The sequence below is a fragment of the Neovison vison genome, chromosome 7 (assembly GCF_020171115.1).
Source record: "Neovison vison isolate M4711 chromosome 7, ASM_NN_V1, whole genome shotgun sequence".
NCBI classification, from domain to species: domain Eukaryota; kingdom Metazoa; phylum Chordata; class Mammalia; order Carnivora; family Mustelidae; genus Neogale; species Neogale vison.
The window spans coordinates 152,309,073-152,370,513 of record NC_058097.1 but is presented as its reverse complement, the minus strand read 5'-3'; the positions used below and the strand labels follow the sequence as shown (position 1 = coordinate 152,370,513).

Below are 61,441 nucleotides of genomic sequence, written 5' to 3'. Positions count from 1 at the left end.
TTCCTAGGTATCTTATGGTTTGGGGTGCAATTGTAAATGGGATTGACTCCTTAATTTCTCTTTCTTCTGTCTTGTTGTTGGTGTAGAGAAATGCAACTGATTTCTGTGCATTATTCTTATATCCTGACACTTTACTGAATTCCTGTATAAGTTCTAGCAGTTTTGGAGTGGAGTCTTTTGGGTTTTCCACATAGAGTATCATATCATCTGCGAAGAGTGATAATTTGACTTCTTCTTTGCCGATTTGGATGCCTTTAATTTCCTTTTGTTGTCTGATTGCTGAGGCTAGGACTTCTAGTACTATGTTGAATAGCAGTGGTGATAATGGACATCCCTGCCGTGTTCCTGACCTTAGTGGAAAAGCTTTCAGTTTTTCTCCATTGAGAATGATATTTGCAGTGGGTTTTTCATAGATGGCTTTGATGATATTGAGGTATGTGCCCTCTATCCCTACACTTTGAAGGGTTTTGATCAGGAAGGGATGCTGTACTTTGTCAAATGCTTTTTCAGCATCTATTGAGAGTATCATATGGTTCTTGTTCTTTCTTTTATTGATGTGCTGTATCACATTGACTGATTTGCGGATGTTGAACCAACCTTGCAGCCCTGGGATAAATCCCACTTGGTCGTGGTGAATAATCCTTTTAATGTACTGTTGAATCCTATTGGCTAGTATTTTGGTGAGAATTTTTGCATCTGTGTTCATCAAGGATATTGGTCTATAGCTCTCTTTTTTGATGGGATCCTTGTCTGGTTTTGGGATCAAGGTGATGTTGGCCTCATAAAATGAGTTTGGGAGTTTTCCTTCCATTTCTATTTTTTGGAACAGTTTCAGGAGAATAGGAATTAGTTCTTCTTTAAATGTTTGGTAGAATTCCCCCGGGAAGCCATCTGGCCCTGGGCTTTTGTTTGTTTGGAGATTTTTAATGACTGTTTCAATCTCCTTACTGGTTATGGGTCTGTTCAGGCTTTCTATTTCTTCCTGGTTCAATTTTGGTAGTTTATATGTTTCTAGGAATGCACCCATTTCTTCCAGATTGTCAAATTTGTTGGCGTAGAGTTGCTCATAGTATGTTCTTATAATAGTTTGTATTTCTTTGGTGTTAGTTGTGATCTCTCCTCTTTCATTCATGATTTTATTTATTTGGGTCCTTTCTCTTTTCTTTTTGATTAGTCTGGCCAAGGGTTTATCAATTTTATTAATTCTTTCAAAGAACCAGCTCCTAGTTTGGTTGATTTGTTCTATTGTTTTTTTGGTTTCTATTTCATTGATTTCTGCTCTGATCTTTATGATTTCTCTTCTTCTGCTGGGCTTAGGGTTCCTTTCTTGTTCTTTCTCCAGCTCCTTTAGGTGTAGGGTTAGGTTGTGTACCTGAGACCTTTCTTGTTTCTTGAGAAAACAAAGCAGGAAAGAATGTCCAATGGAAAAAAGACAGCCTCTTCAATAAATGGTGTTGGGAAAATTGGACAGCCACGTGCAGAAAAATGAAATTGGACCATTTCCTTACACCACACACAAAAATAGATTCAAAATGGATTAAGGACCTCAATGTGAGAAAGGAATCCATCAAAATCCTTGAGGAAAACACAGGCAGCAACCTCTTCGACCTCAGCCGCAGCAACATCTTCCTAGGAACATCGCCAAAGGCAAGGGAAGCAAAGGCAAAAATGAACTTTTGGGATTTCATCAAAATCAAAAGCTTTTGCACAGCAAAGGAAACAGTTAACAAAACCAAAAGACAACTGACAGAATGGGAGAAGATATTTGCAAACGACATATCAGATAAAGGACTAGTGTCCAAAATCTATAAAGAACTTAACAAGCTCACCACCCAAAGAACAAATAATCCAATCAAGAAATGGGCAGAGGACATGAACAGATGTTTCTGCAAAGAAGACATCCAGATGGCCAACAGACACATGAAAAAGTGTTCCATATCACTCGGCATCAGGGAAATACAAATCAAAACCACAATGAGATATCACCTCACACCAGTCAGAATGGCTAAAATCAACAAGTAAGGAAATGACAGATGCTGGCGAGGATGCGGAGAAAGGGGAACCCTCCTACACTGTTGGTGGGAATGCAAGCTGGTGCAACCACTCTGGAAAACAGCATGGAGGTTCCTCAAAATGTTGAAAATAGAACTGCCCTATGACCCAGCAATTGCACTACTTGGAATTTACCCTAAAGATACAAACGTAGTGATCCAAAGGGGCACGTGCACCCGAATGTTTATAGCAGCAATGTCCACAATAGCCAAACTATGGAAAGAACCTAGATGTCCATCAACAGATGAATGGATCAAGAAGATGTGGTATATATACACAATGGAATACTATGCAGCCATCAAAAGAAACGAAATCTTGCCATTTGCGACAACATGGATGGAACTAGAGCGTATCATGCTTAGCGAAATAAGTCAAGCGGAGAAAGACAACTATCATATGATCTCCCTGATATGAGGAAGTGGTGATACAACATGGGGGCTTAAGTGGGTAGGAGAAGAATCCATGAAACAAGATGGGATAGGGAGGGAGACAAACCATAAGTGACTCTTAATCTCAGGAAACAAACTGTGGGTTGCTGGGGGGAGGGGGGTTGGGAGAAGGGGGGTAGGGTTATGGATATTGGGGAGGGTATGTGCTTTTGGGTAAATTGGAAGGGGAGATGAACCATGAGAGACTATGGACTCTGAAAAACAATCTGAGGGGTTTGAAGTGGCGGGGGGGTGGGAGGTTGGGGTACCAGGTGGTGGGTATTATAGAGGGCACAGCTTGCATGGAGCACTGGGTGTGGTGAAAAAATAATGAATACTGTTTTTCTGAAAATAAATAAATTGAAAAAAAAAAAAAGAGTGTCTTACTCTGATGGCAAAACAGTTCACACTGAAGTGGATTGCCAATTTCATAGCTTTCTCACTTTTGGTGCTACACGTCACTACGAGACTTTCTGGTGATCTGGGGTACACCACGCAGTGTGATAGGGTGGACTCAGATCAGTAGCCACCTGTAAGACTGATCCTATACTCAAGTAAATGAGTGCTGGGTGCTGAGGCCTTGCTTACCTAAGAAAGTAAATGAGTGTCCTATTAAGAATTCTGCCACAGTTTGAATTACAGCAGTGTTTCTCAAAATGTGATGTAAATATGAACCATTTGAGGATGCTTTTAAAGAGATAGATTCTGATTCACTAATCTTAGATGATCCTAATATATTTAAAGTTCATATTTAAATCCAGTTAGGTAACATACAGTGTTATATTTGTTTCAGGTGTACAGTATAGTGATTCAACAATTCAATGCAACACCCAGTGCTCATCACAACAAGTGCCTTCCTTAACCCCCATCACCTGTTTCATTCACCACCCCTCCACCTGTCCTCTGGTAGCCATCAGTTTGTTCTCTATAGTTAAGTGTCTGTTTCTTGATTTATCTCTCTCTTTCTCCCTTTGCTCATTTGTTGCATTTCTAAATTCCACATATGAGTGATATCATATGGAGTTTGCCCTTCTTTGACTGACTGATTTCACTTAGGATTATACTCTCTAGCCCCATCCATATTGTTGCAAGAGGAAAGACTTCTTCTTTTTTTATGGCTGAATAATAGTCATATATATCTATATCTATACTACATTTAGATCTCTCTATCAATATAATGGTCATATATAGTATACCTTTATATATACATATATAAAATACATCTCCTTCATCCATTCATCAATTGATGAAGTCCCAATATTTTTCATTTCTAACAAGCTCTTAGGTAATGCCAATGCTGCTTTTCTAAGGATCATACTTTCTGAGCAGTTAGAAGGCAAGAGGTTTTGAAAATATAGAGAGTATAGAGGCTGTGAATTCAATCAGAAATCTTTGAGAATGAATATTAGATTTTACATTTTATTTTAAAAAGGAGAAGCTAAGAGAAACAGGAACCCATTTCTCCTCCCCTCCCTACCCATATTTTCACCCTCTTCATCATTCCAATTTTTTAGCCTGGGGCTAAAAATAAAGCAAAGCTTTATTTCCCAAAACCTTTAGCAGACTATGGATTGTTTCCCATCTCCTTCTGGGTAAACTCTCTGTGTGGCAAGAGAAAAACTATTTTCAAGGTATAGGAATGCATGACCTCCATTTCTGTGATTAAGGTAATGAGGTGGTGGAGGGGAGAGCATTTTCCCAAGCTGGGAAATTGTTGTCTTTGTTATGACACTGGCAACTCTCCTGGGAAAGAATGACTCAGTATCTCATTCATCTGGAGGTAGAAGAAATGTTTCCAGAACAAAACTAGACTTTGGTCTTAGACTGAGAAAAGAATTACTGGTAGAGAACATAGGGGACAATCAGAGGTGGGAACAAGGAAATTGTACAGACTGTGAAGAGTCATCAGTATCCCTATGGCAGTACAGAGCAACAAAAATGTTTATTATCATGTTTAATTATTTAATAGTTATCATTGTATATTTTCTCTCCCATTTCTGTCCAAAGAATACCATGTCATTTGTGATGCAAATGTTATTAAGATACAGAGCCTTCCTTAAATTAGTTGCCCATCTCATAGAATGTTTTGTTAATTAAAAATATAATTGTGAAGCAGTGCTCAGCCTTGTAATAAATATACACAAGTTAAACTAGGGACTAACTGGAATGAGATGTTGACCTGGGTTATAACCTGGTTTTGTAAGAGGAAATAAACAGAGGTATAACCTAACTGTTGTATTTTAAAAAGTATTGTAGGAATAAAATAAAATATAAAATAGAATAAAATAAAATAAACAAGATAAAATAATTAAATTACATTAAAATAATAAAGTAAAATGAATAAAAGAAAATAAAATGAATAAAAGAAAATATAAAAAGTATTAAAGGAACTCAGGGGGAAAATCCTGGAACTTTATGTCAGTACTTTTGGTTGGAGTATAGGTTTATACTGAGCAAATATCTTCATGGATATAAATATGTAGAGCAAGTGGGAAACAGACTATTCAGGGCTTTAAAAATAATATAAAATAATTTATATTATTTACATTTTATAAATGTATGTTTATATTATGTGTTTATTCAAATAAGTATTGTTGGGTCCCCCAATAATGGGTCCGTGATTAAAGGAGAAAGACTTATACAAAGCGAAAATCAAGCAAAGCTTTATTTCACGCCAAGCATCAAGAATCAAACCAACCATTTGGGGCCACACCTCTTACAGAGAGCGGACCTCTCTCTGCTTCACAGACTAGCTTTAAAGGGCAAAGGTCATGTGGTTGGGTTTAGCCACACTCAGGTGGCCAATGAAATTGTAACACACAGAGAAAGCTGCACAGTCATATTAGGCCACACATAAGTGACCAATTGAATTACAATTTACCCTAGTAGATATTTGAACCAGCCTATCACCTTGGTCAGAATTGGAATCCAAAAGGTGCCCTAAGGGATGGGGCCCATACTCCTTAGTAACTAGGGAGACAGTATGCACCCCCCTACTGATCAGATGTCTCCACCTGGCCTGACCCACCCTTGTATTTGCTCTTTGTTACTTGGGACTGGTTTCCGGGACTTGTTTTTAAGTAAGTCCCCTGGGGAAAGGGGGCAGGGATAGTTTAAGGGTTAAACAACAAAATGGCAGTTCAACCGGGATGCTGCTCTGGCTGAATAGGCGCTTACATAATAGGTCCTTATAATTATCAAAAAATAACCACAATAATAAGAGCAGCCAACTTATACTAATTGTTAAATGTCACAAGCTATTTATATGAATTAGATCATTTAACCCTATTTTATGGATTAGGGAATTAAAATTCAGAGAGTTAAACAATTTTCCCAGATTTGGAGAGCTTTAAGTGCCAAAACCTGCAATTTTTACCTATAAATATGTACACACATACGTTCGTGCATGCACATATTCATCCATATACACAAACACACACATCTTTGTGTTATAAAAATTGTACATGCTTCACCAAACAGACTGACCACAGACTCTGAGACAGCTCAGTGATGTGGCTCCAACCCTGTTCATCCATGGTCTCAGGCACTCCTGGCTGGCTGGGGATCTAGGAGGAATTATGCCTGTCCACAACCCTAGTAAAAGGGCCATGAACCATAAACATGACTGGACTCAGAAGCAGTTTTATCACCTGGCTCTAGCCCCATTCAACCAAAGTCCCAGAAGCAGTCCTAACTGTCCAGGGACCTGGCAGAAAACCTTTACCTACCAAAACCAGTCTATAACAGCTTCTTATAATACACAGACACTAATGTAAGGCTACATGAATCATGAAGAATCAAGCAAACATGACACCAGCATAGGAAACCAGTAAAGCACTAGTAGCTAACCATAAAGAAATGAAGATCCATGAACTGCTTGAAAAAGAATTAAAAATAATTATCTTAAAGAAACTCAATTAAATATAAAAGAACACAGACAATCAAACAAAATCAGTAAAATAATACAAGAACAAAAAGAAATTCACTAAAGAAATAGAAGCCATAAGAAAAGAATCAAAGAGAAATCCTGTGGCTGAAGAATACAATTACTGAACTGAAAATTCAATAAAAAGCTTCAACAGCAGACTGTTTCTGACTCTGTGAGGGAACTCAAAGAGAAGTTATTTGAAATTATGCAATTAGAGGAACAAAAAGAAAAAGAAAAGTATGAAAATAGTGAAAAAGTCCTGAAAGAGTTATACACCACCACAAAGAAGCAATATAGATACTATAAAAGTCCTAGGAGAGAAAGGGGCAGAAAGTTTTTTTAGATATAATGGCTGAACTTCTCAAATCTAAAAAAGTTACTGACATTCAGATTCATGAATCCCAAAGAACCATAAGTACATTAAACCCAAAGAAGTTTACACTGAGATACGTTAAAAAAAAATGGATTTTTTTTTGAATTATTATTATACAACACAGCCCCTATAAGATTATCAGCAGATTTCTCACCTTACAGGCTAGGAGAGAGTAGGAGCTTATATTCTAAGTACTGAGAGAGAGAGAAAAGACAAAACTTCAAGCTAGAATGCTTTGTCCAGAAAATCTGTCCTTTAAGAATGAAAGAGAGATAAAGACTTTCCCAGGGGCGCCTGGGTGGCTCAGTGGGTTAAAGCTTCTGCCTTTGGCTCAGGTCATGATCCCAGGGTCCTGGGATCGAGCCCCGCATTGGGCTCTGTGCTCAGCAGGGAGCCTGCTTCCCCCTCTCTCTCTGCTTGCCTCTCTGCCTACCTGTGATCTCTGTCTGTCAAATAAGTAAATAAAATCTTTAAAAAAAAAAACAACTTTCCCAAACAAGAACTAAGAGTTTGTCACCACTAAATCTGCCTTATAAGAATTGTTTCAAGTTGTTAAAAGTTGAAGAACTTCAAGTTGAAGAACAAGTTTTCCAAGTTGAAGTTCAAGTAGAAGTGAAGAAGTTCTAGAATATATGTGAGGTTTGGTGGGGTGAGGTCCAGAGCCGATGACCAAGAAAGAATTCTTGAGACATCTTTGGTGCAAAATGGTGGTTTATTAAAACACGGGGACAGTACCCCTGGGCAGGAAGAGCTGCTGCCCCTGGTTGTGAGGAATGGCAGGTTATGTACCATGGGGTGGGGGAAGTAAGGAAAAGGGAGGTTTCAATAGAACATATGCTAAAGAGGACCTAAAAAGATACTGGATACCAGATGCCTAACTACCAGAGGCCTTTCTCCGGGGGTTAAGTTTGTTTTTCCCTTTTAGCAAGCCATTACCATTAAGATAGTTGGGACATTCTTAAAGAACGCCACATTTGTCCCACCCAGGAGTGGTGGGGGTGAGGGGGAGATTGTGAGGTGTCTGTCTTTTGCTTTGTCCTCAGCCAGGCTTCTGCTCCCTCATCAGGAGGACTTCAAAGAGTTCCTCAATTTGAAGAAGGGGACATTAAACAAGTAAAAATGTTAAGTAAAATACTTCAGTAATCTTACATATAAAAAAACTCACTGCTGAAGATAAATATAAAGAGAAACAGAATACGGTAATGGTAGTGTATAAATGACTTTTAACACCAGAATACAAATTTAAGGACAAAAATAGTACGAATAACTAATTCCACATTAGTTCTATTTCATTCTTTCCCCACAGGCTTTTAACCTCCCAGCACTCTCCAAATAAACTCTGCCCCCAAATGTTTACCTCAGTGTTTCATTCAGAGGACCCAGCCTACGACAAGGTCACCAACAAAGACAAGTACCTGTGACCTAAGGGGAAAAGCTATTTGCATACACATCACAATAGATGACTATATTCTTTAATATAAAAGGCACTCCGACAAACTAATATGATTTTTTTAAAGAGCATACTTGACTGGCTTCTAAAAACAAACAAGAATGCCAATATCATTTCTTTTACAAGGTACAAATTGCATTTATCTGCAGTAGCAAAACTGAATATGAAAACCCAATTATAGACACAAATATAAGGACATTGGGAAACAAAATGTGACACTCTTCCCAAAGAGGAGTCTGTATTTCTCCAACATATAGACTCTGTAATTGCAGATGACAGAGGAATCAATTTTGCTTGATGCAATGGGAGAGATCTCCTAGGGCAAGTCTCCTAGGGCATTAAACATAAATGGCTAATTCATATGCATAATGGGAATTCAGCTGAACACTGCTTGAATTAATTCATTTAAGGACTTTTATTCCTTCTGGGTAGTTTCCTGAATTCTCTCCCCAGAGGCCTTGTTATGCTAAAAGGGCAGCCAGGTAGAAGGACTAGAATCAGACAGTCCTGAATATAACAACCAGGACTGGGGTGGCTTCATCCTGCATTCATTTCCTTTTTAACCTTGAAGTATAAATGCAGTGGCCAACACCTTGGTAAGTACCTAAAAATCCTCGTGATCTTATCAATCAATAACATTAAGATACCTACCATTTTCCCCTGGCAAGCTATCATGATTTTCCTGTTTAATGCTTGCTTCAGTTTTAGAATATGCTTAGCATCTGAAACTGTCCCAAGGACACCATCCTGACTACATTAAACATCGCTCTACCTTTAACTTAAATAACATGACAAACAACCTTATTGAACAACTTCCATATAAATAGTAAACTTTACTTAAAATCCATCCTTTAAGGACATTCTGTGTCTGTTCCTTAAACTGTATTTTTTACATTTTTGCAAAGCACAGAATTGGGTTGGGTAGGCCCTTCTGAGATGGAAACAACTTACTGGAAATATTCCTGCACAGTGTTTTACTTTCCTGCAGACTCTAAAAATGCTACAATTTAAGGTAAATATAATAGCCCTTCCAGAGAGGTATGTATTTTTTTAAAAATATATCATCTCATTGAATTTTTTTTAATTTTATTTATTTATTTGACAGAAAGAGAGAGCATGCACACAAGCAGGGCAGTGGGAGAGGGAGAAGCAGGCTCCCCACTAAGCAGGGAGCCCAATGTGCGGCTGGATCCCAGGACCCCTGGGATCATGACCTGAGCTGAAGGCAGATGCTTCCCACTGAAACACCCAGGAGCCCCAGTATAGCATTTTCTAAAGATATAGATACACACACACACACGCGCACACACACACACACACACACACACACATATATATATATATATATAAGTTTTGGAGAAGTAGAGGTTGATAGTGAAGAATAAATAATGTGCTCATTGAAAAAGTTATTACTCCATTTTTCTTGATTTATCAATAAATATTTTTTATTACAGATTTTTAAACTGTATTGAAGTTTTGATGGAGAATTTTATTCAACATGTGGTAAGTTGAATCAGGTATGTCAATTTGTACTTTATGCCAAACATGCAGTAATAATAAATAAAATACAAAGATAATAAAAAGACGGCTGTCATGCTCCTTAGATAGACAAATAGATAGAAAATACATGATACACCTTGATAGATAGATAACAGATACTTAGACAATGAAGATAGATAGATAGATGATAGACAGATAATGAGATGCCATGTAAAAAGATATAATTGTGTTGAAGTTGAATCCACAGACCTATGTGGCTGTTGGTCTAGAAACATATTGGTGATTGGCAACTCAGCACCTGCATGGGACTCAGCATGATAGTGTTCTGTATTTGACAAGGGACCAATATAAGTTACCCTGCTTGGTACATGAAGCTGTTAATCCACGTGGGGAGTGGAAATAGGTGTTGTCACAGCCCAAGTCTACTCCCCATAACAAGCCAAGTCTTGAGATAGTTGATGAGTGTTGGTGGGTGGGAATGGGAAGGGCAAAACTGTACTCAGCTCCCATTTGGAACAATATCCTTTTACCATTTTAAAAAGAACGGTTGACAAACAAGGAAGGAAGAGTCAACCGCTACATCTAATCATGGGGCATAAACAAAATAAATCATTTAATGAACAAGGAAATTTTCACTCAAGTTGAGATTACAAGTAAAATTCTAAAACATATATGAAGACTAACACTGATAAAGAAACTACAATTTCAATACTCACTGATGAAAAAAGAAAAACTAAAAGAATTTAAAAGGAGTTTTGAAGCAGGCATGCTTAAGATCCTCAAAACTTGAAGGCAGCATAATAACAATAAAATTAATGAAAAATTATGAGGGCATAGGTAGATATAAATTGAAAATAAAAATATAAATTGGAAAAGAAAAATAGAGTAATGAAATAAAACTCAATAGTAGAATACATTTCAGACCAGCCACAAATGAAAACAGAATTAGTAAATAAGAGAGTACTACTGAAGAATGCATCAAAATGCAACAAAAACAAATGAAGAGTTTGAAGTTATGAAGTAATCTAACTAGGAAGTTAGATTGAGAAGGTTCAACATGTTCCAGCTAGATAAATTGCTTAGTAGGCAATGTTGAAAGTAATAATGGCAGAAGATATTCAAAATTGAAAAAAAAATACATAACTTTTCAGATTTAAAATGTTACAAGCAGAGTAAGTTCATTATGATCTCCACCTGTTTATTGCATGTGGCACTGCAATACATCAGTGATAATAAGAACAGCCTAAAGGCAAGAGAAGAACATCCTAAGAAAAGGGAATGAGAGAACATGTGCCAGCAAGATATAGATGCACATGAGGAAGTCAGTTGAGGAGTGTCTACTGAAGGATTTCTTTACAGAAATGCATACATGGTTAAGGGGGCAAAAGAAGATGATGAAGCACTCAGGGGTCATGGTAGGAAAGGAGGATACAAAAAGAGAATGGCTGGCACAGACAGGATTGTATGGGCTTCTATAACAAAAATCTACAGTATTCCTCTACTGTCTCTGAATTTTATGTAAATTAATTGAAATTTTAACAGTATGTCAGTTATAATATTTACATTAAAAAGTTAAAGTATCAAGTTATCAAATTGGAAGAGGCACATGTATAATTATCTTTTTTTTCCAATTTATTTATTTTCAGAAAAACATTATTCATTATTTTTTCACCACACCCAGTGCTCCATGCAAGCTGTGCCCTCTATAATACCCACCACCTGGTACCCCAACCTCCCACCCCCCCGCCACTTCAAACCCCTCAGATTGTTTTTCAGAGTCCATAGTCTCTCATGGTTCACCTCCCCTTCCAATTTACCCAAATTCCCTACTCCTCTCTAATGCCCCTTGTCCTCCATGTTTGTTATGCATGGAGGTAAGTCAAGCAGAGAGAGTAAATTATCATATGGTTTCACTTATTTGTGGAGCATAACAAATAGCATGTATAATTATCTTAATTGACAAATCAGTCCTTGTATAGAACTTGTATCTGTTATAAGATTCAATTTTGATATAAATTTGTTTTCCTTTTCTCTCAGCTTTTGTTTTCAGTTGGATATTGATGACTTCTTTCCCTATCTTTCTCCATTTGGGCTTATACTTAAGAATTATGTGTATATCACTTGGATTCACAAAGATCTCTATGACTGCAACTGGATAGAGTCAGGCGCTGAGCCTCTCCCAAGCCTTTCATCTAGATTCCCTTATCTACCAGGCATGTCCACCTTAAAACCTCTGAAACTGAAATCTCTACCTTCTACTTGATTGGGATCCCAGGGATGGCACGTGCCAACATTTGGGTCCCCATCCCTATTTGCTTCATGTACCTCGTTGCCATCCTGGGGAACTGTACCATTCTGATTTTCATAAAATCAAAGCCATCTCTGCATGAACCCATGTACTACTTTCTTTCCATGTTGGCTCTTTCTGACCTAGGACTGTCCCTCTCTTCTCTCCCTACCATAATAAGCATATTCTTATTCAATGCTCCAGGAATTTCCCCCAATGCCTGCTTTGCCCAAGAGGTTTTCATTCATGAATTCTCAGCTATGGAGTCATCAATTCTTCTCATCACATCCTTTGATCACTTTATTGCCATTGCCACCCTCAGAGATACACCTCCATCCTAACCAGTGCCAGAGTCACCAAAATTGGACTTGCTTTTTCTTTGAAAAATGTTTTATTGATCCTCCCTTGCCCTTTTACTCTAAAACATCTAAGATACTGTAAGAAGAACTTCCTTTCCCATTCCTACTGCCTCCATCAAGATGTCATGAAGCTGGCCTGCTCTGACAACAAGATCAATGTCATCTATGGCTTATTTGTAACTGTCACAGGCATCTTAGACTTCACATTCATTTTCATGTCCTACATGCTGTACTGAAAGCTGTATTGAGCATAGCATCACAGAAGCAAAGGCTCAAGGTCCTCTGCATCTGTGTTTCCCCCATCTGTGCTGAGCTCATTTTCTATGTTCCCATTATCTCCCTAGCTGTTATCTACCACTTTGCCAAACATAGGCTCCCAATCATTAAGATTCTCATGACTGTTGTTTTCCTGTTGGTACTACCATTAATGAACCCCATTGTATATGACATGAAAAGCCAACAGATAAGACATATAGTTTTAGGGAAACTATAGCTGACAGGGATGCTTGACCACATTGAAAACTCAATAAGTACATGACACAGAAGAACAAATCAGTAAGGAATCACACCATATATTAATTGCTTTACAATATCATCTTTCAACACACTAAGATTGAAGAATCAGTCTTACAAATATTTTGGTTTAGGATTTTGGATTAGGGCTCATATATAAACATAAAATGTATTCTAATGTTCCATTTCATCCAGCTTGCTTTAACCAGCCTTATGATCATAGTATATGCTTTCCATTATCATACTTAAAGTTATTCTATACATTTACTTGAGAATTAACAGTGTACATTTACATGGATATTGATCAGAAATGATAGAGGATTTCCTCTTCATTTAAAATAGCCCTCTTCAACTCATAGTTTTCACTTTTATGAAATATGCTTATGCTCTCAGGAATGGAAATTGAAATGGGCAGGAATATGTACATACATGAGACCAATAAAAGAAACAAATATACACATATGCAGAGTTTACAAAAACATAAGAGAATTTAAGTCATTTGTCCATTTCATTTATTTCAATATTTCCTTCTTGAGCATTAAAATATCACTGTCTGTGTTATGCAGGATAGAAAGTTTCCTGTCTTCCAGGTTTCTATGGGAGTTCTACCTAATGCCATTAACTCATTACACTCTATATGATTTGTCTCTCTCCCATGCAAGAATGTAAACCCTGATTAAGACTAATTTTCAAAAAAAGGTAAAATTACAGCTCTCTCAAAGACATAAAATGAATATCCATTAGAGATCTAATTGAATTCATCATTTTTTGTAGTCTCAACACCCAGCATGGTGCCCAGAGTGGGGCTTGAACTCATGAACTGAGATCAAGAGTCGGACACTTAACCAACTGAGCCACCCAGGAGCTGCAGATTTAACTCACTTTTAATGAAAGAACCAGGCAAATGACAACCAGTTCAAAGGAGACCCCATATAAAAGATACCTTTATAGACAGGAATATTGACATTAATTTGCAAATGAGTACAGTCTCTTCTACTTCATGGGACACATGCCTATTGACCATCTATCAGATAGAATTTATTTACAGGTCTACCTACATGAAATACTTTGGTTGCTATTAGTATCTAAAACTTTCAGAGTTGGAAAATAGCTCAAAGGGATTGAAAATGCCAAGTCCCAATACTCAGAATCAAATAACCCATAAGAATGTGTTCTAAACAATGTACTTTTCCACTGAAACACAGATTTTCCCCTATAGTCTCCCCCATTTTAAATAAAGTACAATTTCAAAGAAAGATAATTCTTGATCACAAAATAAGGTTTTCACTCAATTTTACCTCATTATTTACACAGATGCAAAAAGAATGGTAATATGCCAGACGAGATCGGGCGCGTTCACGGTGGTATGGCCATAGACAAGAATGGTAATATACCAAATGAGCCTTCTGAAGTTTTCAGTGCTGGAGATTTCTATACAAAATCAGATTGGATATTCAAAAGCTGCTACCACATGCTATATCCAGGATAGGGAGTTGCAACTAAGAAATTGTCTTCATCAAATTATTCCATCAGGTATATATACATTTGGGCAATATATTCTTTTGTCAGACTCTCCAAAACATTCCAGGATCCTGGTCTGTCATGGATGTGAACTCCCTTGCCAGCTTTAAGAGCTATGCCTATATGTTAACAAACAGGCTAATTTACCTCACAGGGATTTGTCAGCACATATTTTATATAGTCAATTATAGCTCCCTAAAAGTCACTAGTCATACCTGATTAAATGAGCAAGATTTTCAAGTTTGACATTCTAGAAAAGGCCTTGGTTGCAACCAGTTCTTCAAAGTATATCCTAGGTAAAGAGCAGACAGGTTCTTTTGGACCTAGGCAAGTACACATTGTCATGAACAGAAACACATTTAGGGGGCCTGGGTGGCTCAGTCTATTGAGTTTCTGCCTTTGGCTCAGGTCATGATCTCAGGGTCCTGGGACCCAGCCCCACATCCAGCTCCCTGCTCGGCAGGGAGCCTGCTTCTCCCTTTTCCTCTGCCTATCATTCCCCTTGCTTGTGCTCTCTCGCTCTCTCTCTCTCTCTCTCTCTCTGTGAAATAATAAATAAAATATTAAAAAAAAAAAAAAGAAACACACTAAATGGGAATTGCTGAATTCTGAGGATTCAATGACAATCAGCTACAACATCAAAATGTTTCATTTTACAAAAACAGAATCTACTGGATTAGATTGATTGGAAATATCTTAAGAGAAAAATCCCCTTTATTCAGAAAATAGAACATAAGATAACATCAACAATATTCCAAACAAACAAAATAGGATGTTAACCATCAGTTCATTCAGTCCTATGCAATTAATTTTTATTTCTTTGGGTCTTGGGCTAACTGTCTCATGAAGATATCATCTATTGACTGAAAAGAGTCCTGGAAATCACCATTCAACCCACTGGAATAGTCTGGATGTTACCTAATAGTCTATTCTTTGAAGTTTGAAGTACTTGGTACAGGCCTTTTCCACAAGCTCTGGCTGGGTCCTTTTCTAAAAAGACAAAATTCTGGCCTGTTGCTAATTGCACAGCTTTCATGAATGCATCAAACAAAAAACTGTAAGGACCTATTTAGCAAGAGGCTTCCATTAAGGTTAAACAATAACCTTATTGTTTAACCCTTTAACTGTCCCTGCTCCCCTTCCTTCAGGGGACTTACTTAAAAACAAGTCCCAGAAACCAGCCCCAGGTAACGAAGCTCAAATACAAGGGTGGGTCAGGCCAGGTGGAGACATCTGATCAGTAGGGGGATGCATACTGTCTCCCTAGTTACCAAGGAGTACGGGCCCTGCCCTTTGGGCACCTTTTGGGCTCCAATTCTGACCAAGCTGATAGGCTGGTTCAAATGTCTACTAGAGTAAATTGTAATTCAATTGGTCACCTAGCATGATTGTGCAGCTTTCTCTGTGTGTTACAGTTTCATTGGCCACCTGTGCGTGGCCAGGCCCAACTGCATGGCCTTTGCCCTTAAAAGCTAGTCTGTGAAACAGAGAAAGGTCGTCCTCTCTTGTACGAGGTGCGTCCTTGAATGTTCGGTCTGATTTTTGATGCACAGAATAAAGCTTTGCTTGATCTTCGCTTTATATCAGTGTTGCTCCTTGGACCCATTTGGGGGGGGGAACCTAACAAAACATCTATCATTTTAAGATCTTGAAGCTAAAGTAAAAGTGTTACATTAATCTTAAAATGACAATCTGAGGGGTTTGAAGTGGCGGGGGGGTGGGAGGGTGGGGTACCAGGTGGTGGGTATTATAGAGGGCACGGCTTGCATGGAGCACTGGGTGTGGTGAAAAAATAATGAATACTGTTTTTCTGAAAATAAATAAATTGAAAAAATAAATAAATAAATAAAAATAAATGGTCATTGTTAATTTTACTTACACTATTCAAATATAAAAATTCTAATGAAAGTTCATAATACATATAATGCAACTGACAAGTAAATTTGGTTGTTTCCATAACATGCAAAACAAGATAATAAAACTATTACCAAAAAAAAGTTTAAAAAAAATCTTTAAGGATGGTGATATATCCTATACATAAGGAAAGTGCATGTTATATCTATTGTATACAAATCAATAACTGTAATTTTTATAGTGAAAACAATACTGACATATAACATCGTAATCATGGGAAATAACTTATCCTTATACCATGAATATCAAGTAAGGAGATTCAGTGAATCTAGAGTAGGCCTAGAAATCTCTATGCTTATAAAATTCTACAGTGAAGCCTGAGTGCAGTTGAAACCTACCATCTTTCTGCAACCCTGTTTGTTGCAGCAAAAGAGATAGGTGGGGGGATGAGATAACTTGGCAATAGTCATTGAGGAGGGCAAGTGAATTGATGAGCACTGGGTATAATACGCAGCCAAAGAATCATTGAGCATAATATAAAAAACTGATGATGTACTATACACTAATTGAATTTAAATAAATAAGTAAAATGCATATCCACTTTCTTAAAGAAAAACTACCATCTTTGTAAATGCTAGGTGAAAATTAAATTTTCAAAAATTTGTCAATTTGTAGAAGGAAACAAGTATAAGTTTAAGGGAGTAAAGTTCACTGGAAGAGACAGACACATAAAGGCATGGTTATCACACACTATGAAATTGTTCTGATTATTCACATAATTCTCTTGATCTTTGAAGACAAGAGCATATTCTGCCAGAGGAAGCAAAGAAGGCTTAAGGGGTGTTTTGCTCAGAGGATTAGTTCTTCTCATTTACAAGGGGCTGAATGACTCTCCTGGGCTACAGTCCCCTTTGAGATTTCACCTACGGGGAGTTTTCTTTTTCTCTGGGTATAGCCTGTTGAGCTGAAACCCTCAACATTCTCTGGGCCAATAGGAAAGAAACAGGGAGGCAGGACTAGACTCTGCAGGTCAAGATAGACTGTTGTGCCTACCTAGGAGTGAAACTCTGGGGACCATGCCATCTCCATTTCCTACTTACCTTGACATGTGGCTCCAACAACTTACCAACTTACTGGTAAGCTTCCAGCTGTTCATAGCTACCAGTTGCCTTTGCACCAGTTCAAGCAAAAAAGTTCACACAGTACCGGCCTGGTTGTGGTTGCTGAGTGATTAGGATGGATGCCATTACTCTAACCTTCTAAAATGCCAAGCAATTTCATAAATGCTTGGTATTAGTCCAGAGTCCTGCTAAATGAAAACAGTCAGTCAAGTGCTAGGCCAGAATCATGGACCAAGCACAGAGAAATTCAAAGCCAGGTGTTTGAACCTGGCTGGCCCTGGGGTGGTATGTTTGCTGAATGGTTGAGTTATTGGTATGCAGACATGAGAGACCTCTGAGTTTGCAGAGGGCATTGGTAAGGAGGCAAGAAGGATCACAGGGAGTTACTTTCTCCATAGTCTGTCCTAACTCCATATCCTTCTTCAGAGTTTTAAATATCTGCTTTACATTTTCACTCTCATGATGAATCGGAAGCAGTCTTATGATTCTAACAAAAAACTATGAGTCCATGGATTTTAAGTAATAGTGTGAAGATTAGTTTTTATATAAATTTTATTTAATCATTTAATTTGTAAATAGTGACCTCCATATTGAGGATATAACTTTTCATTCATTTAGTTGTGTCAGTGTACATCAAATGATATCTGCTTATATACAATCCTATGAAGCCAGAAAAGAGGACAAAGAACATCAATGATATCACAGAGCATACAACCTCAATTGACAAAAACTTATTACCTAAGTTTCCTTCTAATACTTTCGTCGTTTTAGCTATTTTTTGTTTCAGCTCTATAATATATTTTTAGATAATTTTTATGTGACATATGATACAAGTCTACCTTCATTCTTTCAGGATGTGGATATTAAGCCTTGCTAGCCCCATATTTTGAAAGAATGTTGTTTTTAAAAACTAATACTCTTAAATAACTACAAATGCAATTGTATTAAGTCATGTCCTTCTTTGATCCTGTATTCTTCCGAACAGTCTTCAAACTAAAAGGCTGAACTATCTTTTAAAAAGTTGCTATAAGAAATAGAGGTTTTGAAATTTACTGCTTCCTTCATGCACGATGAGCTCAGAAAAAGCATTTAAAATATCTATTTGCTGGCAATTAATTGTGTAGATTAACATGCATTCATGTTTCTCTTGATATCCTACCTATATGGGTCTAAAATATCTATTTGCTGGCAATTAATTGTGTAGATTAACATGCATTCATGTTTCTCTTGATATCCTATCTGTATGGGTCATGCTATTACTCCTAATGATATAGTTTAAAATATATTGTTTTAATCTAAGAATTCTTTTTTTTTTAATTTTATTTTCTTATTTGACAGAGAGAGCAAGATCACAAATAGGCAGAGAGGCAGGCAGAGAGAGAGGGGGAAGCAGGCTCACTGCTGAGCAGAGAGCCCAATGTGGGGTTCGATCCCAGGACCCTGAGATCATGACCTGAGCTGAAGGCAGAGGCTTAACCCACTGAGCCACCCAGGTGCCCCTGGAAATATGTATCCTTTAAACAAGTGACTGTTTGTCGCTGACCGGCAGCAACAAACGAGCAGGGAGTCTCCTGAGAGGTAAGGGATGAAAAATAAGACGCGGGGGACACAGGGTTGTTTAACCACAAGTGTCGTCTTTGCTTTATTGCCTGCCACCTTTTATAGGATTTACACCACACATCTAACACGTACACACTTACATAAGAGAATTTCATGCAAGATGTTTTCGTAAGATAAAAGCCCATTCCCACAATAGTGAAACAATCATCGAAACTGTAACAATTAGGTGCCCGGAACTACATCCTGTTTTCTAGTTATAGATTAATAGTAATGGTCCATCTTCTCAGAAAGCTGTTTACTATTTAACATAACAGAGGGTGTGGGGCACAGGTTGGTCGGAGCCCGAGAGCCGTCGTTCATCGTGTTAACCCCTTCCTTGCGCTGTGCCAAATGGCCCAGGTTGGTTGGGGCCCGAGAGCCGTCACTCATCGGTCTAACTCCTTCCTGGCTCTGTGCCCACCACAACTGTTGCCCATTGATCAACCAATCTTGCATTTCAAATCATCTTATAAAGAAAGAGTATGCAGCATGAAGTTCTAAACACATGAAATCTTTAGAGGCTAATAAACTCAGCTGGTAGAACAAAGGACTTAAGTGGAGGAATGAGGTGGGAAAGAGGTTGGAAATGTGTGTAGCCAAACTAGGGAGAGGGCAAGTTCAGACAAGGAATTGGACATTGGAGTGCACTTCTGAGTTTTCTTAGGGGAAGATGGACTCATCAAATTAATGATAGAGGAAGGCAACTCTGAAACCTGGCACAAAGGCAATTGTAACAATTGTGTACCTATATTGTCCCACCCACTTTTGACAGTTTTTATTTTAAATCAATTAGTGAACATACAGGGTAATATTAGTTTCAGGTGTACAATTTAGTGATCTGGCAATTCTATACACCCCCGGAGCTCATCAGAGCGAGTACCCTCCTTAGCCGCTATAATTCGTTTCATCCACCCCCCCACTAACCTCCTCTCTGGTGACCATAAGTTTGTTCCCTAGTGTTCAGTCTGCTTTCTGGTTTGCCTCTCTCTTTCTTTTTCCCCACTAAGCTTCTTTGTTTTCTTAAATTTCACATGTAAGTGAAATCATTAGGTATTTGCCTTTCTCTGACTAACTTATTTAACTTAGCATAATATTCTCTAGCTCCATACACATTGCTACAAGTGGCAATATTTTATTATCTCTTATACCTGATACATATATATACATATATATATAATCTCTTATACCTGATATATATGTATATATATATGTATCTCTTATACCTGATATATATATATATACACACATACATATATATATATTCCTAATATTATATGAAAAGGCAACACCTTGAAGAGGGATGAGGGAAAATGAGGGCAAGAACAAAGAACAAAGCAGTATAAGGTGACATTGCTAGATGCCTCTTGGAGGAAGAATATAAATTCTCTAATGAGTGTGTATTGTTGTGAATGCAAAAGTTTAATTTTATATTTATCCTTTAACAATTTGGAATATAGATGGTTTGTTTATAATGCAAATACTCTTCTTCAATATAATTGCCTTTTTGTTGTCAGAGGAAAACAATAGTCAGACACTGGTTATGGTAAAATATACATCTATAAATATGTTCCTCATGTTTTCCACTTGTAAACTAACATTGACTGTCTTGAGATTAATTATTCCTTCAAGAACACAAACCTGGAGTGCCTGGGTGGCTCAGTGGGTTAAAGCCTCTGCCTTAGGCTCAGGTCATGATCCCAGGGTCCTGGGATCGAGCCCCACATCAGGCTTTTCTGCTCAGCAGGGAGCCTACTTCCTCCTCTCTCTCTCTCTGCCTGCCTCTCTACCTACTTGTGATCTCTGTCAAATAAATGAATAAAATATTAAAAAAAATACAAATCTGATAAAAAGCCAATGTTTGGAGCACAGAATTTGTGCCTGTGATTATTCTTATTTGTTTTGTTTTTGTCCTACATTTCTTTAGCCTCTTTGTGACAAAGATAGATTGTCCAACAAACGTTGAACAAGAACCAAATGTATCACAGGTTTGAGTGACCTTGAGATAAATAGAAGATATCCTCTGCTCTCAAAGAAAGCAGTGAGGCTGGAGGAAGAGATGTCGATCAAATGAACCATAATTAGTAGGATAATCTTCCAAGTCACCTGAAGAGGTTATAGACCAAACCATCTGTCATCTTGCAGTGGAAAGTAGGGGATAGTTCTAGAGGTTTTCTAAAATGATGCCTGTCTTGGGATATGAGCAAAGATAGACAGGTAGGGGTGCCTGGGTGGCTCAGTGAGTTAAAGCCTCTGCCTTTGGCTCAGGTCTTGATCCCAGGGTCCTGGGATCGAGCTCCGCATCAGGCTCTCTGCTCAGCAGGGAGCCTGCTTCCTCCTCTCTCTCTACCTGCTTCTCTGCCTACTTGTGATCTTTGTCTCTCTAGTAAATAAATAAAATCTTAAAAAAAAAAAAAAGATAGGCATGGAAAAAAAAAGGGTAGTACAGAGCACTTGTAGCATTTGCAAAGGCAAGAGATATGAGACAACATGATATTCTGAAAATTAAAAATGCAGTGGCCAGAACATAAGAAGTTTAGCTGGCCATGAAGAGAGAGAAGGTTAGCAATTAACTTCCCTCTCTGGCCAGGATTATACTAAAATCACACTAAGATAATTATGATAAGGGATTAGTCCCTATTTTCTTTATTTCTTGTTCAGTACATAGAAAAAATGTACATTACTTTCTTAAAAGAATTCAATGATTTGTTTTGTAAAAAGCAAACTTCCTCTTGATCTAATACAATTATGCCCTTACTGTATCAGAAAAAGTATTCCACAATTCTGATTTAAATTCCCAATTGTGGCCTCATTTGTTTTGTTTCTTAAATTCCACATATGAGTGGAATCATATGGTATTTGTCTTTCTCTGACTTATTTGAGTAAATACCTAGTAAGTAGTGCAATTGCTGGATTATAGGGTAGTTCCATTTTTAACCTTTTGAAGAACCTCCATACTGTTTTCCTGAGGCTGCACCAATTTGTATTCCCACCAACAGTGCTTAGGGTTCTCCACCAACATCTGTTGTTTTCTGTGTTGTTGATTTTCACCATTCTGACTGGTGTGAGGTAACATCTCATTGTGGTTTTGATTTTTATTTCCCTGATGATGGGTTTTGTTGAGCAAGAAAACTCAGTGGTAGCATCTTTTGTGAGTAGAGTATTGATTTTTACCTCAAGGGAGGTAGAGAAATATATAGAAGCAGAACAACACATAAAGAGAAAGACACTAAAACAGAAGGAAGATAGAAAAGAGCATGATTAAGGGACAAAACAATGAGAGAATGTCATGTGAAAACAATGGATATACCCAAGACTCTGAAATCTGGGGGAAAGAGGAAAGGACTTCAAAGATATGGAAGCAGACGGGAGTAAAAAGAAATGGGTAAAGTAGTGAAAATACAGTGAAGGCCCGACAGGAGAGAAAAAAGGACAAAGACTGTAAAATGGGAGTCAGGGAATCAAAGTAGAAAACACATAGACACATATAAAGGAGTTTTATTCAAGGAGGTATGGGTACAGAAAAAGGAGATGAAAATAAGCAGAAAGGGAGATAGAAAAGGATAGTAAGACTTTCATACCCTTGGAAATAACCCACTTTTGTAAAACCTTATACTTAACCTTACTCTTCCTCTACTCTTTTCTGCTAGTAAGGCCTACCTGACTCCCATTGTCTGTCCACACTGGAGAGAGAGTATACTGTAGTGATGAAGAGCACAGAGTCTGGAGCCCTATTAGCAAGTCCTGAAACCCTACTTCACTATATCCTATTTCTATGACTTCGGGCAAAATGGTTTATTGCTGCATGCCTCAATTTCCTTTTATGTTACATGAGAATAATAACAATATCCTTGTATGGTTGACAGATATGTATTTGCAAGGTGACAAAGCAGTACCTGGAATACAACAAGTTCTTTGTAAGCTTCAGAAGGAAAAAAAAAAAAAGGAAAGGAAGGAAGGAAGGGACATTTTTGATCATGAGGAGGAAAACTGGAGCACATTATACTTTGCAACAAAATTGAAAACATTAGCTCAGCTCTGCATACTCCTCCAATGTTATAGGGTTTACAGATGGAGGAAGGAATTTAAAGGGGATCCTTCAATACTAAAAAATTTGGTAAGGTTCTTTTTCAGGTCATGGGTGATATATCATTGCTTATTACATTGCACAGAAACCCCAGGATTGAGAAAGTGAGTGTCAGTGAGAGATGGAACCAGAAATCAATTGAGAGACACACTACAGAGACAAGGGGATGTAAAGGGACAGAGACTCAAATGGTCAGTTAGAAGAATCACAGAAATAGAGACAGAGAGACAAGGACAGAGAGCTTGAAAAAGAGAACATGATGGGGACTGATGGAAATGGCCCAAGAGTAGTGAGAAAGGATGGTGCTAGAGGTAGGGACTTCTGGTAGGTCTTCCTACCTGAGGTAGGTAGTAGGTATTAGGTAGGTATATAGAACATTGATAGGTATTCCTAGAATCCAGCATGGGAGAAGACAGACTACTTAATGGAACTTATGTCCATCTTTCATTCTCCATCTCCTTCAGGAGTGAGCGAAACATGAGTTCAAAAAGTAGCCCAAAAAGTCATAAAGAAACTCCTTGTAGTGAGTAGAAATAACTGCTCTTTCTCTGTAGACACAGAGAAAACTTAGATTTTCTGGGATGCATGAGAGAGGTGCATAGATTAAGCAGTACGGCAAGGTAGACAGGACAAGGTTTTACTGGTGAAGAAGGAGAAAAGAATGTTGAAAGTTGATATCATCAGACCATAAGACGTAAGAATTGCTGTTTGGCAATTATGACAGAAAATTCTTTGGGTGAGGGTGGTGGGTGTTTGTGTTTGGTTAGGATAGACCATGGGAGGTTAATGAGCAGCTCTCTCTTGATATGGGTCTTAGGAAGAGATTTCAGATTAGACTGGTGAGTAGAATATCCAGAAGAGTCAACATATCAGTCCCTTAAGGAACAGGATGAGAACATATGGATCAGGAATTGCTGGACTTGGGAACTAGAGATTTTCCCTGGAGGCTCTGGTTCCCTGTTACTTCTGAACCTTTCAATTGTTATGTGGGACAAAGCACACTTTATATCAGAAGGATATAAAACTTGAACCTCGTGCTCCAAACCCTGCATTAAAAATTCAGTTTCCTCTACCAGGAAAGAAATCCACACACGTAAGTGCAAATAGCTGAAACTTAAAAGAAAACTCAAAATCTTTGCTGGGAAGTTTCACCCTGGTCTGGACAAATACCAGGGATTTTTAAGAGTTTGTAGATATAGGCATTGTTGAGGAGAAGGGTAAGACCTTGGTATTTTCCGCAGATTTTTGAAGAAGAGATAATTTGAGAAATGATAAGGAAAGTTAGAGTTTAGTAATTATAAACATCTAATGATATTGTTCTTTATACTATTATCTTCCTTGCACACACATACACATACAGCATCTTGACAGATTAAAGGAAAAACTTTATAGACCAAACCAAAAAAAAATCAAAGAAGATACTATTCAATACTTATCAACTGCTGTAAAACAGAATGCTTTTCCATGTTTGCAAGGAACAGTTAAGCAAAAGAAAAGTTTGGTTTAATTTACTGCCTTAAATTGAATTCTATAGCACAATGGCCATGGAGTAAGAAAATTATAAGAAACTATTTAAAAAATGGGTTAATTGTTCTTGATTAAATCATTAATTTTGTATAATTCAGTAAACAAATATAATGACATATTAAAAAGCCTAAGAAGACAATTCATAGAAAAATGAAAATAAATAATCATTTATGTGAAAGAATGACCTACCAGTAAATGAAAGAGAATAGCTTTTTTTTTCTGAGGGAAAAGGGGCTTAGAAATAACATTTATTAATAGCCAGAGAGAATTTTTTACATCATTTAGACATGAGCTGATGGTAGAGAGACTCATGAATTTCTGGCTATTCTACTTAATGGTTGCATAACCTTAGACAAATAACTAAGTTAATATTAATAACTTAATAAATAACTAATAACACCCCAGCATTTTAGTTACTATTTTTATATGGTTACTATAATAACTAAATAAGATAAGATATATATATTTAACAGAGGGAACAGTGCTGTATTATTTAGGAAAAGATTTATAACTTTAAATATTATTTTTAAATTTATATTGGGCAATATATATTAATATATATTAAATGTTATATTATTTGATTCAGTGAACCCCTTTCTGAAAATCCATGCTGAAGAAAACCTTAAGATATGATAAAAAATTGATTTACATGAAGATATTCATATAATGTTAGGTACAAAAATAGGGACCTAGAACATTAGTAAATAGTATAGAGATATCAAATTATATGAAATTTAAAAAGAATATAATTTATACAGTGAGGCCAACAACTACATAGACAAATAAATATACATTGGTAAATAATATAGAAGTCAAAATAATGAACATAAAGCAACATACCCTCTCTGATTATCTATTTCAACTAGCTAAAGTCTTGGAATGTCAAATAATTTATGTTTTGTATACACCAATTCAAATTTATCTGAGAGTAATTAAAAAAATTCATTTGGGGACTGGTCTAAGTAAGTTTGATAATAAACAGCATGAGAGACTATGGACTCTGAAAAACAATCTGAGGGGTTTGAAGTGGCGGGGGGGGTGGGAGGGTGGGGTACCAGGTGGTGGGTATTATAGAGGGCACGGCTTGCATGGAGCACTGGGTGTGGTGAAAAAAATAATGAATAATGTTTTTCTGAAAATAAATAAATTGAAAAATAAATAAATAAATAAAATCTTAAAAAAAAAAAGAAAAGTGTAACAAATTATCATTACCAAGTATTAAGAAAGATAAATAAATTGAGAGACAAATGTTCTGACTTAAAATTTAATCCTACAATTATTAATATTCAATAAAAGACAAGTGCATAAGAAGGTCTATTGTTATGTGTTTTGGAACCACATATGCAGGACTACTCAGATTCCTAGAAAAATAAGTAAAAGAATTAGAAATGGAAATCATTTGATATGTAGATGAAAGAACTAATCAATTAAATCACTTGATTTAATTGAGACATGTGTTCATATATATGAACAACATTTTTAAACGGGAAAACATTATGAAGTAAAGAATGGTAAATACATAAAAATGTTATATGTCATTATTCTTACTAGTAGATAAATAGGCCACTAACATTTTGTCCTTTACTGTTAAGTTTTAATGTATGCAAACATATATTTAAAGAGACTTCAGAGATTCATTTATGACCAGTTCCCCGAATGAGCTTTCCTCTTAAATTTAACGAATCATTCAGTCACAACTTCTGCTGTAATTGGAGCTTCCATGTTTTGCAGAATTTTGAAAAACTAAAAAGCATCAAAAATATTAAAATTAATTTGTTCTATCACATTGATTGATTTGCAAATGTTGAATCATCCTTGTAGCCCAGGGATGAATCCCACCTGGTCATGGTGGATAATCTTTTTAATGTGCTGTTGGATCTTGTTGAGAATCTTGGCATCCATATTCATCAGTGATACTTGTCTGAAATTCTCCTTTTTGGTAGGGTCTTTGCCTGGTTTGGGGATCAGGGTAATGCTGGCTTCATAGGAAGGGTCTGGAAGTTTTCCTTCTGCTTCAATTTTTGAAACAGCTTCAGGAGAATAGGTGTTATTTCTTCTTCGAAAGTTTGGTAGAATTCCTCAGGGAATCCGTCAGGTCCTGAGCTCTTGTTTTTTGGGAGGTTTTTGATCACCGCTTCAATCTCCTTACTAGATATTGGTCTATTCAGGTTGTCTATTTCTTCCTGGTTCAATTTTGGGAGTTTATAGTTTTCCAGGAATGCATCCTTTTCATCTAGGTTGCTTAGCTTATTGGCATATAACTGTTGATAATAACTTCTGATGATTGTTTCTACTTCCTTGGTGTTAGTTGTGATCTCTCCCTTTTCACTCATAATTTTATGAATTTGGGCTTTCTCTCTTTTCTTTTGGATTAGTGTGGCCAGTGGTTTATCTATCTTATTGATTCTTTCAAAAAGCCAGCTTCTAGTTTCATTGATACGTTCTACTGTATCTCTGGTTTCTACCTCATTGATCTCAGCTCTAATCTTGATTATTTCCCTTCTTATGTGTGGAGTTGGTTTGATTTGTTGTTGATTCTCCAGTTCTTTAAGGTGTAGAGATAGCTGCTGTGTTCTGGATTTTTCAATTTTTTTGAGAGAGGCTTGGATGGCTATGTATTTCCCCTTTAGCACTGCCTTGGCTGTATCCCATAGGTTTTGGACTGAAGTGTCTTCATTCTCATTGATTTCCATGAATTGTTTCAGTTCTTCTTTGATCTCCTGGTTGATCCAAGCATTCTTTTGTTCTGTTTTGTTTTTGTTTTTTTCTCTATAGATTATTTTTTTAAATTCCAGTATAGTTAACATACAGTGTTACATTATTAGTTTCATGTGTACAATACGCTGATTCAATAATTCTATACAACTCAGGGCCCATCATGGTAAGGGTACTCCTAATCCCTTCATCTATGTCACCAATCTCCCCACCTACCTCTCCTCTGGTAACCAACAGTTTGTTTTCTGTCTTTTGGTTTGTCTTTTTTTTTTCTTTATTTGTTTTGTTTCTTTAATTCCACATGTGAGTGAAATCATCAACACAACTAAGATACAACTTACTGAATGGGAGAAGATATTTGCAAATGATATATCCAATAAAGGGTTACAATCCAAAATATATAAGGAATTTATACAACTCACCAACAAAAAACCAAATAATCCAATTTAAAAATGGGCAGAAGACACGAACAGACATTTCTCCAAAGAAAATATACAAATTGTTAAACAGACACATGATCCAAGCATTCTTAAGCAAGATGGTCTTTAGCTTTCAGGTATTTGAGTTCCTTCGGAACTTTTCCTTGTGATTCAGCTCCAGTTTCAAAGCATTGTGATCTAAGAATATGCAGGGAATCATCTCAGTCTTTTGGTATCGGTTGAGTCCTGATTTATGACCCAGTATGTGGTCTATTCTTGAGAAGGTTCCATGTGCACTTGAGAAGAATGAGTATTCTTTTGTTTTAGGGTGGAATGTTCTGTATATATCTATGAGGTCCATCTGGTCCAATGTGCCATTCAATGCTCTTGTTTCTTTATTGATTTTCTGCTTCAATGGTCTGTCTATTTCTGAGAGAGGCATGTTAAGATCTCCTACTATTAATGTATTCATATCAATATGACTCTTTATCTTGATTAACAGTTTTCTCATGTAATTGGCTGCTCCCATATTGGGGGCATAGACATTTACAATCATTAGATCATCTTGGTGGATAGTCCCTTTAAGAATGAAGTAGTGCCCTTCTGTATCTCTGACTACAGCCTTTAGTTTAAAATCTAATTTATCTGATATGAGAATCGCTACCCCAGCCTTCTTTTGAGGCCTATTGGTATGAAAGATGCTTCTCCATCCCTTCACTTTCAGTCTGGGTGTATCTTTAGGTTCAAAATGTGTCTCTTGTAGACAACATATGGATGGGTCCTGTCGTTTTATCCAATCTGCAACCCTGTGCCGTTTTATGGGTACATTTAGGCCATTCACATTGAGAGTGATTTTTGATAGATGTGTTTTTATTGACATCGTGTTACCTTTGAAGTCTTTCTTTCTGTAGATTGTCTCTATATTTCTGTTCAATGCTATTCTTAGGATTTTTCCTCTTTTATAGAACCTCCCTTAATATTTCCTGTAGTGTCGGCTTAGTGGTTGCGTAGTCTTTTAAGCCTTGCTGGTCTTGGAAACTCTTTATCTCTCCATCCATTTTGAATGTCAGTCTTGCTGGATAAAGTATTCTTGGCTGCATGTTCTTCTAATTTAATGCCCTGAATATATCTTGCCAGCCTCTTCTGGCTTGCCAGGTCTCTGTGGACAGGTCTGACATTATCCTGATGGGCTTTCTCTGTAAGTAAGGAGCCTCTTTGTCCTAGCAGCTTTCAAGAGATTATACCTACAATTATGATTCCTCAATTTGGCTATCAGGTGCTTTGATGTTGTTTTGGAATTTATAATCTTGGATGGAGACCTTTCGGCCTCTAGTACATGAACGCTGGTTCCATTCACGAGATTAGGAAAATTTTCATGAAGAACTTGTTCCACTATATCTTCTAGACTTTTTCCTTTCTCCTCCCCTTCAGGGATTCCAATAATTCTGACGTTGGAACGTTTCATGGCATCATTTATTTCCCTGATTCTGTTTTTGTGGTTTCTAAGCTATTTGTTCCAGGCTTCCTCCTGATCCTTTCTCTCTATCTGTTTGTCTTCCAGATCACTAATTCTATCTTCTGTCTCAGTTACCCTAGCTTTGAGAGAATTTAGATTAGATTGGAACTCATTGAGAGCATTATGAACCTCAGCCCTGGTAGTTTTAACTCTGCCCTAACATTGTGAACCTCTGGTCGCTTTCCACTCAGCCCTAATCAATTCCGTTTGGTCATCCATGGCTTTCACCAACCTAGCTATTCCCTGGATAATTGTTAACCTGAATTCTCTTTCAGACATATTGTCTATGTTGATGGCTGTTAGCTCTGTTGCAGAAGGTCCATCCTCTGTATTTTTCTTCTGTTGGGCATTTCTCCTCCTAGTCATTTTGGTGAGAGATGACTGAACAGATGTATCGGGATGTATCGACTATGGTGCAGTCAAGGTGCACCCTGGAACACTTCTGAGTAATCAGGATTCCCCACCCATATGAGAGACAAAAGAAAAGAAAAAAGAAAAAGAGGGAAAAAAAGAGAAAGAGAGAGAGAAAGGAAAGAAAGGGAAGATGAAAGAGAAGGTTCAGCCCAAATGGACCCCAAGTTAAGATTTATGAAGTATATAGAAGCACCTGGGTGGCTCAGTGGTTAAGCCTCTGCCTTTGGCTCAGGTCATGATCTCAGAGTCCTGGGATCAAGCCTCACATCGGGTTCCCTGCTCAGCAGGGGAGCCTGCTTCCCTGCCTCTCTCTCTGCCTGCCTCTCTGCCTACTTGTGATCCCTCTCTTTCTCTGTCAAGTAAATAAATAAATAAAAATCTTTAAAAAAAAAAAAGATTTATGAAGTATATATGAAGTATACAAACAAAACCAGAGAAACACAAAGACTAATAAAAGTATATGACAAATAGCATGGAGGACAAGGGGCGTTAGAGAGGAGAAGGGAATTTGGGTAAATTGGAAGAGGAGGTGAACCATGAGAGACTATGGACTCTGAAAAACAGTCTGAGGGGTTTGAAGTGGCGGGGGGGGTGGGAGGTTGGGGTACCAGGTGGTGGGTATTATAGAGGGCACGGCTTGCATGGAGCACTGGGTGTGGTGAAAAAAAATAATGAATAATGTTTTTCTGAAAATTAAAAAAAAAGTATATGACAAGAGAAAAAAATATATATGCAAATATATATATATATATTTTATGTTTGTTCACTTTTTTTTTCTCTCTCACCTTGATTAATATTAGAAGAGATTAATATGAGAAGAGAGAAGAACCACATGGTCCTCTCAATCGATGAAGAAAAAGCATTTACAAAATTCAGCATCCGTTCCTGATTAAAACGCTTCAAAGTATAGGGATAGAGGGAACACTCCTGAGCTTCATCAAGTCTATCTGTGAAAGTCCCACAGCAAGTATCATCCTCAATGGGAAAAAGCTTGCAACCTTCCCGCTGAGATCAGGAACATGACAAGGATACCCACTCTCACCACTCTTGTTCAACATAGTATTAGAAGTCCTAGCAACAGCAATCAGACAACAAAGAGAAATAAAAGGTACCCAAATTGGCAATGAAGAAGTCCAACTCTCTCTCTCTTCGCAGATGACATGATTCTTTATATGGAAAACCCAAAAGACTCCACCCCCAAACTACTAGAACTCATACAACAATTCAGCAATGTGGCAGGATACGAAGTCAATGTACAGAAATCAGTTGCTTTCTTATACACCAACAATGAAAATACAGAAAGGGAAATTAAAGAATCAATTCCATTTACTATAGCACCAAGATTCATAAGATACCTAGGAATAAACCTAACCAAAGAGGTAAAGGAACTGTACTCGAGGAACTACAGAACACTCATGAAAGAAATTGAAGAAGACACAAAAAGATGGAAGACCATTCCATGCTCTTGGATCGGAAGAATAAACATTGTTAAAATGTCTATACTGCCTAGAGCAATCTATACTTTTAATGCCATTCCGTTCAAAATTCCACAGGTATTCTTCAAAGAGCTGGAGCAAATAATCTTAAAATTTGTATGGAATCAGAAGAGACCCCTAATCACTAAGGAAAGGTTGAAAAACAAAAATAAAATGGGGAGCATCACGTTGCCTGATTTCAAGCTTTACTACAAAGCTGTGATCACCAAGACAGCATGGTGCTGGCATAAAAACAGACACATAGACCAGTGGAACAGAGTAGAGAGCCCAGATATGGACCCTCAACTCTATGGTCCATTAATCTTCAACAAAACAGGAAAAAATATACAGTGAAAAAAAGACAGTCTCTTCAATAAATGGTGCTGGGAAAACTGGGCAGCTATATGTAGAAGAATGAAACTCGACCATTCTCTTACACAGTACATAAAGATAAACTCAAAATTGATAAAAGACCTCAATGTGAGACAGGAATCCATCAGAATCCTAGAGGAGAACATAGGCAGTAACCTCTTCAATATCAGCCACAGCAACTTCTTTCAAGATATGTCTCCAAAGGCAAAGGAAACAAAAGCAAAAATAAACTTTTAGGACTTCATCGAAATCAAAAGCTTCTGCACAGCCAAGGAAACAGTCAAGAAAACAAAGAGGCAACCCACGGAATGAGAGAAGATATTTGCAAATGACAGTACAAACATATCAAAAAATGGGCAGAAGATATGAACAGACACTTCTCCAATGAAGACATACAAATGGCTATCAGACACATGAAAAAATGTTCATCATCACTAGCCATCAGGGAGATACAAATTAAAACCACATTGAGATATCACCTTACACCAGTTAGAATGGCCAAAATTAACAAAACAGGAAACAACATGTGTTGAAGAAGATGTGGAGAAAGGGGAACCCTCTTACACTGTTGGTGAGAATGCAAGTTGGTGCAGCCTCTTTGGAGAACAGTGTGGAGATTCCTCAAGAAATTAAAAATAGAGATTCCCTATGACCCTGCAATTGCAGTATTGGGTATTTACTCCAAAGATACAGATGTCGTGAAAAGAAGGGCCATCTGTACCCCAATGTTTATAGCAGCAATGGCCATGGTTGCCAAACTGTGGAAAGAACCAAGATGCCCCTCAACGGACGAATGGATAAGGAAGATGTGGTCCATATACACTATGGAGGATTATGCCTCCATCAGAAAGGATGAATACTCAACTTTTGTAGCAACATGGATGGGACTGGAAGAGATTATGCTGAGTGAAATCAGTCAAGCAGAAAGAGTCAATTATCATATGGTTTCACTTATTTGTGGAGTGAATAACAAGGAGGCCATGGGGAGTTAGAGAGGAGAAGGGAGTTGAGGGAAATTGGAAGGGTAGGTGAACCATGAGAGACTATAGACTCTGAAAAACAATCTGAGGGTTTTGAAGGGGCAGGGGGTCGGAGGTCGGGGTACCAGGTGGTGGGTATTATAATGAATACTGTTATGCTGAAAATAAATAAAAATAAATTAAAAAAACATATTAAAATTATACATCATGACCTTTCCTTTCTCATCATTTTGCATTTTCACAGAACATGCATGTTAATTTTTAGAAAAACAGAAAAATATGTTAAAACAATGAGATTAAGGATATAAGGGTACTCTCAAAAAATGTAAATAAGAATGAGAATTGATCTACAGGCTAACTTGAAGGAGATCAATGCAACTTTATTATTTTCACTTAAATTTTGTTGTGTAATGTACACAACTTATCTAAAGGTTTACGTTTCTCTATTTTGCATGTAATTTAATTTTTCAAGTCTGTGACGTATACCTGAGAGCATCCTAGCAAAGATCACAGGTCCCTGTATACAGTTGTGACCATACTGCATATTTTACAAGCTGTTCCTGACCTGATGATTCAGCTGCCTCAGAGGTCTTTCTTCCTACTTTTATTTGTGTAAGTCATTTGAAGAAAACTAACAATTGATTTTACATGAATATAATAGAATATGCTAACCAGTCTGAATAGCCTGTGACTTTCTTAGCATCTGTCACACCCAACGGCTTCTGAAGCACCACCATGGTGGTCTGGAATAACAGTGGTACTATGGAACCCACCTTTCTCTTAGAGAGCTTCCATGGGCTGAAGTCTGTTCATGCTTGGCTCTCAATTCCATTTTGTCTTGCATACCTGGAGGCCTTTCTAGGCAACATTACCATCCTCTCAGTTACCTGGAATGAGTCTTCACTCCACCAGCCCATTTTTTTCTGCTATCCATCCTGGCATAACTGACCTGGGCATGTCCATGTCTACACTCCCCACGATATTGGCCGTGTTATGGTGGGAAGCCCAGGAAATCAAAGTAGGAGACTGTTTTACTCAGCTCTTCTTCATCCACACCTTCACGTTCCTGGAATCTTCAGTGCTGCTGGCCATGACCTTTGACCGATTCATGGCTATATGTCATCCACTGCACTACTCAAGCATCCTCACCAATGATATGCTTGGTAAGACTGGTTTGGGTTTCTTGCTATGAAGTGCAGGAGTCGTGATGCCCACCCCCATATTACTAAGGCGCTATCATTATTGCCACACTAATGTCCTCAAGCCACCCCTTTTGCCTGCATCAGGATATTCTGAAATTATCCTGCTCTGACGCCAGTGTCAACAACATCTATGGGTTGTGTGTGGTCATTATCACACTGGGAACGGACTCAGTCCTCATCCTCCTCTCCTATGTCCTAATTCTCCATGCTGTACTGGGCATTGCATCTCGTGAAGAGTGACTAAAGGCACTCAACACTTGTTTTTCCCATGTATGTGTGGTGCTTATCTTCTTTGTACCTCTAATAGGGGTATGCATGGACTATCGCTTTGGGAAACACCTGCCTCCCATAGTCCACATTCTCATGGCAGACGTTTACCTGCTTCTTCCACCAGTACTCAATCCCATCATCTATATCTGACATCTGACATCTGCTTGGTGTCAGGACCAAGCAGATTCGTCTTGGAATTTTCCACATGTTTAGGCAAAGTCTGAGTCTTTAGAAAGCATATGGCATTGGTCTGGAGGAAAATTTTCTCCATCAGATTCTTAAAGTTGCAGCTTTCTAGATAGGTGATTTTTTGGAGAATTCCTTAAATCTCTTTCAGTTCTAAGTTTCTTGTTTGTAAATTTGAAATTTTGTCATTGTTCTGATGATGTCTTTGCATTATGTGAACATTTTTGTGAATTATACATTATGAAGATTTTAATGTAACAAAATAATCTTTTTAATGACATACTGTATTTTTTTCAAAAATAATAATACAACTGAGATCTCTTAATAATTCAAAGACCCAGATAAGGTTATCTTTGGTAGTCTATGATCCACACACAAGACCCTAGTGCCCAACTGTTGTGGAAAATTTATTTCAAGAAAGTAGTCTTGTCTTGGGGAAACCTGGGTGGCTCAGTGGGTTAAAGCCTCTGTCTTTGGCTAGGATCATGATCCTAGGGTTCTGGGATCAAGCCCCATATCAGGCTCTCTGCTTAGCAGGGAGCCTGCTTCCTTCTCTCTCTCTCTCTCTCTCTCTCTCTCTCCCTGCTTGCCTCTCTGCCTACTTGTGATCTCTGTCTGTCAAATAAATAAATAAAATCTTTAAAAAAAAAAGAAAGAAAGAAAGAAAGAAAGAAGGCTTGTCCTGTAGTGGTCCTGAAATTTTGAAGATCCTACCAAACCCAGTCTTCTCTCTATCAAATATCATCCCTATAACTGACTTCTTAACCTTATCCTTTTATACTTACCTATGTATCCTCTTCATTTAGTCCCTTGTACAGCTATTAGAAATCATAATCACCTGCTGGTGTTGAGATAAGCACCTAGGTCATGATTGCTCACCCAAAGTCAACATATAGTCAGTGGGAAAATTAAGCAGGAGTGCACTCACCACATTGAGATCAAGAGGATGTCACTAAATCTGGAATGTAGATGGTTTCGGAGAGCGTTTACCCATACAATTAGGTTATAACTTGGGCAAAAACAATTTAGCAATCAAACATTAAATACAAGACAAACATTTCAGTTCTGTTTATTGTTATGATGGAGTAACAGGGATCAGATTTATTCCCTCACCTTCAACAACTAAATAACAGTCAGAAAGTTTATAAAATAATAGTTCTCAAAACTGGATAAAAAGGAAACAAAGGAAATTATCTCTAAAAGAAGGGAAAAATAACATGATCCCAAAGACTGACCTGATCTTACTTACTTGCTGGAAATTTATCAAGTCACAGAGAGGGGCAGAGAACCCAAACTGAGTCTGATGGTCTCCCTGAATGACAATGTAGAATACCAGAGAGGAGAGAGAGCTGTGCGTAGACAAACACATGACTTCAGGACATCCCTCAGAAGCCTTCAGTTGTGCACTGGTCAGTGTATGTCTGTGAAGAAACTACCATGGCAAGGAAAGAACCACCAGAAAGGAGCAGAGGGAGCAGAGATAAGACCTGAGACCAGTCATATCTCAGGTCTCATATATGACTGAGAGGAGTTCCTATGCTTACAGGCAGTGTGGAGAAACCTTGTAATGAACAGAATATTTGGCTATGTGCCTCGAAGGGTGTTACCCTTAGTAATGACCCCATTATCTCACCCAGTTACCATACCAGTTCCTGTGGACCAAAAGCTATATTTGGTCTTTCCTAACAAAGCCTAAAGAAAAGTCTTAAAGGGGTTAAAGCCATTTCCATGTAACTTTATGACACACAGGAATAAAGGTAAAATATATATTTAGAGAAGTACGAAACAATGAGCTCAATTTATTTTGTGTCTTTTCTTTTGGAAACCAACAGCCTGGAAGAAGCATACATTATGCCTCCTAATATATTTTATAGGAATAGATGACATGTTCTAGTCCTATAAAGGCCTGATCTCAGACCATGATGGGACCAGTAGGCCCACCTAATTCAATGGATCTGTGTCAGGAATTTCACTGTAGAACACATTTAAACAAGATTCTCAACTGACAGCTTGCCAATGATAAAGTTGAAGCTCTTTGTGTTCATTTGTTTGACATTAAAAAAAAATCCCTCCATTTGATTCAGAACTCAGGGCTCAGATAGGACAAAAACTTTTTTAAATCCGGGAGTGCTTCTTAAATAGCCACACATATTTTTATAAAAATAAGTACAAGCATAGGAAAAAGTGTTTAACAAAATATCTCATAATATTAGGAAGGAGGGAAATCATGACTAAAATATGAAATAATGAAAAATATACATAGACAATCAATCCAGAAAACCATTTGTCAACAAAGAAGAGTTATAAAGAGAAAGGGGGAAAAAAGGGAGATACTAAATTAAAACTGATTTCCAACTTTTACTGTCATAGAGCCATATTTTAGAAAGGTCCTATTCACTTAGTAAATGAGGATGAATTTTCAGAAATTTAAGAAGATGATACTATATATTTCAAATAGGAAAGAAAAATCAAAAGAGCTTACCTGCAAGAAATAGGAATTATAGTTGTATCAGAACCCTTGAAATCCACATGGAGGTTAGATGATAAATGTAATCATGCTTATAAAATCATCTTCAACCAATATAACTGTATTAGTTCACTAGGGTTGTGGCAACAAAGTGCCACAGGCTGGGTGGCTTAAACAACAGACATTTCTTGTTTCCCAATTCCTGAGGCTGTAAGTCTGAGAGGGAGGGATCTGCAGTGCTGTTTCTTCCTCAGTACTCAGAAAAAGTGTCTATTCCGGGCCTCAGGCCTAGATTACATGGTGCCTTCCTGATGTACTTGTGTTTTCTTACAGAGCTTTTTTGTTTTAATAAGAATACCAGTCAGGTTAAATCAGGGGCCCACCCTACTCTAGTATGATCTAATTTTAACTTAAATTATTACATGTGTAATGACCCTATTCCTGAATAAGGTCATATTCTAAGGTACTGGGTATTATTAGTATGTCAACATATAAATTTATGGCAGAAAGGGACACAGTTTAACCAGTAATGACTAAACCCAAAATATCAATCATAGTTGAGGGCAAAATAATATTTCACGCATACAGAGATGTTGAAAGTCTACCTCCCATTCATTCTGTTTTTGGAACTTAATATAAGGATGTGTTCCACAAAAAGTAAAGAGCTGTCTGTGAAATGGGAAGACATGAGGTAAGAAAAAAGGGGATTCCAAGCAGGAGAGTAGAATAGGGAATTCCCAGCTAGGTACATGAAAAGCAAACAGTTCAGACTAGAGCTACAGAGCTGAGGCCACTCAGAAGGAGGTCTTTCAGGGAAGAAAAAAGGAAGAAGAAAAAGACAGCGGCAGAAGAGGAGGAGGAGGAGAATTAAATCTGTATCTGTTGAGATATTTCACATTTTAAGTTTCTCAAAAGATAATCCAAACTGTCTTAGTCATTAAAAAGAATTTATTGGTTTTTACAACAAACAGATTTTGGTCTTGTTTAATATAACAGTTATTTGAATAAATAAACTGTATCAGTGGGGACTAAGTTTGTTTTAATATTTGCTGTTGAGATTCTGTGTCTCACTTTGCTCCTAAAATTAGCTGCCTTTATGGATCCAAGATATCTCTTAGCATCTCTCAAGATTCGATGTGTCCTACCTCACACTCAAGAAGGAAGAAATGTACCATTAAGCAAATGTTTTAAAATTGATTTTGATTTTGTACAAAGACCTTATTGGATCCAAGAGAATATTTCATTGTATATGTACAGGTGAAAAAAACTATAAATTTGCAGGAAGTAGCTTGCATGTTTGTAGAGAATGATGGAGAAGATTGGCATGGTCAAATGAGAGAAAGATATTACTTCTCATGCGTTGTAGTCAGTGTTTTATTTCATAAACCTAAATGCCATTTTAGGAAGGTTCCCAGAAACTTCAGCTGTGTGATAAAGGGATATAATTTCTTCAGTCCAAAAAGATCACATTCTAATAAAATCTACATGATTTTTGCAAGATTTTTTAAAGATTTTATTTATTAATTTATTTGACACAGAGAGAGAGATCACAAGTAGTCAGAGAGGCAGGCAGAGAGAGAGGAGGAAGCAGGATCCCTGCTGAGCAGAGAGCCTGATGTGGGGCTCGATCCCAGGACCCTGAGATCATAACCTGAGTCAAGGGCAGCGGCTTAACCCACTGAGCCACCAGGTGCCCCTGCAAGATTGATTCTAATATTTGAAAAGAAAAAATTTTTAAAAGATTTTATTTATTTATTTCACAGACAGATATCACAAGCAGGGAGAAAGGCAGGCAGAGAGAGGGGGGAAGCAGGCTCCCTACTGAGCAGAGAGCCCGATGTGGGACTCCATCCCAGGACCCTGAGATCATGACCTGAGCTGAAGGCAGAGGCTTTAACCCACTGAGCCACCCAGGCACCCCGAAAAGAAATTTTTTAAAAAGATTTTATTTATTTATTTGAGAAAGAGAAAGAAAGCCTGAGCCCATTGGGGGGAGGGGCAGAGAGGGAGGGAGAAGCAGGCTCAGCAGGGAAACTGATTGCTTGATCCCAAGACCCTAGGATCAGGACCTCAGTCTTAGGCAGTGCATAACTGAGCCACCCAGGTGCCCCTGAAAAGAAAATATTTAATGTTATTAGAGATTTCAGAAGAAAAATGGCTACAGAGTTGGCACTGATTGGTGATTCCTAAACTTTCTCTACATGAACAATATCTATGCATCTGTTCTTGTGAGCTGAAATTTAGAAGATGAAGAAGAAACAAATTATGACTGACCATGTACTATGTATACGACACTGACCTAAATGCTTCAGATGTTATGCCTGAGTTTTCAAGTCTGAGAGACCATCAAGGAGCCAAGCACCAATGCAATCACATGAGGGTTTATTTGACAAGCTTAAGCTTGGGCCCAAGTATACCTGACACAGCGGAGTAGGGACTTGGACCCCAAACCAGATTACAGTCAGAGTTTTTAAAGGCAGGGTAGGGGTGGACTCGGGGGTGTGTGAGGACAAAGGGGATTAGGGATGGTGTAAGTCTCTAAGGAATTTTGGAAGCAAGGTCTCCAGGACCTTGAGGGGCTAGCTATTGTTGGGAGAAAGGTTATTTATTACCAGTAATAAAAATCTTCTCATGAGACCCTTTAGATGTATATCAGTGGACCATATGCTTGGGAATGATTCTCGACACTATCTTGGAGGTTTAGAGATAAAGTTTCCTAAAGGAATTATTAAAGTAGACTTACAGGACCCTGGTTGGATCTGTTGGAGAGGTTGTCGGTCAGGCTAGGATTGTCCTTAGCAAAACCTCAAGGTGAGGGCAGTTGAGTCCCCAGAAGAGAGCCACTCTGTCTGTTTCAAGGGCTTTTCAGTAGATAAGGAATTTTAATGATTTTCTTCTGCCTCTGTTTCCCACATCAGCTAAACTTGAGGTGGGATGGCCTTAATTTTCTTGGCCTCCACACAGAGAGATCTAATTTGTATCAAATGTACCCAGTGAGAAAGACATTATTTTGATCCCCATTTTATAGTTAAGGAAACAGGCACAGAAATGATACATAAGTCATCCAAAATCAAGCAGCTAATGTGGCAGAGCCAGAACTTGAATCAGCACTCTGGTACCAGTATTGAAATTTTGGCACTAATCAATAGGACTTTTGAAATTTGTACAGGTGAAATCGTGGTTATGATAGGGAATTCATGTACAGAAAACAATGTGGAAAAAAGATCATGAATCTCTGCCCTTGGTGCTACTTGGGGAAACTCAAAGCAGCTTTATGAGAGGAGGTTGGAAAAAACTTAGTGAAAAGAAATAGTAAAATGAAAAAAAAAAAGGCTTCTATACTAGTTCAAATATTTGAATTTAAATTACCTAGTTCTATTAAATAAATAAATGAAAAAATGGACAAATAAGTAAGCCAGTTTCTTCTCTATGTAAGTCAGTAAGCCCTCGAATTGGACCACAGAGCCACATTCACACGGAGAGACAGTCTGTTTTCACATGTGTCAAGTATAGATGACAAAAACCATGTGCTTTATCCCTACTTTTCAACTTTTGCTTCCATATCCTTCAGTTTGCTTTTATATACCTTGGGATTTTTGGTCTGGGGAATAGAATCTGGAGGTCTGTGCGCAGTCTCCAAGGACTCAATCCCAGAGCTTCACATAAAGCTGGGATTAAAATGAAATGTTTTCTTAGGAATATCCCTTAGGTGCTAGGAGCCTAACATAAAGGCACTCCCCATGAAGTCCTCAGAGAGAGGTATAAGGGCCGCCCTGCTTGATGCTGTGTGAAAGTCTCAATTCCTGTGGAAGGAAAATGTGAACCAGTGGCTGATGTCTGGTGAACAGGTGTGGCGGGAAATGCAGAGATCCATCCATGGGCAGAGCAGCCTGAGAGTAGGACCAAGTGGCCAACTGCACCCGGCAGGAAAAAAACCAAAATTGTATCTTTAAATGGGGATGAGATTATCTTTAAATGGGGATGATATTATGTTTAAAGGTCTCTGGAAGATACAATGCCCTTAATATCATCCTGTCAGGTGCATTAGATTAAATTAATTTCCATGTCAGTAGGAAGGGATGAGGCCAGTGGAGAGCTGCTGTTGTGAGTGGGCTCCTAGTGTTGTTCTGTATTAAACAACAGGGAGTCTCCAACTTGACCTTGGGCATCACCCTTCTAGGCAATAGTTTCTTACTTGACCAGGTGTTTATGTTTTTACAGAGAAAGAAGAGTTTGTGCAGTTTGAAGAACTGTTCTTTCTTCATTGGACTGAACTCACAAATGATAGTTTATTTTTTTTTACCTTGATATGTTTTCTATATTGAAAAAGATAAAAACAATAAAGTGAAAGTATGACAAAGACAAAAATAAATATCTCTGCTTTTTAATAATTTTCTTTATTTATTGTGAGTGAGAGGGCATGTGTGAACAGGAGAGGGGCAGAGACAGAAGGAGAGAGAAACCTCAAGCAGACTCCATGCTGAGCGTGGAGCCCACTGCAGGACTCATTCTCTTGATGTTGAAGTCATGAACTGAGCTGAAATCAAAAGTCAGATGCTTAACAGAGCCACACAGGTGCTCCTATCTCTGCTTTATTTGCTGAACCATACATTCCAGGGCAAGTTCCTTTACCTCATTCTGAGTGGCTTTATGCATTCTGTAGTATTTTGAAGGCATTACTTAAGTGTCTTTCTCCATACCCTTCAGATCATCGCAGAACTAGATTCTTCTCTATTAAAACATGATTGTCCCAGAAAGGTGCAAAAAATATCTTTTCTAGTGCCAAAATCATTTGAGGCTTTTTACCCAACTCACCTCTCTTCCCAGGGTCTTGGACTGGTAAGGGAAGTATCCGAGTGTTGGCTCCGTAGCAGTGGTAAAGTGAACACTGATAAGATAACAGGTGCTCTGAGAGTACTGGGTATGCTGTGAGAGTGAACAGGTGTGACATGGCATTAGGCAACCCTCTTTTCCCCTTTCCCACCTGATACTTGGTGCAACCTGTGAATCATAAAATTTCCTGTTTCTATACCTGGCCAGGCATCCCAAGAGGTCGCCCTTATTATCTGATCTGGTGTGTATGAGAGGCTGCTAGGCCAGGGTCAGAGTTTTTACAGATCAGTCAGAAGAATTCACATTTTAATTGTGTGAGTACCTAGACTCCTGGATCTAGAATTTATTTTCATTATGAATTTTTAAAGGTATTATCTATCTATCTATCTATTTCTTTCTTTCTTTCTTTCTTTCTTTCTTTCTTTCAGTCTCTGTCTTTTTTTGCTTAAAGGCATTTTTGACTGCCTCTGTAGTAGATTAACTTTGACCTCATCTGTAGTCTTGGTGTTGCCAATGTTACTCATCAGAGTGATATTTCCCAGAGTGGAATCACATCCATTCTCCTTCAAAGTGAATGATAAGCTCTAATTATTAGAAATCTTCACTGAGCTTGCTGCAAGCCTCCATATTTGGAATTAGAACTCAATCCTCAGGCAGGGTGGAAACTCTGAATGTGACCTCGACCTGCCTTATCAAATGGCTGTGAGGTATCTCTTATATGTCCTTCATTGGCACACTTACTATGCATTAAGCTTGACATCAACTCTATCCTGAAACACTGAGCCAGCAAGTGACATGACATCCCCTTCAGACTTTGATCTCTCTTCTGATCTCTTCGTCTTGCTCTCTCTCATTTTTCCCCTAGAAGAGGAGAGTTTCACCTCCTTTGACCAGTGACAGCATGACATACCAGAACTGGAGTATTTTTCACCCAACCACATTCTTCCTCGTTGGAATCCCGGGTCTGGAAGGGGCCCATGCCTGGATCTCCCTGCCTTTTTGCTCAGTTTACCTTGTGGCTTTACTGGGCAATGCCACAATTCTGCTGGTCATCAAGATGGAGCAGAGCCTTCAGAGGGAGCCCATGTTCTACTTCCTGGCCCTCCTTTCAACTATCGATTTGGCCCTTTCCACAACCTCTGTGCCCCGCATGCTGGGTATCTTCTGGTTTGATGCTCATGAGATTAACTTTGGGGCTTGTGTGGCCCAGATGTTTTTGATCCATGCCCTCACTGGCATGGAGGCTGAGGTCTTGCTGGCCATGGCCTTTGACCGCTATGTGGCCATCTGTGCTCCACTCCACTATACAACCATCTTGACATCCCGGGTGTTGGTGGGTATCAGTGTGTTCATTGTGTTTCGTCCAGTTCTGTTTACACTTCCCATAGTCTATCTCATCTACCGCCTGCCCTTCTGTCAAGCTCGTGTAATACCTCATTCCTACTGTGAACACATGGGCGTCGCAAAACTGTCCTGTGGAAACATCCGTATCAATGCCATCTATGGGCTTTTCATGGTCTCTCTCTTTCTGCTGAACGTGGTCCTTATTGGCATCTCTTACATCTACATTCTGAGAGCTGTCTTTCGCCTCCCATCACAGGATGCTCGACTAAAAGCACTCAGCACATGTGGCTCTCACGTTGGGGTCATCTGTGTTTTCTATATCCCCTCAGTGTTCTCCTTCCTCACTCACCGATTTGGACACAACATACCACGCTACATTCACATTCTTGTTGCCAACCTCTATTTGGTTATCCCACCTTCACTCAACCCCATCATTTATGGTGTAAGGACCAAACAGATTCGAGAGCAAGTGCGCCATGTCTTTGCTAAAAAGTAGGTACTCTTGCCTTTGTTTACCAAGAATTTTGACCTAGCAGGGGAAATGTGGGCCCATTTGAGGTTTTTTTCTGTCTAAATTTAGTGCTGCCAAATTATATTCTGGAGCATTTGATCTTGTCCCATTGTTGATACTAGGATTTGAATAATCTTTAAAATATTTCAAGTTCAAGGACCAAATAATGCAGTTGTTGAAATTTAGCCTCTTTTTAGTTCTTTTTCAGCAGAATACAATATTTATAGGACTAACATATAGTAAGAAGTGGATGTCAATTTAGACTAATATCTATCTATATAATAGATGAAGAAAATTCCTTTCGACCATGTTTTTCCTAGACAGAAACTAGAAATATATTTTGGATTCAGATATTAATCTAATTTCATTTTTTCTGTGAAATATGAGTAAACTGTAATCAATTAATGTGCAATTTTTTTTTATTAATCCTTGCTTTTTCATCCTAGATAAGATGTGGGGTAGAATATATTATTTCTAGAATGACACTGTGAAGGCAAAGGAATCTCACAACTCAATTTTGTCCTACCTCTTGGAACTTGCACAGAAGTATGATTTCACAAACTACCTTTAGTTCTATCCCCTGCCAACTCACCTCTCTTCAATTTTCTCATAGTTAATGTTTTTTTACTTGTTCCTCCAGTGATGAATCTTATCGTGTACTATGTGAAAACCAGGCAAATTAGAGTAAAGAGTTCAAGCAAAATTATGACAGAAGCAGATATAATAGTCATATATTATAGAAAACATATCTTGGGAATGTCTTGGAGTTTAAAGGTGAGTTGAGGAAATCTAGTATTTGCCACAAAAAATTGTCAACGTATTTTTCTTGTTATTATTATCAGATTTATCTAATTCAAACTGGATACTAAACAAGGACATAAAACAAAAAAAAATGGGAAGTATGTTTTCTGAGGTCTCTATCCCAGTTTTAAAAAAAATGAAAATATCAAATGTCATCTCTCTATAAATTCCAATCAAGATGTGATATGGTAGCTCATCTTTCTACCAGAAATGTATTTTTAATCCTATTCAATCTATCTATACTAAATTCTTTTGATTCTAGACCCAAATTATATCATAATTCATCTCCTCACTATCTCCTTTTTAAGCCCCTTAATGTGTCACCAGCATGTCTGTAGCAAATCATTGCAGTAAACTCCATGGTCTCTAAATGGTTACTTTGGCTGCTCTCTAAATGGTTTTCTATGTAAGATGAAAGTTCTCTTTTTAAAAGAAAATTTGAATGAAGCACTATGTCTTTTAAATATGTACTCTAACTTCTTTGGGATACGAATTAAAACTCTAAGCACATACTAAAAATCTACACTTGTCCTTGGCCCTCTCTCTCTCTCCAATATTATCAGATAAACTACAGCTACAGTGGCATTCTGAAAATTTGTTGAATTTAAAAATATTTCTGTTTCTTTTAGGTTTTCACATCTGACCCTTATTCTTAGATGATCTTGTCCTCAATTTCTTTTAACTCTTTATTATTCATTTTTAAAATTTCATCATAGTTTCATAGTAGATTACCTGAGCTCTCACAAAGTATGACCTTCCTCTTAAAGAACATTTTATTGCTTATTTATTCTTTATTCTTCATTTTACTTATTATTATGATTTGCCATTACAGATGTATCTTATAGGTTTTTTATTTCTACTTTCTAAATAGAGTGTGCTGTTAGTGGGGGGAAAGACATATCTCTTTTCTTTATGTAGATGTATCTTACAGGTTTTTTATTTCTACTTTCTAAATAGAGTGTGCTGTTAGTGGGGGGAAAGACATATCTGTTTTCTTTATGTCTCTGTGCTTAATATCTAGGATAATTCTGGCACAGAATATGCCTCCAACAAATAACTGTTAACAAATGGATGTGGAAATGAGGCCATGTTTTATAAAGGGAGTTGTTTGTTGAAGAGTTCAGAAATACTCCATTCATATGGGATATAACTTTCTTAACTAGTTTATTTCAAAAGTAAGCATAGCACAGATGCTCACATATTTTGAAAGTAGGAAAAAATATGGGATGAAGGAGGAATTTTTTGTCTTGGGCTTGATGGGTGACTTATAGTCCACATTCTCCTCCTAATGTGACTTAAAAACCTTATGAATCACAGAAAATATTTCTTACATTTTCTTATCCCCACTCATCGACCAAAGTTCTCTCTACCAACCACACCAGTTGTAATCTCCTACACTTACATCCTCAGGTAAATAAAGCAACAACTTCCATCAATAACAAATGCTTAAGAATAATAACCAGCCTGTAAGGGGATAGCATCTCACAATTAATGAAAAACTTTCAGAAATAAGCATTGCATTTGAAATGCTAATATATACAAAATATACTTCTAGGCAATTTCAGACACACTTTCTATTGTGCTTCTCACAATAACTAATTAAATAACTAATTCTTCCTATTTTTTCCATTGAAGAGATTGAGGCACTCAGAGATTACTTTACTCAATTCCCACACATACAGGAAATCAAAGCTGGTAGTCATCTTATCTTTTATACCCCAGGATAGTACTATTTGGCTACATTTTAGCTTTCACATTCAGCATTGCATCTGTTTCCACAATTCTATCTCAGATCAGGGAGCTAAGTGCCTCTGTGCCTGAATAACATCACAGATGTAACCATGGGCACTGAGGGATATAACACACCAACACATGTTGACATCCTTTATTAATTGTTAGAAATGGAAGCTCATATTTTTCCAGTGTGAAGATAGGCAGTACAAAGTGAATGCTTTGAGTGTATGTTACTAGGAGGAGGGATAATAAAATGGACTTAAAGCCTATCAATTCTCATGGTTTATTGTACAGGCATGTCACACTCAGTACAATTTATATTTCAGGTTGTTTCTGACCTTCTTGATAAAATAAGACAAAAGCAAGATGAAGCTACAAAAATGTCAGTAAGAATGGGAGGACTTTATGGTCACCCTGATTATCCCCACATGTTCCTGGAAGAATGAAAGCCTAACTCTGGGCCTCCTAAAACAATGGTTCTCAACTGGGAAAAATTTGGCCACCAGAAGACATTTAGCAATATCCAGAAACATTTTTGGTTTTTGCAACCTGGGAGGTCTGTTATCATCTACTGGGTAAAGATTAGGGAGGATGCCAACCCATTTTACAGGATGCACTCTACAATGCACAGTAAAGCCCACTCTATAATCCTCCCCAAAATAACTATCCAGCCCAGATATCAGTGTCAGAGATTAGGAGCGGTGGTCTAAATGTAACTGTCAAACAAGAAATGGTTAACCCCATGGTTATGCAGATTGCTTGAGCTAGACTACACAGAACTTCAGCATAATCTGCTGTCAGGGCAGTCCCTCAGAAAGGCACTCAATGGAAGATGGAGAAAACTTCTTGAAAAGCAAAAGAATCCACTTTCAAGATGCTAAAACACTCTTCCTTTATAAGAAGAAACAGCAAAGACATATGGAATGCATATAAACTTGACCAGGGGATAATAGTTTAAAGATTTTTAAAATTATGATATTTTGTTGTTTTATTTTTCTATTGGATATTAGCCAATTATGAGAGATTTGGGGAAAACATTGCAAGGGATGATACACATATAAAATTAAAAGGACAAAAAGAGCCATTATTTCCTAGATGTTTTAAGTCTGAGAATCAGGGAAAAAGAATATTTCTTTATGATACTGGAGTTATGTGAGCAAATTAGTGTAATTTTCTCTTTTTCTTTTACTATTTTTTAAATTTATTTGACACAGAGAAAGAGAGAGAGATCACAAGTAGGAAGAGAAGCAGGCGGTTGGGGGAGAGGGGAAGCAGGCTCCTGAGCAGAGAACCCGATGAGGGGCTTGATCCCAGGACCCTGAGATCATGACCTGAGCTGAAGGCAGAGGCTTAACCCAGTGAGCCACACAGGCACCCCTAGTGTAATTTTCACCCCAAAATAGGTGAGTATTTGCTTGTGTAGCTTGAACATCTTAGTGTTATTAGGGCCCTTTAGCATATTTTCCTCTTAGATAACCTTGTAAATTAAAACCTCAAGTAAGTTGAGAATCTACACGTTCTAGACTTCAGTTCTGATGTGCAAAAGTGAGTGCCCAGTTGCATCAAATCAAAGACACACTGATTGTAAACAGCATTCCAATTACGGAGATCTTAAAATGTGAAGAATGTGCATCTTAGAATACATTAAATATAGTGTTATTTCTATATAAAAGTTGCTCCTGGTCATTTTATCTAAGAATATTTTCAAAATCAGGCAGGTTCTACAAATCTTAGATTCATCAATGGTAAAAAAAACTCAGAATAAATGCCTCCTTTTCTTATACATGTTTAGAAAATAATTGCTTTGCAGTGTTCTCTTTGTCTATCTTTTCCCCTCTCTCATGTAAGGGTCTGCCCCTCCCAGAGGAACTTGCTTGTGGACTCTGGATGTAGGGGCAGGGCAGGCTGGGTGTAGACATCCAATTGGTGGGGTGTGCGTATATCCTCTAGGATGAATTGAGATCCGGTCCCCTGTGTAGGAGCGGGGCTCAACCAACCCCATAAAGATTGGTGTGGGAGGCTGTCAAGCAAGCAGGAGAGCTGTGGCGGGAGCAGAAGGAAGAGTCTGAGGAGCGGAAGAGCTGTAACAGCTCTTCTAAGAGCTATAACCATTGCCCGCGGTCCCTCCGCTGGCAGTCTCCAGCCCCTTGCAGCCTCCGGTGGCCCCGAGTCGCCGCCTGCAGCCTCCAGCCACCTGCAGTTTCCCGCCGCCTGTGGTCCCACCTCCAGCGGCCCCCAGGCGCCACCTGCAGCCTCCAGCCGCCTGTGGCCCCACCTCCGGTGGCCCTGAGCCGCCTGCAGCTTCGAGCTGCCTGTGGTCCCTCCTCTGACTGTCCCGCATCCGGCCGCCCCAAGCTGCCTGCTGCCTCCAGCCCCCTGCAGCTTCGAGTGGCCTGTCTTCCCGCCTCCGTTGGCCCCCGGCTGCCGCCTGCAGCCTCCAGACGCCTGCGGCCCGCCTCCGGTGGTCCTGCCTCTGGCGGCCCACCTTCAGCAGCCCCAAGCTGCAGCCTCCCGCAGTTGTGCTGCCAGTGGGCCCTCGCCACCAGCGGTCCACTTTCAAGATGCTAAAACACTCTTCCTTTATAAGACCGCCACCAGCGGTTGGAGACACCAGCGGTCCAGTGGTCAGCGGTCCTGACACCTGCAGCCCCTGGATGCCAGCGGTCCGAGGCGCCAGTGGCCCTGAGATGCCAATGGCCCCTAGCCGTCAACAGCCTCGCTGCAAAATCCCTCCCCATCCTGAGCCATGAGCAACTTTGTCCGCAGCGGTGGCCTCCTCTGGGTGGCAGCCTTGTCAGAGTGGCATCGTGGGGAGCAGAGTCTGTGTCATCCGGGTTGTCCTCTTTTTCATCGTCGCTGTCATCGTTGCCTCTTCGCCATCGGGAGCGACCTTGTCTGGGAAGCGGTCTTGTCCAGAATGGCCTCTTCTTGGGAGCAGCCTTGTCTGGGGAGCAACCTCATCCAGCAGCGGCCTCGTCCTGGGAGTGGCCTTGTCCGGAGTGGCCTCTTCTTGGGAGCGGCTCCGATCAGGGAGCGGCCTCATCTGTGGAGCAGCCTCATCTAGAGGAGCCTCATCTAGAGCAGTCTTGTCGGGATCATCATCATCGCCTTTTCATAAGAGATAGCCCTGACCGGTCAGTTTGATTCTTGATGCTTGGCACGAAATAAAGTTTTGCTTGACCTTCGCTTTGTATCAGTCTCGTTCCTTTGATCACGGACCCTAACATCTCACAGGCATTCTGTTTCTATTTCTGCATTATCATTCATCAACCACTTTTTTTTTCCCCTAAGATTCTTCAGTTTCAGTTGAAGATGTTCTAGATTTTGCTTTTGCCATTTCAAGCTGTTTGATAAGTTGTTGATCAAAGAAACAGTCCAAGATTCTCATTATAACTGCATATTAGAGTGCTCAGTGAAGACACACACTTAATTATGTGCCATTATTTAATTCAAAAACCATTTGTTAAATACCTACTTTGTTGCACTTTACTACATGATTATGTAAAGATGATTAATGTGATGAGAAAATATTCTATAACACATTTTAATTCATTAATTATAATCGACTTTGTGAATTTAATTCTAGTATAAACACTGTTGGTTTTCTTTTTTGTAATGTGACTCCCTTAAGTTTGGTTGCTAAGGCAACCACTTCAAAGGGACAATCCACTTCGAAGATAAATGTATTGACAGCCACTGAACTAGATAAATGCCAGGCTCTCCACTCCACCCCAGCCCTCACATCTACCCACAAGGCTCCTTTGTTTTAGAGATCTTGATTGATTTCCATAAGTGAACACTTGGGCCATTTATTTTTTCTATACCTTCAATGTACATTCTGGCTTTTATGTTTTATTATCACATATAAAGAGTGAACACATAAAACCCTGAGTCCCAACAAGAGCAGAACCCCAATCCTATGTCATGTGCTGGCAAATGAGCCAAGAAAAAAAGTTTGTAAATAGCTATTGAATCTCATTATGACCTCCAAGCTCTTAATCATATTCTATTTTCTCTAACTGTGTCTGCATTATGAGCTCAGGCCTAGATCCATGTCCCCTGAGTCAACCAACACCTTAGAAGATTTTCCATGAGGTGTGTGGTGTTATTCTCCAAACAGCTCTTGCTTATAGCCATCCCCAAGGACTCTCTTGGCTTCATAAGATATTGTCTACAAAGCACAAGAGGGAGTCTATAAATTCTTTCCTGATTCTAATCTCTTCCTTCCCATTGACTTTGGGGTGGAGTGTTACATTGTTTTTAAAAAAGGTCAGAAGGAGGTAAGATATAAATCTACTCTTTCAGAATATTTGACATCATTTCATTCCACTCTCTTTTTCTTTGGATCCTGAAAAGAAGGGCTAGATCTTAAAACAAAAGCAAAACAGGGAGCACTTGGGTAGCTCAGTCAGTTAAGTTTCTGACTCTTGGTTTCACCTTAGGTCATGATCTCAGAGGTGTGAGATCCATACACAGTAGAGAGCTTGGAATAACTCTCCCTTCCACTCTGCTCCTACCCCTGCTTTCTCTTTCTTCCTCAAATAAGTACATACATACATACATACATACTTTTAAAAAGGGCAAATCAAAAGATTTGCTCATGGAAATTGAGACTCTTTCAGAATTACCAAAGAGAGATAGAATGTACATGCTGATGGGAGTGTGTCCTGGGAAATTTCAGAAATACCCAGTCTGAATGAGATGTGTGAGAAGGGTCTATAGCTCAAATATCGCATGATTCTTTTTCTTTATGTCCCAGTGGCAGATAGATACAGGACTCTGGACAAATTATTTTACCTCTCTAAGATTTGGTTTTTATCTGTAAAATGGATAAAATTATAGGATAACAACACAAATGAGAAAAAACTACCTAAACCATGTAGCAGGGTGTTATATTACTACATAAAAGATTTAAATAATAAATATATGATAAAATAATTACATGTATGGATGCTTGCCAAATACATTAAAATTAAATCTCAATAATACCTAGTTCTATAAAAATAGTCTTCAAGACAATGGTGAAACCAAGGCCAGAATACAAATGGTCAGTCTATAAGTCTATCATCATAATTTTGGTCAAATCTAAGAGTCAGAAAAGCAAGTAAGTTCTATGGCTCGGATAAGGAGTTTCAAAATGTGGGCAAACTCCTAAAATGGTGAATATCATGTATTTATTTGCAACTGTGGTCTTTCTCTTGTGTCCTAAACACTCATTATTAATAAGATAAGTGTCCCAAAGGAAAACAATCCTTGGATAATACTGTGGGTGTTCACCCATTTGGAGGTTGGGAAGAAGAGGAAAATCCAGAAAAATGCAGCTAGTATGATACTGAAACACAATGAGATTATACTTTAATAAAAGCCAAGTTTCTCTCATATTCTCAACATTCTTAGAAAACTCTGAGAGTCAACTCTGACAGGTAATTAAAAATGAGGGAGATTGTACTTAACTAATGAATCATTGAACACTACACCAAAAATGAATTATGTACTATGCAGTGGCTAACTGAGCATATTAAAAAAGTAATACTCAAAAAACTATACAAAAGTTATAGCATGAGTTAATAAATTAATGAATGTTTTTGAATTTTTTTTTGAATTTAAAAAATGAGGGAGATTGTGTGGATGATTCCCTGGACAGTCAATAATGACTGATCATTAAGAAAATGGGGGGCAAAACTCAATAAAGTTAATGACTTTGGAAAAGACAGACACTCCTTTGGACAAACAGCCAAGGAATTGTGTTTCCATATGTTAACAAGCACAAATATTTGTTAGTAAGGAACACCAAACAAGGAATCTAAAGGAAAACAAAAGATCAAAATTTACATATATATTGTTTCACAAAATATATGAAGTTTAGTCTAAAAAGACACAGCTAATGGAAGAAAGCATTACTGTCTTCAACTTTGGGGAATTACATTCAATTAAATAAATAATTATGAAGTTGCAACTATGCTTCACTAGTAAAAATGCTAGGCTCTGGACATGCAGCCATGAACAATGTACACATGAGTCCCTACCCTTATATTCCAGAGTAGGAGAAGACAGACATCAATTAAGAACTAATGGGGGAGTTCATCTTTGTGTACGGTGTAAGAGAATGGTCAAGTTTCATTCTTCTACATATAGCTGCCCAGTTTTCCCAGCACCATTTATTAAAGAGACTATCTTTTTTCCACTGTATATTTTTTTCCTGTTTTGTCGAAAATTATTTGACCATAGAGTTGAGGGTCCATATCTGGACTCTCTACTCTGTTCCACTGGTCTATGCGTCTGTTTTTATGCCAGTACCATGCTGTCTTGTGATCACAGCTTTGTAGTAAAGCTTGTAATCAGGTACTGTGATGCTGCCAGCTTTATTTTTGTTTTTCAACCTTTCCTTAGTGATTCGGGGTCTCTTCTGATTCCATACAAATTTTAGGATTATTTGCTCCAGCTCTTTGAAAAATACCCGTGAAATTTTAATCAGAATGTCATTAAAAGTATAGATTGCTCTAGGCAGTATAGACATTTTAACAATGTTTATTCTTCCGATCCAAGAGCATGGAATCTTACACTGTACACAAATATAAACTCAAAATGGATAAAAGACCTCAACATGAGACAGGAATCCATCAGAATCCTAGAGGAGAACATAGGCAGTAACCTCTTCGATATCAACCACAGCAACTTCTTTCAAGATATGTCTCCAAAGGCAAAGGAAACAAAAGCGAAAATAAACTTTTGGGGCTTCATCAAGATCAAAAGCTTCTGCAAAGCAAAGGAAACAGTCAACAAAACAAAGAGGCAACCCACAGAATGGGAGAAGATATTTGCAATGACAGAGACAAAAGGTTGATATCCAAGATCTATAAAGAACTCCTCAAACTCAACACACACAAAAGAGACAATCATATTAAAACATGGGCAGGAAATGTTTAGAGCAGCAATGGCCACGGTCGCCAAACTGTGGAAAGAACTAAGATGCCCTTCAATGGACGAATGGATAAGGAAGATGTGGTCTATATACACTATGGAGTATTATGCCTCCATCAGAAAGGATGAATACCCAACTTTTGTAGCAACATGGATGGTACTCAAAGAGATTATACTGAGTGAAATAAGTTAAGCAGAGAGAGTCAATTATCATATGGTTTCACTTATCTGTGGAGCATAACAAATAGCATGGAGGGCATGGGGAGAGAGAGAGGAGAAGGGAGCTAGGGGAAATTGGAAAGGGAAGTGAACCATGAGAGACTATGGACTCTGAAAAACAATCTGAGGGTTTTGAAGGGGCTGGGGTGGGAGGTTTGGGGAACCAGGTGGTGGGTATTAGGGAGAGCACGGATTGCATGGAGCACTGGGTGTGGTACAAAAAACAATGAATAATGTTACTGTGAAAAGAAAAAAAAAAAAGAACTAATGGCGGGAAATAATAAGTTATTTTGTGAAAATGGAATTAGATTCTGTACCTGCAGAGGAAAAAAAATTTGAATTACGTATAACGCTTTGTGATAAAATGAAAAATATTGGACAGATTCCAAACTGGTTGGGTGCTGCTTCCTGTCAGCGCATGGGAGAAGAATGAGGCACAAACAAGTCAGCTACAAGAGAAAGCAAGCAGGGACAACAGTAAAAAAGACTTTTATTAGACAGAAACGGTAATCAACAGAAGAGTTGAAGAAGGCCAAACATTAGTCATATGCCTTGTAGATAAACAAGAAGGAAGGCAAAATATGTCTGAACAAGCAGTATAAAGTTTATAGTTGAACAAGCACATTCAAAGACTTGTCTAGTCACAGTCACTCTCGGGTGGGGGGGTGGGGAGAAAACGGCAAAATGAAGCAGGTGACTAGGCAGCGATCTGCCCTGAGTGGGCCCGGCATCCCCCGCTGCTCAGCTTCAAGGCTGTATATACCATCCTCCCCCGCAGAGGCCTGTTGCCAGTATGTCTTTTTCTTAAGGCTGTATCTAAACGTGCTTGGTAACCAGTAAAATTTTCCATGGGTTGTATTTTAAGTAATACATTGTTCTGAGGGACAGTTGCAGTTGGGAAACAAAAACAGGAAGTGTAAATTGGGCCTACTGTTGGCAAATTAGAATCACACTCACTCTACTAATTATTTTAATAATTGTGTTTACTGAGAATCAATTAAATTTAGCTATTCTGCCCAGGTGTTCCCTCCAATGTTAAAATCAATTCTGTAAGAACTCTTGATATACATGTTGGTAGTTAAAATGGGTTGATTAACTATTTTAAAGTATTAAACTGGTATTTGTAGTACAAATTTCTGAATTAGGACCCAAACCACACATGTATGGAGCATAAATACAGGGAATGGCCAATAGTAATTAAGAAACTAATAGTTCATGCCTGAAGGTCAAGGTGGGCCTTTCCTCTCCCCAAACTCAAACCAAATTACATTAGCAGATGGCTCTAAAACATGCCTGATGGGACCAGGGCCTGAATAAAAAGAAGAGGGAAGAGATTCCCTTCTTAGACTATAAGGAAATCATTTTTATGGGAGGTTAATTTTTCCTAGGTTGCATGGTCACATGGTTAGAAAGTGTAGGAAGTAGCAGAGATTAGGTTGGAACCAGCTTTATCTTTTATCTGAATGTGAATTAAAACACTCTCGCTCTTGAAATACTGCACACCAAGTTTAGCTAGATCTTTCTTACCTGGTTTCAGAAAATGAAATCTAGAACTAGAAGCATCCCAACTCCTTGAAGTTATCCCTTGCCCACATACAGGGTTGAAGTTTCTTAGTCTCCCACAGCCTCCATCCTCAGCTAAGCATCTTGAGAATTCATCAGGGAATTCTCAGCCTCAGCAGAGGTCCACAAGGGAGAAGCTACTTGGGCTCCTCAAAAAGATCCTGTATTTTAAGCAGAGAACTTTCTTGTAGCTGTGCGAGCACTCATGCTGTGTTCTGATTATTCTCTCCAGTTGTTGGTAGTGCCTGTGTATATTGGAGGAAGAATCTGAAGATGGTCACCAACACAGATGCTGATAATCTTGAATACCTTTGTGTGAAGTTATTTGAGGAGTAAGTCAGAGGAAGTCAGACTGTCCCTGAAGTCGCTGCTCAACCCATATCTCCTCTTTTCTGCCATAGACATTAGAATGACATTCCTGTAACCCCAATAAACTGGAGTTGAAGGGACGCTCAAGGATGTATGATAGAGTCTCCTGGAGTAATAAACCAACACTTCTCTGATCTGTTAATCTGGAGGTGAGTGCCTTGGAGAAGAAAATGTAGTCACTGCATTAAAAACTATAGTTTAATCCTTACTGCATCTCATCTCTTTTTTCTAACCATTCGCTTATGTATTTATTCAGTAGGCTTTATTAGATCCCAAATCTGTATTAGGGTTGCAAGTCTAGTCAGTCTTACAGCAATTCCATCTCTTTGGTGGTAGGTATGGCTTATTTTGATCTTTCTTTTTCCCTCTCCCAAATCTGGCAAGCTTGCCTCATAAGCCCCCCCTCCAAAAAAATATAATATGCAAGTAATATATTTGGAAGGCAAGGTAATAGCAGAGTGAGAGAGATGCAACTAAGAAGCAGAATGATCCTTCCCCGTCTGGAGATAGAGGAGTGAAAACAGATCACCTCTAAATGTTGCTTCTCTTTCACAAACTTTGAAATGGCTCCCTGTAAGATGGATGGAAACAAGCTTCACTGTGAGTCTGGTGGCTGAAAAGCTACACATATCTTTAAACTCTTGTTTGCATTTCCCCTTAATTGATGGAAAATTTCCCCTTCTTTCTTATCATTCCTTTTTAAAAGTTCTGTTGGCCATTTCCTGTCTTGATTTCGGATCAAGACTGCATTGTTGCCTGTGCTGTCCAAGCCTATTCTGCAAATGCTGTGATAGTCCCTTTTCCTTCACAGCTCCTCGCCCCCCACCCCCCACCCCGTCTCCACCTCTCTCCTTCATTCTTTTTCCCTTTTCTAATTCTGGAATCACAACATAAGAGGGGTTTTATTATTCTATAAATTATTGCATTATTATTTTATTCTTACTTGTTTTGATTAACACATGAATGGCAAAAGCTGGCTACAGACTTTTCTTCGGTCTTTTTCCTCACTCTTCCATGTCCCTTTACAAAAGAAGTCTTTTGAAAGAGTACCCTGAACTCCCCATCTCTCCTCCTTAAAATATCCTGGTATCTTCACTCATCCTCTAAGATTTTCTCTTAGAAGAAAACTACAAACAATATACACTTTTTAGTTATTCCTCCCCACCCATTGATAATTTCAGCCCTTATAATCTTTCTCCAATCTATCAACATATTCTCTAACAATTAATGATAACCTCACCATTCTAAGTGCAATGCCTTTTTAGAAATTTTCATCCTTCTTTATCTTTTTTTAATAGGCATAGTGGTGACATTACTTTGGTGATAAAATACACTATTGTTTTCATTTTGTTTCCCTGATTGTCCATTCTTTGTCTCTTTCAGCTATTTTAAGCTTTTTTATGCATATGATAAACATTATACTAGTCACACTGTATTAATATACATATACCCCATTATAGTATGGCTTGCAATAAATGTAATTGAATAAAAGTTCTGAAGGCAGAAGTTAAATAGAGCCCAGTTCAGGTATTATAAAGACAGACCTATAACTGTGTGTCATATTGATCCAAACCCCAAATGCACAGCTTACTCTGAGAGCCTTAAGATTTAGTTTCCTCATTATAAGCTAAAATTAGAGGCTTTCCTGACCATTTTAGGTTTCTTTTTATTATTTCTGTTTCAGATATGATGCATACCTCCTCTGCACCCTCATCTCTACATCTAACACCAGCTTGACAGCCCTGATGTTGGAAACTCACAACTCTTGTGATATCTCCCCAAACAAAGCCCCAGTGTATCCTTTCCTAGAATTATTTGTTTTCTGAAGATCCTGTTTCTTCTCAGACATTTCTCAGTACCAGACTTCAGATTTGTGCAACACATTTTTCATCCTTAGTCACTGAAGGTTATGCAGATTCAGGAAAGGCATCACTGTGGCCACAAGTTATAAGCTCAAAGAGTTCAGTGACCATTTACTCAATGCTTCCTCTGCATTCCCCTGCAGACTAAACATTGTGGAATAAAGCACAATCCCCAGCCAAATTAAAGATACATTTAAAGACATATGATAGGCACTTGATCCTAGTACCCAATTATGCAAAAGCATGTGTAGTACTAATTCCCTGTATATATGATACAGATTCTGAATTCTTTAGTTGATTAAACTGGATTTTTCTCAGGGAGGAGCATATGAAAAAGGTGCCATCTGAGGTGACCTCATTAAACCACTGAGAGTCCAACATGGGCAGACAAACCACCATAAGGCTAAATCCTGGGGCATCCATACACTACAGAAGTCCCCATCCTAGACCCTCCAGAAAATGCTAATAGATCAAGTCCCCCAGTTCTTTCTCATTTCATCTGCAGACACTCTCTCTCACTGGTCCCAGGACACTTTGGTGAGTGAGAATTCAGTTCTATTACTCTCCAGAAATCCCATTCTTGACTGGAGGTTGGTGAATCCAAGACTGTAAAGCCATGACAATCTCTTATAATAGCAGCCTCCAAAAAGCCACTTTCTTTCTGACGGGCTTTCAAGGTCTGGAAGATCTCCATGGCTGGATCTCTATTCCCTTCTGCTTCATCTACTTGACAGTTATTGTAGGAAACCTTACCATCCTCCACGTCATCCGTACTGATGTCACCCTCCATGAACCTATGTACTATTTCTTGGCCATGCTGGCCCTGACAGACTTGGGCCTTTGTCTATCTACACTGCCCACCGTGTTGGGCATCTTCTGGTTTGATGCCAGAGAGATTGGCATCCCCGCCTGCTTCACTCAGCTCTTCTTCATCCACACCTTGTCTCTGGTAGAGTCTTCAGTTCTACTGTCCATGTCCCTTGACCGCTATGTGGCCATCTGCAACCCACTGCGCTACTCCACTGTCCTGACACCCGCACGTATTGTCAAGATGGGGCTGAGCTCAATGCTTAGAAGTGCCCTCCTCATCCTGCCCCTGCCATTCCTCCTTAAACGCTTCCAGTACTGCCACTCCCATGTGCTGGCCCATGCCTATTGTCTGCACCTAGAGATCATGAAGCTGGCCTGCTCTAGCATCATTGTCAATCACATATATGGGCTCTTTGTTGTGGCCTGCACTGTTGGCGTGGATTCATTGCTCATCTTCCTCTCCTATGCCCTCATCCTCCGCACTGTGCTAAGCATTGCCTCCCGCCAGGAGCGACTTCGAGCCCTCAACACTTGTGTCTCCCACATCTGTGCTGTGCTGCTCTTCTACATTCCCATGATTGGCTTGTCTCTTGTGCACCGCTTTGGTGAACATTTGCCCCGTATTGTACACCTCCTCATGTCTTATGTGTATCTACTGGTACCACCTCTCATGAACCCCATTGTTTATAGTATCAAGACCAAGCAAATCCGCATCCGCATTGCTAAGAAGTTTGAATTTGTAAAAGCTTTTAGGGGTTTTCGATAAGATGGGTTAAGATGAAGGGTGGGAGTTCAGGGCATCAAGTCTATTGAAATTTTTAGTTTTCAGTGAATCAATAGCAGATTACCTCCTCAAGTAGCTTCTAGAAACTTCCTGGTGATTCCAGCTTGTTCCTCAGCTGCTTTTCAGAAAGCCAACAGTAACTCCCTGGAAAATTTCATCAGTCTTCCTGGAAAATTTCATCAGTCTTCCACCAAGTGGTTCTCCACCGATCAGCTTTAGCCTAATTGTGAACCAGCTTTGGCTCAGAAACATAGGAAACTCTCTGTCATTCAATGAACTTCACTTACATTCTCTCCATCAACAACCAAATGCTAGCCATGGGGCTGGTTCTTCCCCTGAAAACTTGTTTCTTCCTTGGAGACTCTCCCTCAGCCCTAAAGTACCCTTCATGATTCTTTTTTTCCCACTCTTAGTTGATTCCGTTACTATAATCTCTTGTTAATAAATAAATTAAACTTTTCTGTTAAATTCCTGTGTGGTTTCTTTCTTCTGATTGGACCCTAACTAACACACCACTCAAAGTAAGTTCTTTGTTTTATCAGCTCTACTCCCCATTTTGATCTAGTATCTTAAAGGAACCAGTTAGCATCTAGGAACTGTGACTTGCCAGATGGATCCGATTTCTGTGTGAAACTCAAAGTATCTTGTCTCAGATTCATCTCCTCTATGCCTCAGCCAACTGAAGTTGAAGATTTCTTCCAGAATCTTCCAGAGTCTTTGTACCACCCTTAGACTCATATCTATTGAAGAATTCTTACAAAACTAAGTTTCAGAAGGCAGGAATAGAGCAATTAAAACCAAAGTTGATTAAAAAAAAGTAATAATAATAACATCTTATGTTGATGCCTGGATGTACATTCAAAATTTTTTCAGAGGATTTGAGAACATTCTTTAATATGTATACATTTTAACCTTCAAAATAAGTAGAATAGCCTGTATTTCCTTCCCCACCTCCATCTTTTTTACTGATTAGCTGGGAAATAACAATAAAAAATAATAATTACAATTGTAGTAATAGCATCTAACAATTATTGAGCATCTACTATATACTACAGAATGTCTCGAGTGCTTGCATGCAATATCCAATTTGACTGTCCTTTGAAAATTAAGATGGCAGAGTCAAAATTTTAAAATAAGATTTTTCAGTTAAAAAAACTACTACAGGAAGGTATTCTCCAGGTAGCAGCTAAGTGACTGCTATATCCTGATTTTTTACTTATTGAGACATCAAAATTATGAATTTTCTGCTATGTAGAACTATAACCTATGATCCAGATCGAGAATTGGCATGTTTATTTCTGAAGAATGTCCTCCCAGACACTTAAGTAGGGTAGAAAAGACCTCAGTAGGAGTTAAAAAGGTATGCCTTATAAAAACTTCAAGAATGTTAGTGGAAAAGCATGCCTATAAGACATATTTTAAGTGGTCATGGCATTTACCTACTTCACTACAACAGTAACAATTTGTTAAAATTTTAATTTTTCAAACTATTTTTATTCAGTGCTATCTTAACATTTAAGATAGACAATTTCCTTTTAATTCTCATATAATCCCTTTAGATTGGAGGTTCAATGAGGTCAGTTACTATAGCCAATATCATATATAATAAATGGAAAACTCAAAAACCACATTCAGGTCTGTCAGATCTCAAAACCTAAACTTTTGGCATTATGCTGTTGAAAGTTTATGGACTCTAGTTTTCCCACATATGCTAACATTTCAGATGAATGGACATCTATTTGCCTCAGTAGAGACAAAGGGGAAAAAAGGATGTGAAATAGTATGGCATGTTCCTGGGAACTATACATAGTGGGCATTCTGTAATTATAGATGGGAAACAACTTTACTCATACAACTAGGATGCACAGGAGGAGAAATATTGCTTATTTTCTTTCTTTCTTTCTTTTTTAAGATTTTATTTGTTTATTTGACAGACAGAGATCACAAGTAGGCAGAGAGGCAGGCAGAGAGAGAGGGGGAAGCAGGCTCCCTGCTGAGCAGAGAGCCCGATGCGGGGCTCGATCCCAGGACCCTGGGATCATGACCTGAGCTGAAGGTAGGGGATTTACCCCACTAAGCCACCCAGGTGTCCTACTTTTTTTTTTTTTTTTCTAAATCATCTGTCTTCTTCATAAACATCTGCCAACTAAATACATGGAAAAGTTGTAATAACAAGAATTTTAAAACCATGCTGAAATTAAAAACAAACAGACAAAAAACAAGATGAATTTTTGCATCAGTTTGTCTTAGTTCCATTCAGTAATAGTCTCTTTAGGTCCCTTTAGTATCTCGCAGTGGTATCTCCTCCAGGCAGCATCTTTATGTACAAGGTATTCCCTTATATTCTGCCTATATCTTGTTTCTTTTCCCTGCTCTTTCTGGGCTTGGACATATGGACCCTTTTGAGGGGGGAGTCTCTTCCCACATCATATCCCATTTTTCCCTCAAAGAAGCTGAGTAGCTAAGACTTAAAGAAGGCAGGATATCTTCCCTGTAGTACGATCAAATTCTATGCTCCTTCTAATCAAAGCTGTTCAAAGACTAAATCAGTACCCCCCCAATAACATCTGAGACTCAAACCTACTTTCTGCCAAAACATATTGAACACAAATTTTTTTTTCTCAGTACTTGGACTCAAATAAATATTGCTTCTGTGTTTTAATGGAGGGGGGAGTTATTTCTGTTATCAAATATTTGTTAAATGGGTGAAGAAAAAGACTGGATGATAAGATACATGTTATGTATACATATACATATTATGGGATGAATTGTGCCCCCCATTCATATGTTGAAATCCCAGCCCTCAATACCTCAGAATGTAACTGTATTTGGATGTAAGGTCTTTTGGAAGCTATTAAGTCAAACTCAGGCTTTCAGAGTTGGTCCTAAGCCAGTATGACTCATGTCCTTTATAAGAAGAGCAAGAGACATAAAAGATATTCATACACAGAAGAAAGGCCATGTGAGAACACAGAGAGAAGATGGCCATTTGCACTCCAGGGAGAGGGGCCTGGAAGAAACCAAACTGTCAACACCTTGATGCTGGACTTTATTGGCCTCAAGAACCATGAGAAAATA

General features: G+C 38.4%; 2 protein-coding genes and 2 pseudogenes across 2 annotated transcripts; all 4 read left to right on the top strand.

Moving 5' to 3' along the window:
- The first annotated feature begins 9,729 nt into the window (after nucleotides 1-9,729).
- Nucleotides 9,730-12,870, top strand: LOC122913511 (annotated as a pseudogene).
- Nucleotides 12,871-33,222: 20,352 nt separating this feature from the next.
- LOC122913510 lies at nucleotides 33,223-34,109 on the top strand (annotated as a pseudogene).
- An 8,237-nt stretch (nucleotides 34,110-42,346) lies between these two features.
- Nucleotides 42,347-43,285, top strand: LOC122914126 (olfactory receptor 52J3-like). Its single transcript, XM_044260763.1, has one exon. It carries the CDS (start codon nucleotides 42,347-42,349, stop codon nucleotides 43,283-43,285), a length of 939 nt encoding a protein of 312 aa, XP_044116698.1.
- A 14,100-nt stretch (nucleotides 43,286-57,385) lies between these two features.
- Nucleotides 57,386-58,345, top strand: LOC122913509 (olfactory receptor 51G1). The gene has a single exon (XM_044260213.1). It carries the CDS (start codon nucleotides 57,386-57,388, stop codon nucleotides 58,343-58,345), a length of 960 nt encoding a protein of 319 aa, XP_044116148.1.
- The last annotated feature ends 3,096 nt before the right edge of the window (nucleotides 58,346-61,441 follow it).

Bases quoted from the DNA above. Each gene is read 5' to 3' on its own strand.
- LOC122914126 (XM_044260763.1), top strand. From the start codon at position 42,347: ATGACATACCAGAACTGGAGTATTTTTCACCCAACCACATTCTTCCTC.
- LOC122913509 (XM_044260213.1), top strand. From the start codon at position 57,386: ATGACAATCTCTTATAATAGCAGCCTCCAAAAAGCCACTTTCTTTCTG.